Below are 60,948 nucleotides of genomic sequence, written 5' to 3' on the forward strand. Positions count from 1 at the left end.
GATACCAACTAACAATCTAAGCAACAGCGGAGAGGCTACCTTAAATGTCCTTCTCTGATAATGAGATTGATGACTACCTTATGTGTCATCCTAGGACCTTCATCCAGTAGCTGGTGGGAGCAGAAGCAGACACCCACAGCTAAACACTGAGCCAAACCCCTGGAATGCAGTGGCAGAGAGGGAGGAGTGCTAAGCAAAGGGGTCAAGACCAGGATGGAGAAACCCACAGAAACAGTTGACCTGAACAAGGGAGAGCTCATGGAACCAGCATAGGACTGTTCCAGACCCCTGAACATGGATGTCAGTTAGGAGTCCTGTGCAATCTATGGGGCCTCTGATAGTGGATCAGTATTTATTCCTAGTAGATGAATGGACTTTGGGAGCCCACTCCACATAGAGTGATACTCTGTCAGCCTAAACACACAGAGGAGGGTCTAGGCCCTGTTGCAAATGACATGACAGACTTTGAAAATCCCCTATGGTAGGCCTTACCCTCTCTGGGGAGCAGAAAGTTTGGGATAGAGGGTCAGTGTGGAAAAGGGAGGGGGAGAGGGGGAGGGAACTGGGACTGACATGTAAAACTAGCCTTTTTTCTAACTTAAATGAATAAAAAATAGAGTAGGATTAAATAATAATCAGACATTATATATGTGTTGATAAAGTTGTCAAGTAAATTTTTAATTAATAAAAAAAGACCAGAGAGATTCAATCTGAGAATTTGTGGAGACAGGATCTCTCCTTTCAGTCTGAAGATTTCGTAGCGATGTTTCAGGGAGAGAGGTAGTATGGCAGCAGCTCCAAACCCAGTCTAGAAGCATCAAAGAGAGAGGGTGGTGGCTGGAAATGTCGCAAAGAGAGGGCATGTGATGTCAGCACTGACAAGAAAGAGTCAGAAAGAGAGGGAGCACAGAGGCAGCCCCAGTCCAGAAGAGTTGGAGAGAGTCAGAGAGAGAAGGAGCACCACTGGCCCCTGGCCTGGAAGCATCAGGGGAAGAGGGAGAGGGAGGGCAGTGGTGGCTTTGACCGTAACCCAGAAGCATCGACAGCAGCTGCTTCCAGAAACTATATTAAGAAGTCCCTCTGGAGCCGGGCATTGGTGGCTCAAGCCTTTAATCCCAGCACTTGGGAGGCAGAGGCAGGCGGATCTCTGTGAGTTCGAAGCCAGTCTGGTCTCCAAAGCTACACAGACAAACCCTGTCTCGAAAAAAAAAAAAGTCCCTCTGGGAAAGAGCGCCTATGTTCCCAGCCAGAATCCAGTGTCATCCTCTCTACAAGACAACCTGCCACACCAGCAACCGCCAGAGCCCCAGACCTATGAAAGTACAAAAAGCTTATAGAACACTAAATACATTAGACCAAAAGAATGTCCCATTGCCACATAATAGTCAAAACACTAAACATATAAAATAAAGAAATAATATTAAAAGTTGAAAACAAAAAGGTAACATATAAAGGCAGACCTATCAGAATTACACTTGACTTCTCAATGGAAACAATGAAAGTCAGAAGTTCCCAAACAGGTGTTATACAGACATTAAGAGACCACAGATGCCAGCCTAGACTACTATACCTAGCAAAGCTTTCAATCACCTTTGATGGAAAAAGCAAGATATTCCTTGATAAAACCAGATTTAAACACTACCTATCCACAAATACAGCCCTACAGAAAGTACTAGAAGGAAAGGGAGTTAGCTACACCCACAAAAACACAGGCAATATATAATCCTACACCAGCAAATCCTAAAGAAGAGAAAAATACACACAATACCACCAGCAGCAGCAAAAACAAAAATAAAAGGAACAAGCAATCATTGGTCATTTATAGCCCTAAATATCAATGGGCTCAACTCACCTATAAAGAGACAGGCTAACAGAAACACAAGAGACACACCTCAAATTCAAAGACAGACATTGCCTCAAAGTAAAGGGCTAGGCAAAGATTTTCCAATCAAATGAACCTAAGAAACAGGCTGGCATAGCTATCCTAACATCTAACAAAATAGACTTCAAATCAAAATGAATCAAAAGAGATGAAGAAGGCCATTCCATATTCATAGCAAGAAAACTTCCATCAAGGTGTGGTCTCAGTTCTGAACATCTATTCCCAAATAAACACACACATTTGTAAAAGAAACATTACTAAAGCTTAAATCACATATCTAGACCCACACACTAATAGTGGGAGACTTCAGCACTCCACTCTCACCACTGGACAAGTATCCCAGACAGAAACGTAACAGGGAAATAAAGGAACTAACAGATATTATGACTCAAATGGACTTAACAGACATCTATAGAACATTCCACCCAAACACAAAAAAAATATAACTTCTTCTCAACACCTCACGGAACTTTCTCAAAAATTGACCACATATTAGGTAACAAAGCAAACCTCAACAGATTAAAAAAAATTGGAACAACACCCTGCATCTTATCGAATCACCATGGCTTAAAGTTAGAATTCACCAACAGTGCAAATTCCAAAAGTTTACAAACTCATGGAAACTGAATAATGCCCAGATAAATCACATCTGGGTCAAGAAAGAAATAAAAAAGAAGTTAAAGACTTCCTAAAATTCAATGAAAATAAATGTTCAGCATACTCAAACTTATGCAACATTATGAAAGCAGTACTAAGGGGGAAAGATTGTGGTACTAAAGGCCAACATAAAGAAATTGGAGAAATCCCACACCAGCCAATTAGCAGAACACCTGAAAGCTCTAGAACAAAAAGAAGCAAACTTATCCATGAATAGATGCCAGGAAATAATCAAATTGATAACTGAAACCAATAAAATAGAATCAAAGAGAAGAATAGAACCAATGAAACACAGAGTTGGTTCTTTGAGGAAATCAACAAGATAGATAAAACTTAGCCAAACTAACCAAAAAGCACAAATTAAGAAAAACAGAAAAAATAGGGAGACATAACAACAGACACTGAGGAAATCCAGAAAATTATCAGGTCATACTTCAAAAACCTATAATCCATGAAACTGAAAAATTTTTTTAAATGACAATTTTTCTGGATAGGTACCACATAATAAAATTAAATCAAGAACAGATAAACAATTTAAATAGACCAGTAACTGCTGAGGAAATAGGAACAGTCATTAAAGTCTCCCAACCAAAAGAAGCAGAGGACCAGATTATTTCAGTGCAGAATTCTACTAGAACCTCAATGAAGAGCTAATACCAAGACTCCTCAAATTGTTCCATACAAAAGAAACAGAAGGAACATTGCCAAACTCCCTTTCCAAGGTTACAGTTACCCAGATACCCAAACCACACAAAGATGCAAAAAAGATAGGTAACCACAGACCAATCTCCCTTATGAACATTGATACAAATATGCTCAATAAGGCCGGGGGATGGCCTGGGGACTGCTACAGAGCCTTCCCTCCTGGTCGGAGCCATGCACCCCAGTTTCCTGGTCTTCTCTCCCACTAATGGGACCAGGGGACCAGGCAAACCAGGCCCTGCCACCAGCCTGCCTTCCAGTGTCTGGGGACTGCTATGGAGTCCCCCCTCCCAGTGGGAGCCTACTCACCAGCACCCCAGGTTCCTGGTCTTCTTCTCCACCCACTGGACCAGTGCCTGCACACCACCAGTGAGCTTTCCCTCCCAGCAGGAACCTATGTACCGCAGTTTCCATGTCTTCTTCTCCACCTATGGGACCACTAATAGGACCAGGAAGAGGAGAACTACCAGAGTATTGGACTTGCTTGCACCCACTGAAAAGGAACTCTGGTCCTCTAACCACCAGGCCAGTAAGGGGCTCATTCTGAACCCACTAGAAGAGGGGATAGGAAAGAGACAATACAAAAACACTCTCAGCAACAGAAAACAAATATGAAACTGACAGATTCTAGAGACTTCACACCAGCAAGACTCCAAATTCCAATGCAAATGAAGCAGAACAACTTCATGAAAATGATAGAGCCCTTAAAAGATGATATCCCTGAAAGAAATGGATGAAAAAACAAACCAAAAAATGCAAGAAATGGAAGAAAAAACAAACCAAAAAAATTTCAAGAAATGGAGAGCCTGGGGATTGCCTGAAAACTGCACAGAGCTTCCAATCCCAGTGAGAGCCAGGCACCCCAGATTCCAGGTCTTCTCTTCCACCAATGAGACCAGGAAACCAGCAGGTCCAGGTAAAGAAGGTCCCCCATCCCGGCATGCCTTCCAATGACTGGGGAAGGCCACAGAGCTTCCCAGCCCAGTGGGAGCATCCCAGATTCCAAGTCTTCTATTCAAGCAAAGGGACCACGGGACCAGGTGGGAGGCTAAGCACCCCAGATTCCTGGTCTTCTTCTCCACCCATGGGACCAGAACTAAGAAGAGGAATAGAAGAACTAACAGATTATTGGACTTGCTAGCACCCACCGAAAGGGAACTCTGGGCCCCCAACCACCAGACCAGTAAGGGGCTCTTTCTGCACCCACTAGAAGAAGAGATGGGAAAGAGACAATATAAAAACACACTCAGCAACAGAAAACAAATATGACACCACCAGATTCTAGAGACTCCACACCAGCAAGACTCCAACATTCCAATGCAAATGAAGCAGAAGAGAATGACCTTAAAAACAACTTCATGAAAATGATAGAGGCCCTAAAAGAGGATATAGAAAATCCCTCAAACAAATGGACAAAAAAAAAACCAAAAAATGCAAGAAATGGAAGAAAGAACAAACCAAAAAATTCATAAAATGCAGCAAATGGATGAAAAGATAAACCAAAAATTGCAAGAAACAATTCAAACAGTGCAAGGGTTGAAAACTGAAATAGAGACAATAAAAAACATCTGAAGAAAAGCTGGAAATAGAAAAGCTGGGCAAACAGTCAGGTACTACCGATACAAGCATTACTAACATAATACAAGAGATGGAAGAGAGAATCTCAGGTGTTGAAGATACACTAGGATAGTGGATTCATCAACCAAAGAAAATCATAAGTCCAACAAATCCTTAACAGAAAGCATCCAGGAAATATGGGACACCATGAAAAGACCAAACCTAAGAATAATAGGTATAGAAGAAGGTGAAGAAAACCACCTCAAAGGGGCAGAAAACATATTCAACAAAATCATAGAAGAAAATGTTCCCAACCTAAAGAAGCCAATGAAGGTACAAGAAGCTTACAAAACACCAAATAGAGTGGATCACAAAAAAAGTCCCCTCGCCGCATAATAATCAAGACCCCAAATATACAGAATAAAGAAAGAACATTAAGAGCAGCTAAGGAAAAAGGCCAAGTAACATATAAAGGAAAACCTATCAGAATCACACTTGACTTCTCCATGGAAACTCTGAAAGCCAGAAGGTCCTGGATCTACCAACACTAATTGACCATAGATGCCAGCCCGGAATACGATACCTGGCAAAGCTCTCAATCACTATAAATGGAGAAAACAAGATATTCCATGACAAAACTAGATTCAAGGAATACATATCCACTAACCCAGCCTTACAGAAAATTCTGGAAGGAAAACTCCAACCCAAGGAAGTGAACTACAAACAGAAAAACATAGGCATTAGAGAACCCCACTCTACCAACAGCCAAAAGAACAAAGGGGTGGAATTCCACACATAATTCCAACAACAACAACCATTCCAAATCAAAGAAGAGCGAGAAATCAATGGTCATTAATATCCCTCAACATTAATGGCCTTAACTCACCCATAAAAAGACACAGGCTAACAGAATGGATTTGAAGACAGAATCCATCCTTCTTCTGCATACAAGATACACATCTCACCCTCAAAGACAGACATTACCTGAGAGTTAAAGGTTGGGAAAAGATTTTCTAATCAAATGGACCCAGGAAACAAGCAGGGGTAGCAATCCTAATATCTAACAAATTAGACTTTAAAATAAAATCAATCAAAAGAGATGAAGGAGGTCATTACATACTCATCACAGGTGAAATCCACCAAGATGAAGTGTTTATCCTGAACATCTATGCCCCAAATACAAAGGCATCCACGTTCGTAAAAGAAACACTACTAAAACTTAAATCTCATATAAAGCCCCACACACTTATTTCAACATCCCACTCTGACCACTAGACAGGAATACCAGACAGAAACTCAACAAAGAAGCAAAGGGTCTAATAGAAGTAATGACCCAACTGAGATTAACAGATGTCTATAGAACATTTCATCCACATAAAAAAGAATATACCTTCTTCTCACCACCACATGGAGCCTTCTCAATATTGACCACATACTTGGCAACATATCAAACCTCAGCAGCTACAAAAAATTGGAATAACTCCATGCATCTTATCAGACCACCATGCGTTAATTAGAATTCAACAACAACACAAATTGCAGAAACCCTACAAACTCATGGAAATTGAATAATGCACAACTGCCTTATTCCTGGGTCAAAGAAGAAATAAAAAAAGAAATTAAAGACTTCCTAGAATTCAATGAGAATGAAGACACAACATATCCAAACCTAGGGGATGCTTTGAAAGCATGCTAAGAGGAAAGTTCATAGCACTAAGTGCCCACATGAAGAAACTGGAGAATAGTTATAGTAGAGAATTAACAGCACAGCTGAAAGCTCTAGAACACAAAGAAGCAAACTCTCCCAGAAGAATTAGACATCAGGAAATAATCAAATTGAGGGCTGAAATCAATAAAGTAGAAACTAGAAAAACAATACAAAGAATCAATGTAACAAAGAGTTGGTTCTTTGAGAAAATCAACAAGATAGACAAACCTTTATACAAACTTACCAAACAGCAGAGCATGAACATGCAAATTAACAGAATCAGAAATGAAAACAGGGACATAACAACGGACACTAAGGAAATTCAGAGAATCATCAGGTCATACTTTGAAAACCTGTACTCCACAAAATTTGAAAATTTAAAGGAAATGGATGACTTCCTGGATAGCTATCACTAGCCAAAATTAAATCAAGAACAGATAAACAATTTAAATATACCTATAACTCTATGGAAATAGAAGCAATCATCAAAAGTCTCCCAACCAAATAAAGCCCAGGTCCAGATGGCCTCAGCGCAGAATTCTACCAGAAATTCAAAGAACAGTTTATATTCAAAGTATTCCACACAATGGAAGCAGAAGGGTCTCTGCCAAACTCTTTCTACAAGGCTTCAATAACCTTGATCCCCAAGCCACACAAAGACACAACTAAGAAAGAGAACTTCAGACCAATATCCCTCATGAACATTGATACAAAAATACTCAATAAAATACTGGCAAATCGGATCCAAGAATATATCAAAACAATCATTCACCACGATCAAGTAGGTTTCATCCCAGGGATGCAGGGATGGTTCAACATACGGAAATCCATCAATGTAATCCACCATATAAACAAGCTGAAAAACAAAATCACATGATCATCTCACTAGATGCTGAAAAAGCCTTTGACAAAATGCAACACCCCTTCATGATAAAGGTCTTGGAGAGATCTGGGATAACAAGAACCTACCTAAACATAATAAAAGCTATATACAGCAAACCAACAGCCAACATCAACCTAAATGGACAGAAACTCAACGCAATTCCTCTATAATCAGGAACAAGACAAGGCTGTCCACTCTCTCCATACCTTTTTAATATTGTACTTGAAGTTCTCGCCAGAGTCATATGAAGAAAAAAGGAGACCAAAGGGGTACAAATTTGAAAGAAAGAGGTAAAACTTTCACTATTTGTAGATGATATGATAGTTTACATGAATGACCCAAAGAACTCTACCAGGGAACACTTATAGCTGAATAAAACCTTCAGCAAAGTAGCAGGCAACAAGATCAACTCAAGAAAATCAGCAGCCCTACTATATGCAGAGGATAAAAGGGCTGAGAAAGAATTCAGAGAAACATCACCCTTTACAATTGCCACAAACAACATAAAATACTTTGGGGTAACGCTAACCAAACAAGTGAAAGACCTGTATCACAAGAACTTTGAATCTTTAAAGAAAGAAATTAAAGAAGCCCTCAGAAAATGGAAAGATCTCCCATGTTCTTGGATAGATAGGATCAATGATGTAGTAAAAATGGCAATCCTGCCAAAAGCAATCTGCAGATTCAATGCAATCCCCATTAAAATACCAGCACAATTCTTCACAGACCTTGAAAGAACAATAATCAATTTTGTATGGAAAAACAAAAGACCCAGGATAGCCAAAACAACCCTGTTCAACAAGGCAACGTCCAGAGGCATCACCATCTCTGACTTCAAGCTCTATTATAGAGCTATTGTCCTGAAAACAGCTTGGCATTGGCACAAAAATAGACAGGTAGACCAATGATATTAACCCACACATGTATGAACATCTGATCTTTGACAAAGAAGCTAAAACTATACAATGGAAAAAAGAAAGCATCTTCAACAAATGGTGCTGGCATGACTGGATGCTGGCATGTAGAAGAATGTGGATCGATCCATGTCTATTGCCATGCACAAAACTTAAGTCAAAATGGATCAAAGACCACAACTTAAATCCAGCCACACTGAACTTCTTAGAAGAGAAAGTGGGTAGTACCCTTGAACGAATTGGTACAGGGACAGCTTCCTGAACATAACACCAGTATCACAGACAGTGAGATCAACAATTAATAAATGGGACTTCCTGAAACTGAGAAGCTTCTGTAAGGCAAAGGCAACGGTCAGCAAGACAAAAAGGCAGCCCACAGATTGGGAAAAATTATTTACTAACCTCACATCTGACAGAGGGCTGATCTCCAAAATTTACGAAGAACTCAAGAAGCAAGTCTCCAACACAACAAAGGATCCAATTAAAAAGTGGGCTACAGAACTAAATAGAGAATTTTCAATACAGGAGTCGAAAATGGCTGAGAGGCACTTGAGAAAGTGCTCAACATCCTTAACCATCCAGGAAATACAAATCAAAACAACTCTGAGATACCATCTCACTTCTTTCAGAATGGCTAAAATCAAAAACACCAACAACAATTTATGCTGGAGAGGATGTGGTGAAAGGGGAGCACTCCTCCATTGCTGGTGGGAGTGCCGACTTATACAGCCACTTTGGAAATCAGTATGTGGATTCCTCAGAAAGATGGGAATAAACCTACCACAAGACCCAGCAATTCCACTCTTAGGCATATATCCAAAAGATGCCCATTCATACAACAAGGATGTCTGTTCCACTATATTCATAGCAGTATTATTTGTAATAGCCAGAACTTGGGTGCAACCTAGATGCACCTCAACTGAAGAGTGGATAGAGAAAATGTAGTACATTTATACAACAGAGTACTATTCAGTGGAAAACACAATGGAATCCTGAAATTTGCAGGCAAATGGATGGCACTAGAAGAAACCATCCTGAGCGAGGTAACCCAGTCACAAAAAGAGAAACATGGCATGTACTCTCTCATATATGGATTTTAGACATAGATCTGGGGAGTGCCAGCCTACAATCCCATGGCCAGAGAGTCTGGGAAACAGAACCTTCATTCAGTAGCTGATGGAAGCAGAGGCAGACTCCCATGCCTAAGCACTGAGCTTAACTCAAGAAAACCAGTAACAGAGAGGGAGGACTGATGACCAAAGGGATTAAGACTGGGCTGGTTTAACCCCCAGAAACAGCTGACCTGACAAGGGTTAGCTCTTGAATCCCTGACTGATGCCTGGTAATCCAGCATGGGACTGATCAAGACCCCCTGAATGTGGGTGTCAGTGAGGAGGCCTAGGTAATCTATTGAGCCTTGGGTAGTAGATCAGTATTTATCAGTAGATCAGTGGAGGACAGAGAATATTGGATTTGCTTATAGCCACCAAAAGGGAACCCTGGTTGCCTAAACACCAGGAGAGGAAGAGACTCTTTCTACACACACTGGAAGAAGTGATGGGGAAGAGGCAATATAAGAACACACTCAGCAACAGAAAAACAAATATGACACCACCGGAGTCTAAAGATTCTAAACCAGTAAGAACTGAAAACTCCAATGCAGATGAAGCAAAAGGGAATGACATTAAAAACACCTTCATGAAAATGATAGAGGCCCTCAAAGGGGTTGTGAGAAAATCCCTTAAAAAATGGAAGAAAAAACTAACCAAAAAATGCAAGAAATAGAAGAAAAAAACGCCAAAACATCCAACAAATGCAAGAAAGGGAGGAAAACACAAAACAAAAATTACAAGAAACAATTCAAACAGTGCAAGGGTTGAAAGCTGGCATGGAGACAATAAAAAATACAGTCTGAAGGAATGCTGGAAGTCAAAAAACTGGGGAAACAGACAGGTACTACAGATGCAAGCATAACAAACAGGATACAAGAGATGAAAGAGAGACTCTCAGGTGTTGAAGACACACTAGGAGAAATAGATTCATCAATCAAAGAAAATATTAAATCCAACAAATTCCTAACACAAAATATCCAGGAAATATGGGACACCGTGAAAAGACCAAACCTAAGAAAAATAGGTATAGAAGAAGGTAAAGAAATCCAACTCAAAGAGACAGAACACATATTCAACAAAATCATAGAATAAAACCTTCCCAACCTAAAGAAAGACATACCAATGAAGGTACAAGAAGCTTACAGAACACCAAGTAGAGTTGATCACAAAAAAAAGTCCCCTCGCCACATAATAATCAAGACCCCAAGCATACAGAATAAAGAAAGAGTACTTACAGCAGCTAAGAAAAAATGTCAAATAACGTATAAAGGCAAACCTATCAGAATCACACTTGACTTCTCTATGGAAACTCTGAAAGCCAAAAGGTCCTGGATAGACATTCTACCAACACTAAGATACCAAGGATGCCTGCCCAGACTACTATACCCAGCAAAGCTTTCAATCACTATAGATGGAGAAAACAAGATATTCCATGACAAAACCAGATTTAAGCAATACATATCCACTAACCCAGCCCTACAGATAGTTCTGGAGGAAAACTTCAGTCCAAAGACATTAACTACAACCAGAACAACATAGGAAATAGATAATCCTACTTTACCAATACCCAACAGATAAAAGGGTTAGAAATCCACATACAATTCAACCAAGAACAACCATTCCAAATCAAACGAGAATGAACAAGCAAAGGTCATTAATATCCCTCAAAATTAATGGCCTTAACTCGCCCATAAAAACGCTCAGGCTGACAGAATGGATTCAAAGACAGAACCCATCCTTCTGCTGTATATGAGAAACACACCTCAGCCTCAAAGACAGACATTATCATAGAGTTAAGGGTTGGGAAAAGATTTTCAAATCAAATGGTCCCAAGAAACAAGCAAAGGTAGCAATCCTAATATCTAACAAACTAGACATTAAACTGAAATCAATCAAAAGAGATGAAGGAGGTCATTTCATATTCATCACAGGAAAAATCCACCAAGATGAAGTCTTGATTCTGAACATCTATGCCCCAAATACAAAGGCATCCACATTGGTAAAAGAAACATTACTAAAACTCAAACCACACATAAAACCTCATACACTTACAGTGGGAGACTTCAACACCCCACTCTCACCACTAGACAGGACTACAAGACAGAAACTTAACAAAGAAACAAAGGAACTAATAGAAGTTATAACCCAATTGGGTTTGACAGACATCTATAGAACATCCCATCCAAACACAAAAGAATATACCTTCTTCTCAGTGCCACATGCAACTTTCACAAAAATTGTCCATGTACTTGGCAATATAGCAAATCTCGACAGGTACAAAACATTGGAATAACTCCATGTATCTTTTCAGACCACCATGTTTTAAAAATAGAGTTCAACAACAACACAAACTGCAGGAACCCTACAAACTCATGGAAATTGAATAATGTGCTATTGCACCATGCCTGGGTCAAAGAAGAAATAAAAAAGAAATTAAAGACTTCCTAGAATTCAATGAGAATGAAGACACAACATATCCAAACTTATGGGACACTTTGAAAGCAGTGCTAAGAGGAAGGTTCATAGCACTAAGTGCCCACATGAAGAAACTGGAGAATAGTTACACTAGAGAACTAACAGCACAGCTGAAAGCTCTAGAACACAAAGAAGCAAACTCCCCCAGGAGGAGTAGACACCAGGAAATAATCAAATTGAGGGCTGAAATCAATAAAGCAGAAACTAGGAAAATAATACAAGGAATCAATGTAACAAAGAGTTGGTTCTTTGAGAAAATCAGCAAGATAGACAAACCTTTATCCAAACTCACCAAACGGCAGAATGGGACCATGCAAGTTAACAAAATCAGAAATGAAAAGGAGAACATAACAACAGACACTGAGGAAATCCAGAGAATCATCAGGTTATACTCCACAAAACTCGAAAATTTAAAGGAAATGGAAGACTTCCTGGATAGATATCACCTGCTAAAATTAAATCAAGAACAGGTAAGCAATTTAAATAGACCTATAACACCTAAGGAAATAGCAGTCATCAAAAGTCTCCCAACCAAAAAAAGCCTAGAGCCAGATGGTTTCAGTGCAGAATTTTACCAGAAATTCAAAGAACATGTTGTACCAATTCTCCTCAAAGTATTCCATGCAATAGAAACAGAAAGGCCTTTGCCAAACTCTTCTTACGAGGCTTCAATATCATTGATACCAAGCCACACAAAGACACAACTAAGAAAGAGAACTTCAGACCAATTTCCCTCATGAACATTGATGCAAAAATACGCAATAAAATGCTGGCAAATCAGGTTGAAGAACACATCAGAAAACTTATCCACTGTGATCAAGTAGGTTTCATCGAGGAATGCGGGAATGCGGGTTCATTAGAAAATCTATCAATGTAATCCATCATATAAACAAACTGCGAAAGAAAAACCATATGATCATCTCACTAGATGCTGAAAAAGCCTTTGACAAAATCCAACACCCCTTCATGTTAAAGGTCGTGGAGAGATCTGGGATAACAGGAACATACCTAAACATGATAAAAGCTATATTCAGCAAACCAACAGCCAACATCAAACTAAATGGACAGAAACTCAATGAAATTCCTCTAAAATCAGGAACAAAACAAGGCTGTCCACTCTCTCCATTCCTTTTCAACATGGTACTTGAAGTTCTACCTATTGCCATACGACAACAAAGGGGGATCAAGGGGATACAAATTGGGAAGGAAGAGGTCAAACTTTCACTGTTTGCAGACGATATGATAGTTTACATCAATGACCCAAAGAACTCTACCAGGGAACTCTTACAGCTGAGTAACACCTTCAGCAAAGTGGCAGGCTACAAGATCAACTCAAGAAAATCAGTAGCCCTATTATATACAGATGATAAAAGGGCTGGAAAAGAAATCAGAGAAACATCACCCTTTACAATTGCCACACAAAACATAAAATACCTTGGGGTAACGCTAACCAAACAAGTGAAAGATCTGTATCACAAGAACTTTGAATCTTTAAAGAAATAAATTAAAGAAGACACCAGGAAAATGGAAAGATCTCCCATGCTCTTGGATAGGTAGGATCAATGTAGTAAAAATGGCAATCCTGCCAGAAGAAATCTACAGACTCAATGCAATCCCCATCAAAATTCCAACACAATTCTTCACAGACCTTGAAAGAACAATTCTCAACTTTATATGACAAAACAAAAGACCCAGGATAGCCCAAACAATCTTACTCAACAAAGCACCATCTGAAGGCATCACCATCCCTGACTTCAAGCTCTATTATAGAGCCGTAGTCTGGAAAAGAGCTTGGTTTTGGCACAAAAATAGACAGGTAGACCAATGAAATTGAATTGAACATTTGGAGATTAATCCACAAACCTATGAACAGCAGATTTTCAAAAAAGAAGCTAAAATTATACGATGGAAAAAAGATAGCATCTTCAACAAATGGTACTGGCATAATTGGACATTGGCATGTAGAAGACTGCAGATAGATCCATGTCTAACACCTACACAAAACTTAAGTCCAAATGGATCAAAGACCTCAACTTAAATCCAGCCAGACTGAACCTGTTAGAAGAGAAAGTGGGTGGTACCCTTGAACAAAATGGTACAGGAGACCAATTCCTGACCATAACACCAGTAACACAAACACTGAGATCAACAATTAATAAATGGGGGCTGTCCCTCTGGCATCATCAGGTAAACAGGCCAGCTTCCCGGCCTGTGTTCCAGAGCCTGCAGATCGCCTGGGAACTGCACAGAGCTCCCAATCCCGGCGGGAGCCAAGCACCCCAGACTCCAGATCTTCTCTCCCACCAACGAGTCCAGGAAACTAGAGAAGGCTGGGAGCACAGGGAAGTAGCTGTCCCTCTGGCATCATCAGGTAAACAGGCCAGCTTCCCGGCCTGTGTTCCAGAGCCTGCAGATCGCCTGGGAACTGCACAGAGCTCCCAATCCCGGCGGGAGCCAAGCACCCCAGACTCCAGATCTTCTCTCCCACCAAAGAGACCAGGAAACTACAGGAGCCAGGGAGACCAGGGGAGTAGCTGTTCTGGATCAGGTACAACAGGACCCAGCATAGGGTCCAGGGGACCAGGTAGGAGGCTAAGCGCCCCAGATTCCTGTTCTTCTTCTCTACCCACGGACCAGCATTTGGACAAGGCATAGAAGAACCACCAGATTACTGGACTTACTAGCACCCACCAAAGGGAACTCTGGTCCCCAGACCAGGAAGGGGCTCTTTCTGCACCCACTAGAAGAAGAGATGGGAAAGAGACAATACAAAAACACAGTCAGCAACAGAAACACAAATATGACACCGCCAGATTCTAGAGACTCCACACCAGCAAGACCCCAATATTCCAACGCGAAGGAAGCAGAAGAGAACGACCTTAAAAGCACTTTCATGAAAATGATAGAGGCCCTAAAAGAGGATATTGGAAAATCCCTCAAAGAAATGGAAGAAAAAACAAACCAAAAAATGCAAGAAATGGAAGAAAAAACAAACCAAAAAATGCAAGAATTGGAAGAAAAAACAAACCAAAAAAGGCACGAAATGGAAGAAGAAATGAAGCAAAAAATGCAAGAAATGGAAGAAAAAGCAAAGCAAAAAATGCAAGAATTAGAAGAAGAAACATACCAAATAAGGCAGGAAATGGAAGAAGAAACAAAGCAAAAAATGCAAGAAATGGTAGAAAAAACAAAGCAAAAAATGAAAAAAATGGAGGAGGAAACAAACCAAAAAAGGCAGGAAATGGAAGAAGAAACAAAGCACAAAATCCAAGAAATGGAACAAAAAGCAAACCAAAAAATGCAAGAAATGGAAGAAAGAACAAACCAAAAAATTCATAAAAGGCAACAAACGGACGAACAGATAAACAGAAAATTGCAAGAAGCAATGCAAATGCTGCAAGGGTTGAAAACTGAAATAGAGACACTAAAAAAACACAATCTGAAGAAAGGCAGAAAATAGAAAAGCTGGACAAACAGTCAGGCACTACCAATACAAGCATTACCAACAGAATAGAAGAGATGGAAGAGAGAATCTCAAGTGTTGAAGATACATTAGGAGAAATGGATTTATCAACCAAAGAAAACCTTAAATCCAACAAATCCTTAACACAAAACATCCAGGAATTATGGGACACCATGAAAAGACCAAACCTAAGAATAATAGGTATAGAAGAAGGAGAAGAAATCCACCTCAAAGGGGCAGAAGGTATATTCAACAAAATCATAGAAGAAAACTTTCCCAACCTTAAGAAAGACATGCCAATGAAGGTACAAGAAGCCTACAGAACACCAAATAGAGTGGACCACAAAAAAAAATCCCTCGCCACATAATAATCAAGACCCCAAACATACAGAATAAAGAAAGAATATTAAGAGCAGCTAAGGAAAAAGGTCAAGTAACATATAAAGGCAGACCTATCAGAATTACACCTGATTTCTCCATGGAAACTCTGAAAGCCAGAAGGTCCTGGATAGATATTCTACCTACACTAAGAGACCATGGATGCCAGCCCAGACTACTATACCCGGCAAAGCTCTCAATCACTATAGACGGAGAAAACAAGATATTCCATGACAAAACTAGATTCAACCAATATGTGTCCACTAACCCAGCCCTACAGAAAATTTTGGAAGGAAAACTCCAACCCAAGGAAGCTAACTACAACCAGAAAAACATAAGCATTAGAGAATCCCTCTCTACCAACAGCCAAAAGAACAAAGGGGTGAAATTCCACCCATAATTCCACCAACAACAACCATCACAAATCGAAGAAGGATGAGCAATCAATGGTCATTAATATCCCTCAATATTAACGGCCTTAACTCACCCATAAAAAGACACAGATTAGCAGAATGGATTCGAAGACAGAACCCTTCCTTCTGCTGCATACAAGAAACACGCCTCACCCTCAAAGACAGACATTACTTGAGAGTTAAAGGTTGGGAAAAAATTTTTCAATCAAATGGACCCAAGAAACAAGCAGGGGTAGCAATCCTAATATCTAACAAACTAGACTTTAAAATAAAATCAATCAAAAGAGATGAAGGAGGTCATTACATACTCATCACAGGTGAAACCCACCAAGATGAAGTGTCTATCCTGAACATCTATGCCCCCAATACAAAGGCATCCACATTCGTTAAAGAAACATTATTAGAACTTAAATCTCATCTAAAGCCCCACACAGTTATAGTGGGAGATTTCAACACACCACTCTCACCACTAGACAAGAATACCAGACAGAAACTCAACAAAGAAGCAAAGGGTCTAATAGAAGTAATGACCCAACTGGGATTAACAGATATCTATAGAACATTTCATCCACATAAAAAAGAATATACCTTCTTCTCACCACCACATGGAACCTTCTCAAAAATCGACCACATACTTGGCAACATATCAAACCTCAGCAGCTACAAAAAAATTGGAATAACTCCATGCATCTTATCAGACCACCATGCCTTAAAATTAGAATTCAACAACAACACAAACTGCAGAAAACCTACAAACTCATGGAAATTGAATAATGCTCAACTGCACCATCCCTGGGTCAAAGAGGAAATAAAAAAAGAAATTAAAGACTTCCTCGAATTCAATGAGAATGAAGACACAACATACCCAAACCTATGGGACACTTTGAAAGCAGTGCTACGGGGAAGTTCATAGCACTAAGTGCTCACATGAAGAAACAGGAAAACAGTTATACCAGAGAATTAACATCACAGCTAAAAGCTCTAGAACACAAAGAAGCAAACTCCCCGAGGAGGAGTAGACTCCAGGAAATAATCAAATTGAGGGCTGAAATCAACAAAGTAGAAACCAGGAAAATAATACAAAGAATCAATGCAACGAAGAGTTGGTTCTTTGAGAAAATCAACAAGATAGACAAACCTTTGTCCAAACTTACCAAACAGCAGAGAGTGAACACGCAAATTAACAAAATCAGAAATGAAAAGGGGGACATAACAACAGACTCTGAGGAAATCCAGAGAATCATTAGGTCATACTTTGAAAACCTGTACTCCACAAAATTCGAAAATTTAAAGGAAATGGATGACTTCCTGGACAGCTATCATTTGCCAAAACTAAATCAAGAACAGATAAGCAATTTAAATAGACCTATAACCCCTATGGAAATAGAAGCTGTCATCAAAAGTCTCCCAACCAAAAAAAGTCCAGGTCCAGATGGCCTCAGTGCAGAATTCTACCACAAATTCAAAGAACAGCTTATACCAATTCTTCTCAAAGTGTTTCACACAATAGAAGCAGAAGGGTCTTTGCCAAACTCTTTCTATGAGGCTTCAATAACCTTGATCCCCAAGCCACACAAAGATACAACCAAGAAAGAGAACTTCAGACCAATATCCCTCATGAACATTGATGCAAAAATACTCAATAAAATACTGGCAAATCGGATCCAAGAACACATCAAAACAATCATTCACCACGATCAAGTAGGTTTCATCCCAGGGATGCAGGGATGGTTCAACATACGAAAATCCATCAATGTAATCCACCATATAAACAAGCTGAAAAACAAAAATCACATGATCATCTCACTAGATGCTGAAAAAGCCTTTGACAAAATGCAACACCCCTTCATGATAAAGGTCTTGGAGAGATCTGGGATAACAGGGACATACTTAAACATAATAAAAGCCATATACAGTAAACCAACAGCCAACATCAAACTAAATGGACAGAAACTCAACGCAATTCCTCTAAAATCAGGAACAAAACAAGGCTGTCCACTCTCTCCATACCTTTTCAACATGGTACTTGAAGTTCTAACTATAGCCATACGACAACAAAGGGGGATCAAGGGGATACAAATTGGGAAGGAAGAAGTCAAACTTTCACTGTTTGCAGACGATATGATAGTTTACATCAATGACCCAAAGAACTCTACCAGGGAACTCTTACAGCTGATTAACACCTTCAGCAAAGTGGCAGGCTACAAGATCAACTCAAGAAAGTCAGTAGCCCTACTATATACAGATGATAAAAGGGCTGAAAGAGAAATCAGAGAAACATCACCCTTTACAATTGCCACAAACAACATAAAATACCTTGGGGTAACGCTAACCAAACAAGTGAAAGACCTGTATCGTAAGAACTTTGAATCTTTAAAGAAAGAAATTAAAGAAGCCCTCAGAAAATGGAAAGATCTCCCATGCTCTTGGATAGGTAGGATCAATGTAGTAAAAATGGCAATCCTGCCAAAAGCAATCTACAGATTCAATGCTATCCCCATTAAAATCCCAGCACAATTCTTCACAGACCTTGAAAGAACAATAATCAATTTTGTATGGAAAAACAAAAAACCCAGGATAGCCAAAACAACCCTGTTCAACAAGGCAACGTCCGGAGGCATCACTATCCCTGACCTCAAGCTCTATTATAGAGCTATAGTCCTAAAAACAGCTTGGTATTGGCACAAAAATAGACAGGCAGACCAATGGAATCGAATTGAAAATCCGGGTATTAACCCACACACGTACGAACATCTGATCTTTGACAAAGAAGCTAAAAATATACAATGGAATAAAGAAAGCATCTTCAACAAATGGTGCTGGCATAATTGGAGACTGGCATGTAGAAAAATGCGGATCGATCCATGTTTATCGCCATGCACAAAACTTAAGTCCAAATGGATCAAAGACCTCAACATAAATCCAGCCACACTGAACCTCTTAGAAGAGAAAGTGGGTGGTACCCTTGAACGAATTGATACAGGAGACAGCTTCCTGAACATAACACCAGTAGCACAGACAGTGAGATCAACAATTAATAAATGGGACCTACTGAAACTGAGAAGCTTCTGTAAGGCAAAGGACACAGTCAGCAAGACAAAAAGGCAGCCCACAGAATGGGAAAAAATATTCACTAATCCCACATCTGACAGAGGGTTGATCTCCAAAATTTACAAAGAACTCAAGAAGCAAGTCTCCAAAACACCAAAGGACCCAATTAAGAAGTGGGCTGCAGAACTAAATAGAGAGTTTTCAATAGAGGAGTCTAAAATGGCTGAGAGGCACTTGAGAAAGTGCTCAACATCCTTAGCCATCCGGGAAATGCAAATCAAAGCAACTCTGAGATACCATCTCACTCCTGTCAGAATGGCTAAAATCAAAAACACCAATGACAATTTATGCTGGAGAGGATGTGGTGAAAGAGGGACACTCCTCCATTGCTGGTGGGAGTGCCAACTGGTTCAGCCACTTTGGAAAGCAGTATGGAGATTCCTCAGAAAAATGGGAATAAACCTACCACAAGACCCAGCAACTGCACTCTTAGGCATATATCCAAAAGATGCCCATTCATATAACAAAGATGTCTGTTCCACTATGTTCATAGCAGCTTTATTTGTAATAGCCAGAACTTGGAAGCAACCTAGATGTCCCTCACCCGAAGAATGGATAGAGAAAATGTGGTACATCTACACAATGGAGTACTATTCAGCAGAAAAAAATAATGGAATCATGAGATTCGCAGGCAAATGGATGACACTAGAAGAAACCATCTTGAGTGAGGTAACCCAGTCACAAAAAGAGAAACATGGCATGTACTCTCTCATATATGGATTTTAGACATAGATCTGGGGAGTGCCAGCCTACAATCCTATTGCCAGAGAGTCTGGGAAACAGAAACTTCATTTACTGGCTGGTTAAGTACTGAGCTGAACTCAAGAAAGCCAGTATCAGAGAGGGAGGACTGATGATCAAAGGGATCCCCCAGAAACAGCTGACCAGACAAAGGTTAACTCTTGAATCCCAGGCATCAGCCTGGGAATCCAGCATGGGACTGATCAAGACCCCCTGAATCCGGGTGTCAGTGAGGAGGCCTAGGTAATCTATTGAGCCTTGGGCAGCAGATCAGTACCCATCCCAAGTATACACACGGTCTCTGGACTCCCATAGAACAATGTGAGGTGCACTCTCACCCTGAACTCTTGGGGAAGTGTCTAGGCCCTGCCCTATATGAAATGACAGACTATGGACACCCCCATGGAGGGCCTCACCCTCCCTGGGGGAATGAGGGGATAAAGGGGGGGGATGGGGGGGGAGGGCACGGGAGGAGGGGAGGGAAAGGGAGAGGGACCTCATACTGACTTGTGAAGCAACCTTGTTTCTTATCTAAATTTAAAATGGAAAATAAAAAAATTAATAAAAAAAAAAGAATAAAAAAAAAAATAAATGGGACCTCCTGAAACTGAGTAGCTTCTGTAAGGCAAAGGACACAGTCAGCAAGACAAAAAGGCACCCCATAGATTGGGAAAAGATATTCACTAACCCCATATCTGACAGAGGGCTGATCTCCAAAATTTACAAAGAACTCAAAACACCAAAGGACCCAATTAAAAAGTGGGGGACTGAACTAAATAGAGAATTTTCAATAGAGGAGCCTAAAATGGCTGAGAGGCACTTGAGAAAGTGCTCAACATCCTTAGCCATCCGGGAAATGCAAATCAAAACAACTCTGAGATACCATCTCACTCCTGTAAGAATGTCTAAAATCAAAAGCACTAATGACAGCTTATGCTGGAGAGGATGTGGAGAAAGGGGAACACTCCTACACTGCTGGTGGAAGTGCAAACTTGTACTGCCACTTTGGAAATCAGTATTATTTCTAATTTAATTTAAATTTAAAAAATTAAAATAAAAAGATACTCAGTAAAATACTGGCAAAGTGAATCCAAGAACACGTCAAAAAAATCATTGACCGTTACCAAGTAGGCTTCATCCCAGAGATGCAGGGTTGGTTCAACAAACAGAAATGTGTCAATGTTATCCACCACATAAACAAACTGGAAAAAAATGGTCATCTCACTAGATGCTTTAAAAGCCTCTGATGAAATCCATCACCCCTTCATGATAAAGGTCTTGGAGAGATCAGGGATACAAATAATATATCTCAACGTAATAAAAGCAATTTACAGCAAGCTGACAATCAACATCAAATTAAATGGAGAGAAATTCAAAGCCATTCCACTAAAATCGGGAACAAGACAAGGCTGTCCACTCTCTCCATATCTATTCAATATTGTACTCTAAATTATAGCTAGAGCAACAAGAAAACAAAAGGAAATCAAGCGGATACAAATTATAAAGGAAGAAGTCATACTACCACTTTCCTCAGATAGTATAATAAGTGACCCCAAAAACTCTACCCGGGAACTCCTCTACCTGATAAATATCTTCAGTAATGTGGCAGGGAGGCAGGATACAAGATTAACAACAAACAACAACAAAAATGCAGCCCTACTATATACAAATGGTAAGCTGGCCTAGAAAGAAATCAGAGAAACACCACCCTTTACAAATAGCCAAAATATAAAATATCTTGGGGTAACTCTAACCAAACAAGTAAAAGACCTGTATGACAAGAACTTTAAATCTCTAAAGAAAAAAAAAATTGAAGAAGACATCAGAAAATGGAAACATCTCTAATGCTCTTAGGTAGGTAGGATCAACATAACAAAAATGGCAATCTTACCAAAACCAATCTGCATATTCAATACAATCCCATTGAAAATCCCAGCACAATTCTTCACAGACCTTGAAAGCAAAATACGCAACTTCATATTGAAAAACAAAAAACCAGGGTAGCCAAGACAATCCTGTACAACAAAGGAACATCTAGAGCCATAACCGTCCCTGACTTCAAACTCTAATATAGAGCTATATATAGTAATAAAAACAGCTTGACATTTGCATAAAAACAGACACGTGGTTCAATGGAATCAAATTTCAGACCCTGACATTAATCCACATACATATCAACACCTGATTTTTTACAAATAAGCCAGAAAATGTGCAATGGAAAAAGGAAAACATCTTTAACCAATGGTGCTGGCATAACTGAATGTCAACATGTGGAAGATTGCAAATGGATCCATATCTATAATCATGCACAAAACTCAAGTGCAAAGTGGATCAAGGACCTCAAAATAAAGCCAGTTACATTGAGCCTTACAGAAGAGCATGTGGGAAGTAACCTGGATTGCGTTGGCACAGGAGATGAGTTCCTAAATAGAACACCAGTGGCACAGACACTAAAGAGCGGCAATCAATAAAGTGGGACCTCCTGAAACTGAAAAGCTTCTGTGAGGAAAAGGACATGGTAAACAAGACAAAACTCAGCCTACAGAATGAGAAAACATCTTCACCAACCCCACATCTGACAGAGTGCTGATCTCCAAAATATATAAAGAACTCAAGAAACTAGACAACAAAATTCCAAATAATCCAATTTAAAAATGGGGTGGAAAGCCAAACAGCATTCTCAACAGAAGAAACTCAAATGGCTGAAATACATTTAAGGAATTGCTCAACATCCCTAATCATCAGGGAAATGAAAATCAAAACATCTCTGAGATTCCAACTTATACCTGTCAGAATGGCTAAAAACACTGAGGATAGCTTATGTTAGAGAGGCTGTGGAGTCAGGGAAACACACCTCCACAGCTGGTGCGAGTGGAAACTTGTACAGCCTCTTTGGAAATCAGTATGGCAGTTTCTCAGAAAACTGGATATCAATCTACCTCAGGACCCAAAGGATAATGAATCATACCACAAGGACACTTGCTCAACAATGTTCATAGCAGCATTATTTGTAATATCCAGAACCTGGAAACAACCTAGATGCCCTCAACTGAAGAACGGATAAAACAAAATATGGTACATTTACACAGTGGAGTATTACTTAGCTGTAGAAAAAATATAACATCATGAAATTGTCAGGCAAATGGATGGAACTAGAAAAAAACATCATGAGTAAGGTAACCCAGACAAACGCAGCATGTACTCACTCATAAGTGGATATTAGATATAAATCAAATCAAAGGATAACCATACTACAATCCAAGCTCCAGAGAAACTAGAGCCTTCTTCCAGTGATTGATAGAACCAGATGCAGAAATCCACAACCAAGCACCAGGCAGAACTCCTGGAATCCAGTCAAAGAGAGGGAGGAGGAAAAACATGAACAAGAGAGGTCAAGATTGTAATGGAGAAATCTACAGAGGCAGCTGGACTTTGAACTCTATACCAACAGCTGTGGAACCTCCATGAGACCCAACTAGGCCCTCTGCATGTGGGAGACAGTTGTGTAGCTTCAGCTATTTGAGAAGCCCCAAGCAGTAGGACCAGGAACTATCCCTGATGCATGAGCAAGCTTGTTAGAGCCGTCCATGCCTCATGAGGGATGCTATGCTCAGACTTAACGCAGAGGGGAGGGGCTTTGTTCTGCCTCAACTTAATGTGCCAATCTGTGTCGAAGACCCATGGGAGCCCTTACCTATTGGGAGGTGAGGATAGAGTGTGGGCTTGGGGGTGATGCGAGAAGGGGAGGGAAGATGGGTGGGAGGGAGAACTTTGGTTGAAATGCAAAATGAAATAAAAAAAAAGACCAGAAATCCACAGTTCAAAACCTTAAGCTAAGGTAATTCTAATTCTCCTCATGAAGTCTATCCAGATAGTCCCAAACTGTGTGCAAAGCACTGCTTTTGAGGAAACCGATCTACAGCCAGACGCATGGGAATGTAAGATTGGGTTTAAGTCCTTGGTTTAGCTCTACTCAGCCGACCCCAGCCACAGCTGGGAGATGTGTTCCGGAAACATTGCCTGCCAAATTCCACTCTCAGTAATTTACAGAACATATCACAGGCCCTGAGAAATGGCTCGAAAAGGAGTGTGTTTATTTTAGCTTAAAGCAAACATGTTTGACCTCAGAAACCTTTTGTACTTATTATTATGGGAAGTGTTTATGGAAAGACTTTTTCAAATAGTTAAATATTATATAGGATGAATTATAACACCATGGAGCAATTTTTAGACACTCTAAAATCTCAAACAATTATAGTAAACACAGACAGCCTCCTGCTTTATTAGTCACCAATACTATACATGCAAAATGATTTAAATATAAAGGATTTAAAATATAGACTTGAGACAGGTAACAGAAATGTCAATGTTTATGAAAATATGGAACCTAATTTCCTTCTACTTAGATTTGCAAATCACTAATTTGAGATAAACTCTCAAGTGTTTTTACAATTCAAAATACATAGATAATCATGTCCTTCCTGAGTGGATGTTTATGATTCTTTTTTTATGTCATCTGTATTTCTTTTAAAGCAGAATGTGATTGGGAACTACATTACCATTCACAAGCCTTGCTGAATTACAAGACTAGGGAAGCTCAGTGTTTTGTTCTCAGTACTTTGAAAACAAGCCACATGGGGAATTCCTCAGGTGTTTTAGCGTGAGTGTTTATACTTTTAAGACTAGTACATGCAGAATTAACTACAGGGGATGAAAATTCTTAAGATAAACTTAAGCCATCTTAATTTTTTTCCTTTTAAACATGAAGCTATCTTACAACACTTCCAAGTGACAAATTATTTGGTCTACTAAGGAATCCAACTCAACAGCTATAAACACTTCAGACCACAAAGTTAATAGGTTACATTATGTCTTACAACAAATGTTCTACCAAGCCGTTGTTGAGTCAAACCTAGAGTATCACAGTATCACAAGTAGAAACAATTTTATCTTCCCCTTAGTTTTCATGCCACACAGATGTTTTGAATGTTAACAAAAATAAACAAAAATCCTCGAAAATATATTATCAGAAGGAATGAAAGTAAGCATCAAACATGAAGCTCTGGTGAAGCTTAGTCTACTTCTTCCATGCGTGATGTGTCATCATCTCCTTCCAGGGGTGGCATTTCTTCAGTTACAGCAGCACTGGTATCATCCACAGTAGGATCATCTTCATCAATACCTAGACCAAGCTTGATCATCCTGTAGATCCTGTTAGCATGTGTCTGGGGATCTTCCAGACTGAAACCAGAAGACAGAAGTGCAGTTTCATACAGCAAGATCACCAGATCCTTCACAGACTTGTCATTCTTGTCAGCCTCTACCTTTTGTCGTAGAGTTTCAATAATGGAATGGTCAGGATTTATCTCCAGGTGTTTCTTTGCTGCCATGTAACCCATCATTGAGTTGTCTCTGAGAGCTTGGGCTTTCATGATTCTCTCCATGTTTGCTGTCCACCCGTATGTGTTTGTGACAATACAGCAAGGGGATGTCACCAATCGGTTTGATACAACCACCTTCTCAAACTTTTTCTCCAAAATATCTTTCATAATTTTTGCAGAGGTTTTCAACTTTTGTCTTTTTCTCTTCTGTTTCTTTTTCTCCTCTTCATCTTCTGGAAGTTCCAGTCCTTCTTTGGTAACAGACACCAAGGTCTTGCCCTCAAACTCCTTCAGCTGTTGCACACAGTACTCATCAATGGGCTCAATCATATAGATTACTTCTAAGCCATGCTTTCTGAGACGCTCCACAAAAGCAGAGTTAGCAACTTGGTCCTTGGTCTCACCTGTGATGAAGTAGATGTGTTTCTGATTTTCCTTCATTCTGGTGCAATAGTCCTTGAGAGAAACCATCTCATCTCCAGAAGCAGATGTGTAGTATCGCAACAGCTCTGAAAGTTTCTTCCGATTTTGAAAGTCTTCATGAATTCCAAGCTTTATATTTTTTGAGAACTGCTCATAAAACTTTTTGTAGTTCTCTTTGTCTTCTGCCAGTTCAATAAATAGTTCTAAACATTTCTTGACCAAATTCTTTCTGATAACTTTCAAGATTTTGCTTTGCTGCAACATTTCACAGGAAATATTTAGAGGAAGATCCTCAGAATCCACCACTCCTCTAATGAAATTCAGATACTCGGGGATTAACTCCTCATAGTTATCCATGATGAAAACTCTGCACACATACAACTTGATGTTGTTTTTTTTCTTTCTGTTTTCAAACAGATCAAAAGGAGCACGTCTTGGGACAAAGAGAAGAGCCCAGAATTCCAATTGTCCTTCAACAGAAAAATGCTTTACTGCCAAATGTTCTTCCCAATCGTTGGTTAAGCTCTTGTAGAACTCTCCATATTCTTCATTAGTAATGTCATCAGGATTTCTGTTCCAAATAGGCTTTGTTTTGTTGAGTTCTTCTTGGTCAATGTATTTTTCCTTTATCTTCTTCTTTTTCTTCTTGTCACCATCCTTCTTTTCTTCTTCTTCTTCATCAGAACCAACATCTTCTATTTCTGGCTTGTAGTCCAACTCCTTTTCTTCCTTTTCCGTCTCTTCCTCTTTGTCTTCTTTTTCTTCAGCTTCATCATCGCTGACTTCCTTATCACGTTCCTTCTCCACGAAGAGAGTAATGGGATAGCCGATAAACTGAGAATGTTTCTTCACAATCTCCTTTATTCTCCTTTTCTCCAAATACTCGGTTTGGTCTTCTTTCAGGTGTAGGATAATCTTTGTTCTACGACCCATCGGTTTACCTGTGTCGGTCCTCACTGTGAAGGAGCCCCCGACTGAGGACTCCCAGGCGTACTGCTCATCATCGTTATGTTTGGTGATCACAGTCACTTTCTCAGCAACCAAATACACAGAGTAAAAACCAACACCAAACTGGCCAATCATAGAGATATCTGCACCAGCCTGCAAAGCCTCCATGAAGGCTTTGGTGCCAGACTTGGCAATAGTACCAAGGTTGTTGATCAAGTCGGCCTTGGTCATTCCAATGCCAGTATCCACGATAGTAAGGGTATGGTCTTGCTTGTTGGGAATGAGATTAATGTGCAGCTCCTTCCCAGAGTCTAGTTTACTAGGGTCTGTCAGACTCTCATATCTGATCTTATCCAGAGCATCTGACGAATTTGAAATGAGCTCCCTCAGAAAGATCTCTTTGTTTGAGTAGAAAGTGTTGATGATCAAGGACATCAACTGGGCGATTTCTGCCTGAAAGGCAAAGGTCTCGACCTCTTCCTCCTCCATTGGTTGGTCTTGGGTCTGGGTTTCCTCAGGCATCTTCGCTGAGTGACCACACGCGAGAGGCGTTCGAGCCGCACCACGACACTGAAGCAACTGGCCGATGTTTATGATTCTTAGCCATCTGAATCTAAGCTCATTATCTGAGTTTAGAGAATTCTTCAGATAGGTTACCATAGGAAGCATGAAATCCTCTTACTAGCAAAGCTGGATGTAGATTTTAACTCTCCTAAACTTCCTTGTAGTAAAGGCATTGACCTATGAGTTTAACTTTCAGTTGGGAAATGGTGACACCCAGAGAGGAGTTCTCAAGATCTGAATAGAATTGGGTGAAATCAGAAACTATAAAATTCTGCAATAGGTTAAAATGCATGTACATGGCATGTTGGATTAGGACAATTCAGAATAAATTCATGAGTAATGAAAAAATCAGACCATTTACCATTTATGTAGGAGCCAAAGCACAGTACATGATATGGGTGTGATAATCAAAAAGACATCCTTTAAGCTGGGTATGATTGTGACTCACACCTATAAACCTAGCCCTCTGGAGGCTAAGACAGGAGGATTGCTGTGAGAAGGCTTCAGTCCAGGCTGGTTACATGTGTGAAAAAGAACAAATAGAGGTATGGATGGGGAAGGGTAAGGAAACAGAGAAAAAGTTAAAATTAGAGAGTTAGAGAGATGGAGACAAAGACACACACACACACACAGAGACAGAGAGAGAGAGAGAGAGAGAGAGAGAGAGAGAGAGAGAGAGAGAGAGAGAGAGAGAGAGAGAGGTGGAAGTTTCTAGGAATAATCTGTCAATGGAAACTGACAGGAGTGTAAACACAGTGGGTGAAGGATTTTGATTTCAGATGTCTCTAATTTTTCTTTCACATGAATTTTCATATAGTTATAAAAATGAGAGGGGATTCTAGAAGGGATCAGTGCGATCAACCAAAGGGAAGAACATTTGAACTTCCTATAAAAGGACTACTTGTCTTAATAGTAATTTCCCTATAATAGACTATTGAACCAAAGTCATTGGGATTTTGTGGATACTTTAGATGGTTATTACTTCTTTTTATTTCTGCTTAACAAAGGACCCTGTACATGTGACATTATGAATTAAAATGAATAAAATCCAGATCCTAGGAGACACACATGACCCTCCATAATAAGCTCAGAAGTATCTTCTGCCTCCAGGTTCCTGCCCTGTTTGAGTTCCTGTCCTGTCTTCCTTCGAAGATGAACTATGATGTGGAAGTGTAAGCCAAATAAACTCTTTGCCCCTCCACAGTTGCTTTGGTCATGTGTTTTGCCATAGTAATATTAACCCTAACTAAGACACTAAGGCATGTACACATGCCCATGCAGGCACACACACACACACTAAATATATAAACGTAATAACAAATAAAGCCAAAACCAAACTGCAATAAGATCCAATTTAATGAGACCCAGTTTAATCTGTCTGGGACCCAGCAATTCTAGTGAGAGGAAAAGATTCAGATACATTCTACCAAGATCCAAAATGAAATAAGTGACATGCACAGATAAAAGCAAAACATTAAAAGATGGTTCAGAGAAGGGAATAATATCGCAAAAGAGGCCAGCTTTTCAAAATCAAAGTAGCCAAAAATTTCAACTTACTACTTAGTTTATCTGTAGATTAAAGGTATATGAATATTTTTAGTTTCATATTTGGGATGTCATGCAACTGAGATTTAATCGTTTTTAAATTCTTAATGAAATAATGAGATACCAGGATAATAAAACTACTATCTCCTTCAGAACAAAACTTGCTCAATTTTGCAAGCATCTCCTCATGAGATGGTTTTCTAAACTCAGAATGCTTCCCATGTGTTACAAGCCTGCGTACCGAGAATCCACACATGACTCCCCTCTCACCAAGAAGAAATAGAGTGGATAAAAATGCAACTCTTATTCTTCAGGCTATGTCATGAGCAATGAAAGCCTTTGCTTCTGATTTGAGTTCCATGTCCTCATGCTTAGGACTACCCAGGGTAACATGATATCTTGTGGATAGAAAAAAAAAAAAACAAATGTTTCAACAAAGACTGAACTAATGCAGGCAAGTATTACTCTTCTTTTGTTTGTTTGTTTCAAATTTTTTATTCATTTTACATACCAACCACAGATCGCCTTCCTTCCCGTCCTCCCACTTCCCCTCCCACCTCCTCCTTACTCCACTCCCCAACCACTCTTCAGAAAGGGTAAGAACTCCCATGGGAAGTCAAGAAAGCCTGGTGCATCAAGTTGAGGAAGGACCAAGTCCCTTGCTCCTGCATCAAGACCGAACAAAGCATCCCACCTAGAGAAAGAGAAAGTATTACTCTTATGAGATAAAAGACCCAGTATAACAGACATAATTTATCCTCAAATTTGTTGTAAATTTGGGACAAATTCCAGTCAAAGTAAGATTTTTCATGAAAATTAAAATATGTATGTAAATGTGAAGTACTTATTATAAGTAAAACAGTATTATAAAAGAACAAATTTGGCAGGGCATGGCAGTGCATGCCTTTAATCCTAGCACTTGGGAGGCAGAGGTAAGCACATCTCTGTGAGTTTGAAACAAACTTGGTCTCAAAGAGAGTTCCAGAACAGCCAATGCTGTTGTTACACAGAGACACCTTGATGTGTGTGTGTGTGTGTGTGTGTGTGTGTGTGTGTGTGTGTGTATCAGGATCTATTTTCTGATCTTAATACATGTTTTTAAAAATAATAACCAAGGTACTGCAGTAGTATCTCACATTAGAACAAAAGTTACACAGAACAAAACAGGAAGTTCAGAAATGGCCTCATGCACATATGAATACATTTTGACAAAGAATACAAAGTAATTCAGCAAGGAAAGAAAAGTGGATCTATTGGATATACAAATATTTAAAATTTAGATAAAAACATACCAATAAATAAACTAAAATGACAAAGCTTCTATAGGAAAACAGGGTAATGTGCTTGAGATCCTGGGATAGACAACAATCTCAGGGGAAAATTCACAGACTCTAATTATAAAAATTGGAAAAAATAAAACTGTAAGAGAAAATAAGATTTATAGTCCTCTGAAGAAAACACTAATGAAAGTATGAACTATATACTGGGAAGAAATATTTACAACATAGATTTCTAACAACAAACCTGTGTTCAGGACCCATTAGATGGCTCAGAAGATAAAAGTCACCTGCTGCTCTAGCCTGACCTTTATGCTCAGAATCCACAGTGAAAGGAGAGAATAGACTCCTGAAAGATATCATCTGACTTCATCTACATTACGGCACACACACACACATACACACACGAGCACACACATACAGAAAAGAATGTAAAAGTGCATGTATTCAAGATATGTAAAGAAGTCCTGCAAAATAAATGAAGAGAAAAAGCAAGCAATGACTTTGTTTTCAAAAGAGTTCAGTAGATAATTCACAAAACTAGATTTACAAACTATCATTACACACATGTAAGGGTGTTGGGCATTTTCAATCATTGGGAAGAGGCAAACTACAATCATTTTGAAATCACTTTACAGTTACTAGAATTAGCAAAATGAAAGATGACAAATGTAGAGAATTCAGAGCAACTAGTCAAAGCTTAAATTCAGCAAAGGCTGATAAATTCTTGGTAGGATCACATTAACCCTGCACCCAAATGGAAGTATGTGTCAACAAAAAGACTTGTGCAAAATGTTTGTTCAAGTTTTATTTATAGTAGCACAATGTTGCAAATGATATAAGCATTCACTAACAAGAAATCAGCTAGAAAAATTGCAGAATTCTCATACAGTGAAATGGTGCCTGTGAGTAGGAAGATATGAATATTATAAACAAAAGATGATTAATCTCAAAAAACAAAAGAAGTTGTTGTACAAAGGAATGTATATGGCAAGCACAGTCTCGTTTACATGAAGCTTGAATAGGCAAAAAACTTCAATAGCAATTTCTTGAAAGAAGTTTTAAAAATGCAAGAGAAGGGGCTAATGGAACTTCTTAAGCTACTAACTGTCTTCCTCCTAAGAAGCCACAGTGAGGTTAATTATTAGGAGAGGTTAATTACTAGGGGGTATACATTTGCCAAAGCTCATTAAGCATACTTGAATCTATCTGATTTACTGTATGTGGATCTCATTTCAAAATGAAAATGAAAAGACTACAGCATAGATTTGTACTTAAACCTCCCCCCAATGATTCTAGGTTTAATGTGCAAATTAGACCAATTGAACGTGAGATAATTTGCTCTTTCTACAGGTGTTGAGAAAGATAACTTCTTAGACTTTATATGTCTACCAAGGTAACTGTGCCAGGAAAATTATTAATCAAGGTCTGATAGTACCGTTTTTATCTGGAGAAGAACAGAAAGAACATTCTGGATTATAAAAAGGTGGGATCCAGCTGCCCAGGAGTCCTACTCAGACACAATGTTGCTGCTACTGGCTCTGGTGTGTGTGGCCCTGGCTCATCCTTTTGAGGAGGACTTTGAAGGGTAAGTCTGTAATTCCTTAAAAGCAAGTTTGCTAACTTTTGTACACATTGCTGAAATTTAAGTTTCTATTCATTATTTTCACCATTTAGCAATCGAGTGTTCCGTGTCACTGTACCTGATGAAGACCATGTCAACTTGATTCAGGAGCTGGCCAACACCAAGGAGGTAAAGTGACAGTTCTCTGCTTTACATTAACTTTAAAGCCTGATTCAGTCTGATTCTACCAAAGAACACTGACATGAAATATTCCTTGCAGGATTTTTTAGATGTAAGAAATAAAACTTGGAACATACTTAATGCCACCATGCTTTCTTTTGTTGCTTAAATTAGATTGTAACAAGCCTTGCAGTATTATAAATCCACATGACCTTTTAGAAGAGCTGACAGTGACAGCTAGATGAGCTGAATCTATCTTAAAGGTCATAGTACATCTAACATGCAGGTCACTTCCCTTCCAAGACAAAGGAGAAAAGCGACCAATTTGGAAATGACTGAAAAAACAGGCATTTGTCCAATTTGTCATTTCCGTAACCCATGTGTCATCCTTCCCTTTGATTTTCTTTCATTCCTAATCACAGAACTTGAGTTTTCCTGACCTTGATTCTGGGTGCCTTAATGATATGACTTGAGGGAGAAAAGGAATGATAAAATGTATAAGTGATTTCCATACTATTTTTTAGCTTAAAAAATAAAACCATGCTACTCAAAAAATATCCACGGAGTTAGAATCTACATTTTGATTATATGTATAGTATGGCAACAATCTACTTCTGAGTACAAACAGTGCCACCTGGGTTAGTGCTGTTTATCCTTAAGTATAAGTGCTAAAACAATCTCCTTGCTCTTAGGTGTTAGTCTGCCCATCCATCCATCCATCCATCCATCCATCCATGCATTCATCCATGTGTCTATCCATCCATCCACTCATCTATTTATTATATATCTGTCATCTATGTATATTCCTGTTTCAGCTTTTAAGGCAGGCATGAAGAAATGTAAAAAGTGCCATAATCATAAAATGTGAGTTTTGAGTTGAAAGAGAACATAAAGTCATCTACTCTGACCTTTCTTTCAAATCTGGAATTTCCTCCTAGGAAGTAGCACCTCTGCTTGCCCATTTGATTGGTGGTTGCTTCTGAGGACAATAAGAACACTTTATAAGCCACCCTGTTGGTTTTCTGTAGTACACCAAGAGGGAAGGCGCTTTCCTTTTCACCTTGACTCCTTAGAAGTAAGTGAGTCAGATATTAGTTAGTTCTAATGTTTGTCTTCTGTACCCTTCTATTGTCTCCCCTTTTATTAGCTTACAGAGTCTGGACCATTCTGATCACCTCCAAAGACAGTTCAGTCTTGCCATTTCTTTTTGAAAATGTATCTTTCAGAATTGGCGGTGGGCCTGATGGATATATATGCTGCAGGTCTATCACTTGCCTTTATTGCCTAACAGACATTTATTACTGTGATCTAACATACTTTTTCACACCTTAGGGGTATTATAACACACTCCATTTCTATTAAACTTAGGTCCAATTATAATCATTTTACTTCTCACACAAATCACCCTCAAACAAGTTGTCTCCTCTTTTCAGTGCTTACTTAATTGGTTTTTCTTTTAATAAAATGTCAGGATTTTAGACTTGCTTTGCTAAACTTTATAGTCATGGCCTGTTTTCAAAATGCTGATCCTTTGAGTGACATCAGATCCTCTAGGACTGGAGTTACAGATGGTTGTGAAACACCATGTGGATACTGGGGATCAGACCCAAGTCCTCTGAATGCTCTTCACCTCTGAGACACCTCTCTAGCACCTCAAGCATGTCTTCTTGATTTATGTTTCTCATAGATGAGGAAAATATTGAATTGGGGGTCCACACAAATAGACCTTCATTACAGCTCATTTAGTCAATATGTAGTTATCGTCAGTCCCAATGTATCATGTAGCACATTTTAAAAATGAAAGTGATTCATCAGCTTTCTCTCCTTAGGATAATGTGGTGATAGCTTGCTTGTACAAATAAAACCTGTCTGAAGGTCAGAGAATGGAGCTTGCTACTAGCTAACCATGGAGGTCTGGAGGTCTGCACAGACTGACAGGAGGTGAGGTAGCTGGGCAGAAGCAGCATATAAGCAGGGAAACAGGAACTCACTGTCTTGTCTGCTGAGATGCTAAGGCTATGGTAAGATGTGGCGGTGGCTTGCTCCTTCTCTCTGATCTCTCAGCATTTCCCTATATATCTGACTCCAGGTTTTTATTTCTTAGACCCATTAAGAATTCCATCTACAAGATAAGTATATCCAATTACCTTATGTAAGTGGGATGGTATCTAGAGACAACACTGTATGGCTTTCTGGTTTATAAAACGGCATATCAGGACAGATATGTCTCAGATACTTCTGAGACCAAGATTCTATTGGGTTAGTAGTTGGATCTTCCAATTATCAGACTAAGTTAACTGGGCCTTCAACCCATGTGGCCTCCCAGGGATCCCTCTTCCTTTTCTGAGCATCCATGGTCCATCTGCTTCCAGTGGGCTCTGTGGCTTTTTTGGATCAATGCCAGGCCCCAGTGGCTATCACTTCTGCTTCATCTATTCCCCAAGGAACTCCTCCACTCCCCAGTGAGCAATGCTATCCGCCATATTGTTTTAGTCATCTAGATTCTCCCATTTCTGGGACTGGTCTCAGATTCATCAGGTTTAGTTTCTAGACATACCAATTTTAGCTAGCTAGTCTCGTGCTCCTCTCTGCACCTCACCTACCTCATTTGCGATGGTAGCAATATTGTCTCCCTAGAGGGCTGTTGCAAGAGTTCAGCTATGAATATAACTTTGCCACTTGGAAATAATTAGGAAGAACTGTGTAACCATTTGATGGCACTGTTATTGGAGCGAGCTTTTGAATACAATTTCTGTGACAGTGTGATCACTTCTCTTCTCATCTACCTTGAACCCTGGTGTTCTCTTTGGAAACTGAAAAATCTTGGAAAAGGTGGAAGCCAATGGAGAAGCAAATAGGCCAGCTCTCCTGCAGCTCTGGTGGCACACACCACTCTCGCTCCACACAGAAAGGTCCATGCTTCCTCCTTATGTTTTTCTTTATTTCCAACATAAATTTTCAAAAAGGTTTAAATCCTCTTTAGTGATCATGTGGGTGCAGTGTATTCTGGGATGTAGCCTTCCTGATAAGATCATCAAAGGGGCATCTAGTCTTTTTATTTATCCTTGGCCAGTATGTCCTTCCTCCCAGCTTTTGAACGTGTCCTTTTAAGAGCTGGGTGTATTGAAGGATCAGAGATGTATTGGGCCAGTATGTCCTCAAGATAAATGAGAGATCTGCTAGGTGTCTGACTCCCAATCACTCACAGTGTGAAACAAATCTGTACATATTTGTGAAAACTCAGATTCCTCGGTATCAGCACTCTCTCTTGTCATCTGTAATTGCAGAGTGGGGGTTTTATTGTACCACTTACACTCACATTATAATTGGTCCTCTCAATCAAGATATTTATAATGACACTAACTCTGTTCTCTGGGTTTTCTGAGATTCTCTTTCTGGAGTTTTAAGGTTTTTTCCCTATGTCTAAAGTAACATTATCATTATCTCTTTTATTGTTGACCTATCATAATGTTCCTTCCTGCTATCTGAATTAGGCCTACAGCAGAAGCTGCTTTACTTTCAATCAAGAGGGGAAATGTCCTCAAGATAAATGAGAGATCTGCTAGGTGTCTGACTCCCAATCACTCACAGTGTGAAACAAATCTGTACATATTTGTGAAAACTCAGATTCCTCGGTATCAGTAATTTTGCTTTTGTCTGACAAACTTACCTCCCAAAGAATCTAACAGGAAAGACAGGGACTCATGTAGGCCAAGCTGGCCTTGAATATACTATGTAGCAAAGGATGGCTTGGATTTCTTATCTTCCTGCTTTCACCTCCCAAGTACTGAGATTGCAGGCATTTGTAGTCATGTACAGCATTATGCACTGCTGGAGACCAGATCCCGGGCTTTCTTTCTGGACAAGCACTGTACCAACTGAGCAACATACCCAGGCTGAATTTTGGATTGATATGTTACTTTGTCTTGTCTTTGTATTAGTGTACAATGGTATTTAATAAGGACTCAAGTTACGCACAATCTCACAAGATTACCCCTTAAAGAGAGTCCTTTATAACTCAACAAATGTTCTGTGTGTATCTCTGTCTCTCAGTGCTCTATAATATAATGTTATAATTTTAGTTTTATAACACTGGCCCATAGAGCTCAGTTTCTCATATTTTGGGTCATACACTTCACCTCACTTCCGTATTTCTCATTCACAAGTTACTTTATTCCTGAAATACCCTCCCTGCTTATGCTATTATTTGAGATTCCCATTTGTAGCCCTTTGGTGATTGGTAGTTGCTGTGGAGATACAGTGCTCCTCCTGCTTTCCTGGTTCCTATGAAGCAATGGGTCTGTCTCCAGGACCACAGGTCTGCATCACCCTTACAGTGTTCCACAGGGGTGGTTGTTAACCATACCAATTTTCTCTATGTCAAAGGAAATGTTTTGGTATTTTGCTTTGTTTTGCAGGGCTGGTATCAGATCCAATTCAGAGCTTTCCCTATAGTAGGCAAGCCGTCTAATGCTGTGCTGTACAAATGAAAATGTTGAACAGCCTCAAATTAGGCCTGCAAGTTTTGTCAAACGTTACAGTAACCCTGTTGAAGAATCCATCATTCTTATAGCAGAGGTTCAAGGAAAGTTACACAGACTCATCTAACGTTTCAATATTTGTCAGAGCTAGGGGAATGAGTAAGAAGTGAGGAAATCAGAAAAGGTAATTTATAGGTTCCTAACAGAAAGAGAGGCTTGCGGAAATCATCCTCAAACACATCATGCAGGCTTTTGTTACTCGGAATAGACAGTTAGCATCTTGATAAATATTCTTCCAGAGCAGACCCTGGTTCAATATTGAAAGAAAAATAGCTCATTTGAAAGTTCAGTGAGCACTATGAAGACATGGGGAAGGGGTGATGCAGAGAAGGGAACATAGTCAATGCAGCACTATTTAACCACTGCCACAAAGGATTATTGAAGCATAAACCACAGGGAATCTCCAGGAAATGGTACAAACCACATATTTTAAAATTATCCCACCCAAGAGATTAATGGGTTGGAGACCTAGAGTTATTTCCTAGGGTCATATGTTCAGTAAGTTCCCAGAGTTATTTATGCAGCACCCCATGTCCACCTGGAGCATATATTTGGCTTTTCCTGGTTCTGAAGAAAAGTGCCTCAAGAGAAACGATATACCTCTTGGAAGTGGGGTCCTGAGCACACTAAATGGTCCCAGTAATTATGACTGAGACAGTCACTGTCAATGTTGGCTACAGACACTTTGAGGACTCCAATGTTAAATCCCTGTGTCTACAACTGAGATGATGTTGGAATGTCAGGAACACAAAATTAAATCTAATTTTCAAAAATGGGCTTTCTCTTCTATCTTCATTGCTTTTGTCTTTATAGTGCTGGCTTTGCCACTACACCCCAGCTTCCTCTGTGTCTGTTGTGGCCTACCTGTCAGCACTATCATTTTAGCTCCAGTCTGTGTCCTCTCTACTTCAACTCTCTGTTACACTCTTTAACCAATCCTTTGCTACCTACATATAAAGTAGTCCGTCAACTGTCTTCTATATCCATACTCACACTCTTCTTCTAGGATCCCTCTTGTTGGAATCATATGTCCTTCTGTTGACCCCGCATCCTTTATAGCCCCCACATTCACTGGACTAGTACAGTGTTCTCAAGTTCAGCAAAGCCAGCTAGAGTTACTAGATTCCATGCAAGTACACCAGAAATTTGGTCACCCTAAAACCTTGCCTCCTCAGTTTCTTGTGCACAGTCTCCAAATCTGCCTGGTTTTCCTTACAAGTTTCCCAGAAATGGTACCAAGTCTCACCAGCAGTCACATTTGTACACTGAGCCTAGCTCACAAATATCTAGACAGGTATTTAGTGAAACACGGTGGCAAAGAAAGACCCAATGTCAGATTTGATCTCAGACTTCCATGCTTCTGCTCAGTGTAAAGAAGAAATAGGAAAACATGTATACAAGAAGCATTAGAACCTAGTTGATATGTTTCCATAAAAATGGATATGTGTAATGATATACCCATAAATAAAAACATTAGAATAGTCAAATATGTCAGCCACACTATTATTTCCTACTTAACGTTCTCTAAAGTTTCTCCCAAGAAGACAAAAGTCATATTTGATTCACCCACTACTATGTCACCAACCTGAAGCCCATTATGTAATAAGCCCAATAACAGCTAATGAATAAGGCAGGAATCTCAGTATACTACAGGACACCCACAAGTATTTTGTTTCTGGCCACATTGGAGAACACATGAGGAGGATGCTCTTGGACTCATATTATTGTGACTTTCACAGAAATAACTCCAAGATTATTAAAATGTGTCTGCTTAAGTAAAGGGAGGCTCAATTTCTCTCTACTACCTTTTTGGTCTTTAGTGGATTCATTATCACTCAGCAGCTTTATCCATTACCATAGAGATGATTATAATAATATAATAAGCAAGTGTTCCATAAAATTGAAAAACATAAAAAGGGCAGCTAGAGAATTCTATAATAAATTAGTGTTGTGAGGAACAATTGTGTTCTTCATGATTCTTTCTATTCAATGTTTTAATTTGGCATATATGTCTCTGCTTTTGTGCATGAGTGTATATTTGTGTATGTGATAATGCAGTGCGTGTGTATAGCTATACACACACACACACATATACATATCTTATCTATCATGCTCTACCTTATTTCCTATGACAGGATTTTTCACTGAACCTGGAGTGTGGAAGGTAGCCATCAAGTAATCTTCCTGTCTTTGCTCCTCTCTGGCCCTCACTAAGCACTGGTACATGCAACCACACTCAGCTTGGTTTGTAACATATGTCCTGGGCATTTGAACTCAGGTCTTTATGCTTATGCAGCAAACACAAAGCCATCTTCCCAACATTGTAGACATTTTTATTGACATATAACTGGTTAGCTCTTAGTAATTCAAAGGAGATATTTAGAAGAGATTTCCTGAATGATTTAAGTTTTAAGGTAATTGTTTGGAGTAGAGAAATCATGGGCACTCAAATCCTAATTTGTTATTGAACTATTGATGTTTATTTCATATACCTTTTTATTCAGATTGATTTCTGGAAACCAGATTCTGCTACACAAGTGAAGCCGCTCACTTCAGTTGACTTTCATGTTAAAGCAGAAGATGTTGACACTGTGGAGAACTTTCTAGAGAAGAATGAATTTCACTATCAGTAAGTTTATGCTTTATAGCTATCAAAATTCTCTCCTATTTTATTAAGCCTGTGAATGACCCAGCTAAAATGAAAAGAAGCCCTTGTCTCTCCCCACACAAAGAGGTAGTGGCAGAGCTGACACAAGTTTAAGATTTCATGGCTTTTTTATTCAAATGTTTTGCGGTCTTGAACCAATCAAATATGTGACCTATTACTACTCTAAAAATGATATAGAGAGACAAGGCCAAGCCATGGACACCATTACCATCTGGATGTAGTTTTATCCTCAACTCCTCTCTATGAGTGTTCAACCACACCTCTTGTGGGCAGTGAGGGTTCCTTCTGTTCCTGTAGTTTAAGTCTAGAGATAACATACCCTTTTAAAAGACCCCACTACTAGTATCAGGAGATGTGATAAAGAGTCAAAAGAAAGAAGCATAAACTCTAAATAACAAGAGAGGAGTTGGATAAACTGTTAGATTGCTCTCCCAAAATATTACATTGTTATGTCTACATCATTTAAATGAGAATGCCCTTTAAAGAAGAGAAAGTTGTCCATTGGCTGACACCTCCAAATAGATATTTAGTGTTTGGTTGATTAGATACAGAAAAGAGTGGCTAGGACTTTACACACATTAGAAGAGGATAAACTTGAAGTGAGGGTGTAAAATAGTTATTAGAAAAAACAGTGCACTGGGGATTGAGCAGAATGAATGAAATTTATGGCTGGGGGGTGTGAAGACCAATGAAATGAGGTTTTGGTTGAGAACTGAATGGTATTTAGAGGTCAACCAGACAACAACATGGAAAAGCCATACTCGAGGTAGAGAACAGATGACATACTATGGCTTAAAGTTAAGAGAGAACACGCTCAGTGTATCTACCAGAAAGAAAGGGAGCGCTTCTTCCAGGGGTGGTGTAAGAAGGAACAAACAGAACTTGATTTCCAGTGTAGAATGTTCAAATACTTATCCAGAAATCCCTGATCACACATGTAAATCTGCATCATGCTTTGAGAAAATAAGATATACACTATTTTAGAATCAAAAATTACTTTGTTGGTCTTTTTGCATCTTAAAATGTAGAAAATAGTATCTTGGTCAAGGAACATGTCAGAAGTCAACTATAAAACTTGTGTCATCATCAGAAGTGGCATAGGAATCAAGGAAGTGCTTTCAGGGAAACCAAACCAGAGCCCATCATTGCCTCTGTAACTTCCTGTCATGAGACTTTAAGATCTGCTTAAGTTTCCCAAGCCTCAGTTTCATAATACAGGGGATGAGGATGTAATGAGGAAAGATGACAGTAATAAACGAACAATATGCTATTAATTTGCACTTATAATCATACTACCATTTCAAGTTCTGCTCTGGCTTACTGTTGTACAAAGAGGGAAAATGCACTTGTCTTTATATTGACTTATTTCTTTAAAGATTATGTATGTCTGTGTGTGTGTATGAATGTGAATTTGTATACATGAGTCCATTGCTTACAGAGGCCAGAAAAGGCTGTCTAATCATCTGGAATTGGAGTTACTGGCTGTTGTATACATCCTGATGTGGGTACTGGGAACCAAACTCAGGTCTTCTAGAAGAAAAGTGCCTGCTACCAACTGCTGAGCATCTCTCCAGTCCAATATGATAGCCTTTTAAAGATATCACAAGACTGCATGGTTTTGTTCTATTATCATTCCTTATCTCACTTAGCTTCTGATTCTTACTGAAGAAAGTATAAACATGCTACCTTAAGCAGGCTATCTTTTAGAAAGCAAAATATAACCTTATAAATTGCAAATTAAGAATCATGTCTAATATTTTGTTCTTATAGTTTAGCAAGCACTTCTAAATTCTCAGCTTGAGGTGCCTTAAAGATGAATTTCTATATAATTCTTGCAGAAAAACAAGGTACAGTGACTGTGAACTAAGCCAGTAGAGACCAAAAGGATGTCTTGATTCTGTTCATTTATTATATCAGTGAAATGATTCCAGCCCCTATCAGTCCTCATAAACAGCATAAGTAGAAGATTCCCTTCTTTTTTCTAGTGGCAGATTTATTGCACTTATGGGTGCATGTTGTCTTGTGCAGTACAGAATATTTCTTGTTAATGTTTGCATCACTGCTGAGAATATTGAAGCATATGATTTTCCAAATAATAAACAAGACCCCAGGAGTCCTAGAAGATCACTCCATCAATAACTATGTGAGTCACAAGCAGTCCTTATGTACTGTTATTACTTCAGAGGTTAATTTGTGTCAGCTGGTTTCTCACTGGCAATGACTTACAATTAAATGTTTTTGCATATACAGAGACCGCCGACTGCACTAAAATATGGTTCGTATATGTTGAGTGTATTGCGCAGTTTTCACTATGACTTGTACCGTTCAGCAATTTCAGTCATGTCTTGAGTCATCATGGTACAAATTTCAAAATGTGTACATGAAAAAAGATAAATTGTAGTTCCAAATGCCAAGATTGTATCCTTAAATTCAGAAAGAGTTAGAATTGGATAGGTCTGACCTTTAGATTCCAGTCTGAAGCTAAGATGACAAAACCCTTCGGTGGGCAGTGCTCTGAATGATCCTTTCCTAAAGAGTTCCAAAAGGTTGTCACTCCCCTAATTCAAATCAGAGTGAGATGGAATGCTGCTAATTGACTGAACCACCATTTTTTTCTACATATTGAAAAACTGTGTAGGGTTAGAGAGATGGCTCAGCAGTTAAGATCACTGGCTGCTCTTGCAGAAGACTGAGCATTTAATTTCCAGTACCAGATAATGACTCAAAACTATCTGTTACTCCAGTTCCAAGGGATACAATGCTTTCTTCTGTCCTTCATGGGCACAACATGCACACGGTACATAGATATACATACAGGCAAGACACTCATACACATAAAATATTTTAAAATCTTAAGAAAAGAATTGTGCAGGCAAGTATCTTTGAATGACAATGGTCACATAGTAGTGATTTAATAGTCCACTTTCCATTATCCACGGAAGGAGAAGGGCGGAGGTAAAATTGAAACATGTCTCCCTTTGCTTTCCAACTACAATGTTCTATACTTTAGTGAGAGTCAAAGTGATCTAATTTCCTTGCACTTTTCAAAAAAAAGGAAATTAGATGGCACTAGAAAGTATATAGTGTATGTGTCTACATTTTTCAGAGCCACAATGATGCTTCTTACTATATTAAGAAGCAATGCTTTAAGCTTTTACAATAGTAGCTACTTGTTTATGATAGTATTTTGAGGTACAGTTAGGTAGTTCTTTGTTCTAAGTCTAATAAAGCCAACAAACTACAAGGCTGCAAGGGATAGTTTGAGGTGAACCCCAGCCTCTAATCAGTAAGCATTGCATTTCAATGTGATCAACAATATCCAATTCCCAACTTAAGGGTGCAGTGCTACAATTTACCTTTCTTTGTGCACAGATTTTTAAAATTTGCCCCATAATTTAAGATCTGACTAAAATTGCTAAAGGATAAAAGTCTTCCAATGTTCTTTCCCATGGTGTAAAAGGATATTTTTATTATTGAGTATCATCTTTAATTTAAACTGTTTCTTTAATACTTCACTGTCTGTATTATTAATAAAAATGTTGACTAACACAGTAAGAAATCTAAAAGAGTATCTCTTTCTGCGGTAGAACACCAGCAGAAGCCTTTCGCAGTTGTTAAGTCTTCTCCAAGTCACTTGAACTTGAGGTCGGCTGTGCTGAAAGGATAGCTACACGTATTGTGAGCTTTGCTGTTGCCTCCACCCAACGCTGCTTGCTGAATATTAGCGAGCGCCATGATTATGGCTTTAAATAAGAAATGTCTACTGAAAGTCTTAAGGCTGTAGAATGCCAAGGATATATTTTCCCTGGATACCCAGTGAGAAGTCACGTAACTTATATATTTTGTAGCACGCCTTATGTATAAAGAACTAGGGACAAGGTTCAACCATATGTTCACCTTGGGTGTGCAAGAACCTGGGCTCAGCCCCAACCACTAAGAAAATAAAAAGTTAAAGTATACATCACCTGCCATTTCTACTGGATCCTTCTTCCATTCCAAGAATTCCATCTGTGTTTGGCAGGATTTGTTCTTGCTATTGGATGATACTGAATTAGAATTGTTTTCTTAAAGTTTTTCCATCAGTAGCTTGGTTTTTGGTTTTAAGATTTTTGTTTTGCATTTTTTTCATTGACTACAAACAATAAAAAATGTATCCTTGAAGGTAATTTTCTCAATTTTTTCTAGCTTAAGGTTTAGTATCTCTGTTTTCTTACTTTATAAAGGTTTTTAAACAAAGAGTTTTTACTTTTGAAGACATCTGTTTAAATGACGAAGGACAATGGGTTTTATTTCATCTCGAAATTGAAGGGTGTTGAGTATCCTCTCTCAAATCATAAAATTCACCAAATGGGGGTACTACATAGAAAGTTCAGAGGGTATCCCTGATAGGTGCCCTTGGGTCCAAGGAATAAAAAGAAGACTTTTGATGTGTGTCTGCAATTCTCTTATGTCAGATAAAACCTTTACAGGAAAGTTTAACTGTAAATAACAGAAGTTTTCAAACTGACTTTGTTCAGGAATGTTAAGAGATTAAGGACATCAATGCTCAGACATTTTTCCCTTTCAAGCACACTTTCTATCCAAAATAATAATGGAAGATAAAGATAAATACACATGCACACATTCATACACATATACATGTGCATCTAATGTAAGAATTTTCAATTGAATTTATAGGAATAAACAGGTCTCAAGGATTCTGTCCCTCTAGTTTTAGTATTGCCTTGCTAAAAAACTGTTATTAGATTATCAGGTCAGCCAAACATCAAAGAAGACACTAGTTCTTTAAACTCAGTGTCCTTTTACCTAATAAATATTTAATGCTATAATATTTTTGAATTTTTAGCAGTAAGTTGTTTTCCTAAAATTCTGTAGATTGGCCTTCAGTGACCCTCACATTACAATAGTGGTAGTGAGTAGGTAGGGATATGGGGCTTTCAGTGCTAAAATCAGGGAAATTCTTGAGGTTTAAAAAATAAAACAAAACAAATATGACTTGGATGTGTATTGTTGTGTAGATGCCCATGACCCTGAGGCAAATGTCTCTATAGCAAAGAAAACCATTTCTGTGTTTAGGATCACTAAAGTATGTGAGGTATGGGCCCTGTAAAATCCCATCATACTCTGCTTCTCAGGGTCCTCAATGTCTCACTTTCTGTGATTGGCAATAAAATCTCCCTTTAGTAGCTCAGCTTGGAGAACCTCAGCGACAGTCAGAAGACAATGTGTGAGTCAATGAGATGCCCTGGAGCATCTACTAAAGCTGTGGCTCTCGCCTATATGTGTGTTTCCTGGGAGAGAATATGTTCATACTCAAAAACACCCACTTTGACTCGTACAGGGTATTGATAAGCAACGTGAGAAATGTTATGGATGCCCAGTTTGATAGCCACACCCGTGCAACTGGACACAGTTACACCAAGTACAACAACTGGGAAAAGGTATGGGGTGCCCCTGAATCTGATACTTTTTCGGGGGCTTGGAGGTTGAACTAACAATTTCACATTAATCCAAGAATGATTCCCTTTGGTAGATAGAGGCTTGGATTAAACAAATTGCCAGTGAGAATCCACAACTCATCTCTCGGAGCACCATTGGTACCACATTTGAAGGGCGTAACATACATCTCCTCAAGGTAACAGTTTTAAAACATAATTTGAGTGGTTTAAGTCGCTGAATTCTGATTCACTGGCATCTACTTCATAGGCATGTTTATCTAAAAGAAAAAATCTCTATAGCTCAGACTCCTTGGATTCTTTGTTCTATGTGCATTTTCACATAATTACTTTTGATTGATTCAGAAGGAAAATCCAGTAAAATGAGAGATGTCATAAATTTTACCACATCCCTGGAAGCAATATAAGTGATGAAATTCTCCTCTCCCAGAAGAGATTTCCAAGTTTATTTGCAGGTTGCAAGCTGCTGTTGGAAGTCATCTGTCAGGCTATTCTCATTTATAGACCACATTATAATGAACATCACAGTTTGTTTCCTTCATCCTCAATGCCACTTTTGTCCTGCAAATCCAGTGGCAAAATGAAAAGATGAGAAGTAAGTGGAGAAAAGAAAATTTTTCATAAAATTAGCAACAATCATAACTACTTATGATTAGTCATCTGAATTTTATAGCCACATCACCTAATAACAGTAGCTGAGAATAAGTGCTACAAGTACATAGTTGAGTGGGGTAATCAAGCTTCTTGTGGTAATGTAGGCTTGATAAGCCTAACAATAGTGCAAGCTTTCAGCTTAAACACAGAGATTGCTCAGAGACAAGAACAGTTTTGAGTGTCGTTAGTTTTCACCTATTGAGTCCAAAGGGAGTGGATGTTAATTCCTGAGTGTCATGTGGTGAATAACATTTCTCCTTTTCTTTTTGTTCATAATAGGTTGGCAAAGCTAAATCAAATAAGCCTGCCATCTTCATTGACTGTGGTTTCCATGCAAGAGAGTGGATTTCCCCTGCATTCTGTCAGTGGTTTGTAAGAGAGGTGTGTCCACAAAAGTATTTTTGACAAAAAAAGTAGAAAGTAATAATTCCAATTAATTCCTTTATAATCTAATGACATGGGAATGTAAATCACACATAAACACACACAAAGGCCACAATTCCCAGTTTCTATTGAGGGAAATTAGTTTTAATATGTGTCAGCAGACTTTTGTAAGATATGCATTTTTAACTTAGAAAAATGGGTTTATTTCAATTTCACTAAATTGTGCTTTCTCTCCTGCTGATAGCTAAAATGGTGATTTGTCATTTTAAAAGACCCCCTGAATCTGGGTGTCAGTGAGGAGGCCTAGGTAATCTATTGAGCCTTGGGCAGCAGATCAGTACCCATCCCAAGTATACACACGGACTTTAGACTCCCATAGAACAATGTGAGGTGCACTCTCACCCTGAACTCTTGGGGAAGGGTCTAGGCCCTGCCCTATATGAAATGACAGACTATGGACACCCCCATGGAGGGCCTCACCCTCCCTGGGGGAACGAGGGGATAACGGGGGGGATGGGGGGAGGGCACGGGAGGAGGGGAGGGAAAGGGAGAGGGACCTGGAACTGACTTGTGAAGCAACCTTGTTTCTTATCTAAATTTAAAAAAAAAAGAATAAAAAAAAAGAGAAAAAAAATTGATCAGTATGGCAAAATCACCTGCCTGACCATTGTCTCCTGATAAGCTAAAATGCTGAAGTTTTCAAATGTCCATGCATTCATGTTGGATACTTCATAAAGAAAGAATAACCATTTTTTACATGAGAGTTCCAATCAGTATATGCGAAATAATGAATAAAATCTCCTTTAGAATATCATAGTAATAATGATTTCAGTAAACCTCAGAAGGGTAGAAAATCAGTCCACAAAACTCTAAGGAGATACATTAGGGAACTCTAGATGAAGAATCTGTGGGACTTCCTGCACTATTTCCATAGCTATCCTCTAACTCTATTTCTTAATCGTGTCTTTGTGTGGTTTGGGAACCAAGGTAATTGTAGCCTAGTAAAAAGAGTTATGGCAATGACCCTTCTGTTTCTATTGTGTAGAACAATTTGAGGAGGATGGGTATTATCGCTTCTTTGAATTTCTGGTAGAATTCTGCACTGAAACAATCTGGCCCTGGCCTTTTTTTGGTTGGGAGACTTTTGATGACTGCTTCTATTTCATTAGTGGTTATAGGTCTTTTTAAATTGCTTATCTGTTCTTGATTTTAAAATATAAAATCTTATGTTGATATGCTTTTAAAATAGAATAATTTATCAAATGAAACCTATTTTCTTTTGTTCAAAGGACTTCTGAATTAATTTTCACTGCCTTATCCAAGAAAGCCCAGGGAAAGGTTAAGTTTAAATGTAGGTTAGCCAGGGAGACAGAGAGCCCTGCATCCAGGTCATGTAAATTTTGATAACATCATCCCTTCCATCCCATGAAATCCCACATTGTTATTCACATACAGGCTGTCCGCACCTATGGACAAGACACCCAAATAACAAAGCTTCTTGATGAATTGGACGTTTATGTTCTGCCTGTGGTAAACATTGACGGCTATGTTTACACCTGGACTAAGGTACAAGAACTCAGAAGGACTTATGAAATTCACACCAGTTACTTCCTGTGGTTTTTGATCTAACTATATAATCTACTTTCAGAGTCGAATGTGGAGAAAGACCCGATCTACTAGGGCCGGAAGTTCCTGCGTGGGTGTAGACCCTAACAGAAATTTTAATGCTGGTTGGTGTGGTAAGTATCTGTCTGTCTAACCACTTTGCAGGCAGCACTAAAAAGCACTAGAAGTAAAGTAGCATAAGAAAACAATAAGTCAATATTCAAAACAAGAAAAACTGCAAAGTTTTTTGTTTTTCTCAAAGCACAGAAAATAGTTTATTGATTCATTTGATTAAGATATATGGAGCAAAGTTCTGTGTTGTATTGCCAGCTATGTTAACACAATCCAATAATGTGAGAAATGTATTTATAGAATCAAACTAACAGTCATTTAGACACAGGTATTTAAAAATATCATTTAAAGAAAATTGTGATGCAATTAAATGATCAAAGTAACAGGATTGTTTGCATTAATATTATTAAGTATTCCACCCTATTATTTTGTCTATACTGTCTATACTGTATACATATATACAGTACAGACTAAAGTATAGTCATAACACAGGGATACTACTTGTCTTCATAAATACTGATGTTAAATAGGTCTATAATAGAAAGATATTAGTGATTTCATGTGTAATTTCTTATTGTACCAGCTTAAAAACATACCATCCTAATGTATGCATAGATAGATAAATAGATGACAGACAGATACTTAGTTGGCAGGCAGATAAGAAACCAAAAGGAATTATTAAAGAATCCTGAGAAAATGCTTTATGTTATTTACCTTCCTAATTTGGAAATCTGAAACACCTAACAACTACTATGAGACTTCAGTAGGTGATCACTGGCCACTAATAGAAATATACACTTTTGCAGAAGTGGGAGCTTCTCGAAGTCCCTGTTCTGACACTTACTGTGGACCAGCCGCAGAATCTGAAAAGGAGACCAAGGCCCTGGCAGATTTCATCCGCAAGAACCTCTCCTCTATCAAGGCTTACCTGACGATTCACTCATACTCGCAGCTGCTGCTCTACCCTTACTCCTATGCAAATAAGCTGCCTGCGAACCACCAGGAATTGGTGAGTGTGTGCAATGGGAGAGAGACTATTTCAGAATCCAAACTTTTTATTTTAAATCTGAAAGAAGTTGTCAGAACAATTTCTGGAAGTTCCCTGATGTTTAAGGAATAACGTGTGTGTGTGTGTGTGTGTGTGTGTGTGTGTGTTATGTGTATGTATGTATGTATGTATGTATGTATATTATATGTTAAGGAATAGAATGTTCTGAATAAATTGAATGAAAGAAATGGAATTTTGATACAGGGAACAATCTCCTATGAACGTGATTTATTTACTAATATTCAAAATAACAGTAGTTCCATTTATCTTTACCTCAATAGTGATTTATTCATTACTGTTCTATGGCTGTGATAAACTACTCTGACAAAGGGCAAGCTAGGAGAAAAGAGACTTATTTTGTCTGATGGTTCCAGAGGAGATAAAGTCCATCGTGGTAGGCATGGAAGGCAGGACAGGAGAATGAGGCTGCTCTCACTGTCAGGGAGTAGAGAGGTCCATTCCATCCACACATGGAAAACAGAGACAAAGAGCAGAAGTGGAGCCAGGCTCCACAGCCACAAGACCACCAGTGAGATGTTCCATCTAGTAAGACTCTCCCTCCCAAAGATCAAACAGTGCCATCAGCTGGAGACTGAGTGTTCAAGCACATGACCGGATGGAGGGCATGTCGTTTTCAAACCACAGCACTGAATAAAGGATTATTTCAGTTGTATTGGACATATTCGACAAAGTCCTTGATGGCACACCCTATTTTTGTCAGTGTTAAGTGGCTCCATCTAGATTTTGCACAAGCAGAATGTGGCAGATGGTGTTTAGAAGTTGTAACATTTAGTAGATAACAGCTTCATCTGTGAGGTCTTAAAATTGTTCCATTGCTTGACCAGATAAAACAGTAATAAATCATTCGGTAATCAAATAACGTGACTGAGGAATTCTAAATATAGGGAACAATTTTTAAAAGTTAAATATCTTGGGCTCAAAATATCAATGATCAAGATATAATCATGTGAGTAATTAACTATGATGAGTTCATACAAGTATCACACATCAATGTGTATATATATATTTTAAAAGCACGTTTAAATCCTTCAAGCAATGTGTGTGTGTGTGTGTGTGTGTGCATTAATTTTTTAAGCTGGCTATCAGAAGTTGAGAACAATGACGTAAGAGAGTATGATAAGATTTAGAGTGCTTGAATTAGGGACACACACACACATTTTTTTAAAGTGGCCACGAAGTGGTCATGATTTCCTCTGGCTTCATAAACAATTCAATCCCTCAGCGTAACTTCCTAATATAATGTTATTTTATCTTCAAATGGAATTTTAAGGCTCAAAAATGATTCTTGAAATTTTAAAATTCTAAAGGACAAGGAAGTATTTATGGTCAGAGGAAATAAAAACGGTGAGACATAGTAGAAGATCCCTCCAGTCCTAGCCATATGGCTGCATTTGCCAGTTGTGAAAAATATCCCAATCTTTGGTTGACACACACAGGCTAGTTAACAACAATAAATAATAACACACCAATTCAATTTGAAAAGCAGGAAGCTAGAAGAATACCGGCTAAGTACATTGTCACACCCCATACACTGAGCCAGAATAGCACATAGTGAATCCAGTACTGCCAATCCAGGACACAAGGACCTTACTGCATTAGAAACTATAAAATAATCTTAGGAATTCTCTGGTCTGCTCCTCATTTTCCAGTCTAGACATGAACACTTAAATAAGGTGTCACTATTAGTAGAGGTAACCCTGATCCTAGAGATAGTGGCCATTGGAAAATTCCTTAGCTTGCCACAATTTCCAAAAACTCATTTTTCCCTTTTATTGAAAATAGATTCTTTTCTTGCATAGTGTATCCTTATTATGTTTTACCTCCCTCTACTTCACCCAGTTCCTCCCCACTTCTCATCACCCAGATCTGCTCCCTTTCTGCCTCGAATTTAAAAAAACTTCTAAGGAATAATTAAAATATAACAAAATAAAAAATAATTTTTAAAACTGTCTTATAGGAATTAGACAAGATAAACCAACAGAAGGAAAAGAGCCCAAGATATGACGCAAACATCAGATTTATTTGTTTACACATACAGGGGTTCCATAAAAACACTAAACTGGAAGGTGTGATATATACAGAGGGCCTGGCACAGTCCTGTGCTGGCACTGCTCATGCTGCTTCAGTCTGAGTTCATATGAGCGTTGATCATTTTCATTTAGAGGGGCTTGTCTCTTGGTGTTCTCCATCCATTCTGGCTCTTACACTCTTTCTGCCTCCTCTTTCTCGGGGTTCCCTGAGTTCTGGGGAAGAAGTGAGGGTGGATTGCAGAAGAGCTGTGTAGAGCTGAAAATTTCAAGATGTCTCACTCTCTGAATAATGTCTATCTGTGGGTCTCTGTGTTTGTTCCAGCTGCTGCCAAAGGAAGCTTCTCTGGTGATGGCTGAGCAAGCCACTGATCCATGAGTATAACAGAATATCATTAGGGATCATTTTATTGCTACTTTTTTATAGCAGTAGTATTTGGTCTTACCCTAGTTCTTGATCACCAAAGCAGTATTGGGTATGAGTGTTATGTTGTGGAGTGGGCTTAAGTGAAATTAGATATTAGTTAGTTACTCACACAAGCTTTGTGCCAACATTGCCTTAGCATATTTTTTATGCAGGACATCATTTTAGATCAAAGGGTTTGGGGCAGGCTTGGTGTTTGCATTTCTCTTTGGGTAGTGTGCAGAGCATCTTCCTGTACAAAAAATATGAAAACCTAGGGATGAAGGCTCTTCGTAGGCACCAGCTCAACTTCTGGATGTTCAATGAGTTGTGTAGGTATTGTCTTCAGAAATGGGAACCTGCTGTCAGTTTGTAGAGAGCAACTTATTGTCTTGGCAATAGCCTGGGTGGTTTAGAAATTCCCATGCATCTTTGTTAGAGCATTTGAAACCCCAAAGCCCATCCCCAGTAAGACATTTCCCCCAACAAGACCATACCTATTCCAAGAAGCCATACCTTCTAATTGTCAATTAGCACCACTCCCTATGAGAATATTGGGGTTATTTTCATCCAAACCATGGGACCCAACAGCTCAATTATATATAACCCAATTCCAGTACTAGAAGCTTTGTTTGGTGAAAAGAGTTGGCCAGTTGGTATGCTATATCCCCCTTTATTTGGTTTTTCAGTTAGATCATATGTGGCTACTGTATTAGGTTTTCATATTACCTCTCAAATGGCCCTTAATTTTAGCTATCTCTTCCCATATCCCTTGGATCATTTCTCTCTCCATTTCTCTTCTCCATTTGATCTTCCCATTCCAGCTCCTCCACCATCCATCCCTAACTATCTATTCTATTCCCTTTCCTTAGGTAATCTCTCTGTCCCTCTCTAGGACCTTACTTTACACTTAACCTCTGTGGTCCTTGGTTTTCACTAAATTAACAGCTAATATCCACAAATAATCAAATTCATACCACATGTGTCTTTGTGGGTCTCAGAATGATTTTTTTCTAGTTCCATACATTTGCCTTTGAATTTCATGATGTCGATTCTTTTAATGACTGAGTAATAATCCATTGTGTAATATACCACATTTTCTTTATCCCTTCTGTTGAGGGACTTCTAGATTGTTTCCAATTTCTGGCTATTATGAAGAGAGCAACAATAAACATGGTTGAGCAATGTCTTTTTGGTAGAATGAAGCATCATTTGAGTGTATGTCCAGGAGTAGTATAAATGGATCTTGAAGAAGATTGATCCTCATCTTACTGAGGAATTTCCATATTGATTTCCAAAGTGGCTGTACAAGTTTGCATTCCCACCAACAATTGATGAGTATTCTCCTTTTTCTACATTTTTTATCTTAGTCATTTTGACAGGTATAAGATGAAATCTCAAAGTAGTTTCCTGATAGCTAAGAATGTTGAACAATTCTTTAAATGCTTCTCAGTCATTTGAATTTCTGGTATTGAGAATTCTGTTTAGATCTGTATCCCATTTTTTAATTGGTGTGTTTTCATGATATTTAGTTTTTTTGGGTTCTTTATATAATTTATATATTAGCCCTCTATCAGTTGATAAAATCTTTTCCCATTCTACAGGCTGCCATTCTGTCCTGTTAACAATGTCCTTTGACATGCAGAAACTGTTGAGTTTCATGAGGTCCTATTTATTAATTGCCCATCTTAGTTCCTGTGCTATCTGTTCTGTTCAGGGCGTCTTTTCCTGTGCCAATGAGTTTAAGGCTATTCTCCCTTCTTTCTTCTATCAGATTCAATGTATCTGATTTTATGTTGAGGTCTTTGATGAAGGAGTTGAGCACTGTGCAGGACTATGAGTATGGATCTACTTGTATTTTTCTACATGCACCCACCCTATTTGACCAGCACCATTTGTTGGAGATGTTATCTTTTTTCTCATGTGTAATTCTGGGTTCTTTACAAAAAATCAGGTATTCATAGGTGTGTGAATTTATATCTGGGTCTTCAATTCAATTCCACTGACCAGTTTAAGACCCATATATTTCTATGCATTCTACTTGGTACACCATAAACATTTTTTGAGGAAATCCATGAGAAAGGTTTTGGATTCCACTTGTAACTACCTCTGTTCATGGATATCACAAAGAATTTACTAAGACTGTCTGAGAGCACTGACTTCTCAGGGTACAATCTTAGATCCTGGACTACTCTTTTCATAAGTATTTATTCATTATCCAAAAGAAGAAGGATGACAATAACCAGAAAAAAATAACTGTCTTCTGAAAAACTATTAAATGTGACCACAGATTAAAAACACCTTCCAATTCAGTGGCATGCCACTCACTGCCTCTTCATTACATTTTCAATTAATGTGCTACAAAAATAAAATCCTCTGAAACTGATCCTGGTGGCACACACCTTTAATCCCAGCACTCAGGAAGCAGAAGTCAGCAGATATCTATGAGTTCAAGACTATCCTCTTCTAAATAGCAAGTTTCAGGACAACCAGGACTATATAATGAGACTTTTGTCTCAAAAAGAAAAAAAACATTCTGTCACTTTATTCAAGCATGTGAATACAACATAAGGTTACATTTATAGATGAATGTAAAGGTTCAAAGGGAACGAATATTAATTACAAATTAGACAACTATAGTGTTATGCATATGCACATCATGGCTGACACAACGTCCCTGCCTAACAACTAGACTTAGCAAGGCCATAATCCCACAGTCCAGAGGCTACTAACAACTAAAATGAGTAGAGTTATTTTCTCAGAATCTCTCATTTCAAAACAAACAAAAAAAACTACCCAAAAAGTTTTAAATGAAACCATAAAGTATCTTTTAACAAAGAAGCTTGTTGAAGATATAGTATTACAAATTTCAGGGACCTCTTGGCTTGATAAAATTTTCCTCCTGGGCTGATAGTATATGAATTAACAAAAGTTGCACTGAATTCACACTAAGTTTCCTTCAATTAAGTCCCCTGCCATTTGAGAACTTAGAGTCTTAATGAAATTCAGAGGCAGAAATCCATGAAATACATAGCTGGGAATTTAGTTATGCACACTTGTAGGGACTCATGAGAAGGAAATGGCAACAAGTGTTATACGTTCGGTAGGAAAGGAGAGGTAGGAGTGGCGCATGCCTTTAATACCAGCACTAAGGCAGTAGAGGCAGGCTGATTTCTGTGAATTTACAGCCAGCCTGATCTACCCAGTGAGTGCTAGGACAGGCAGGGTTAAGTAGAAAACAAAGAATGAGGAAGAGGAAAAACAGGAGAACAAAAGGGATATGATATATTTTCTAAGAATTAAAGAATAGACATGATTCAGATGGACAGGGAAGGAGTGGAGCATTGAAAGCATAGAGTAAAACCAACAAAAGACAGACTAAACAGCAGGCTTAAGGAGTGCTCTTGACAGAAAAGGGTGGGTGGTAAACTTGGGCATCTTGTGGGAAACCCTGGATGTCAGAATTGAAGCCTATGTCACAGTAAGCCCTGGAGCTAGAGATGTGGTAAATACTAGCCAGGTCTGTTACATGCCTCCCTGTTTAATTTGGATTTCCATAAAACAACTAATTTTTACTATAAATGTGTCTCAAATCCTTCATGAGGTAGACTCATCCTAGAGCAATGTCCTTAGTTTATTTGAAATTTATATTTACCTGGGAGTCTATATTTTTGCTACATCTATCAATCCTGCTGGTAAAATGATATTTTGGGTGTGAAAGTGCTGAAGGCATTCTGTTATATCATCAGTAGACACACCTTCAAATCCTGTCTTTTTTTTTAAACTTTTCTCCTAAACTTATCAGACATAAGTGTATCTTTTACTCACTTTGAACTAGTTTTGCTACCCACTCCTATCAAGATAATGTCTGTGAGACATTTTGATTGATATACTACAGGAGTTTACTGACATCTTATGGTAGAGGACAGAGAATGCTGATAAACATACTGCAGTGTACCAGAAAACCTACCTACAACACGCATACACATATACACATACACACACAGTGATCCAGCTGCATACCAGGAGGGCAGAGGTTGAAGAAGTGCTCTACACAAAAGTAAGAACAGACTCACATTTCTGGTCAAAGGCTCTTGACTTCCATGGGATCTTATATCTTCCTCAAAAACAACACATGGTGTTCTGTAAATCTCAGCTGCCAAAGGTTGCTCCTTTCCTATGTTATACAGTATTTATTTTTAAAATGTATTTGGGAGAAACACCTTTTTTATGAAAACAAAAACCTTCTGGAGTACAAATTCAACTGACTCACACTTTGCTTTTTCCTTGAACATCAAAGTGTGGGTCAAGCCAAGGGAAAGTTGCTCCATGACAGTGGCAGCATCCTCTGCCCCACATTGCTCCTGGGCTCTCGGGAAGCAGCAGCCCAGCTGTCCTATACCAGCTGTTTCTGTGACTCCTTTCCTTTTTTCACACTGTCAGGTAATCCCTCTGTTCCTCAGAATCAGGGATTTCCCAGTTCCAAATGCCTTCTCCTTGGGCCTGTTTGAAGCTTGAGATCTCATTATGCACCAAAATTGCAAAAGTAACGTTTCCTGTTGGTCCCATGGTATAAGTTAAGATTATCACAGGACATGAGGGAGGAAACCAGCGTTAGAGATAACTTGAGGCTCCCATTATCTCATGTGTCTGCCAACAAGGACAGTTAAACTTTGGTCAATTTCTTAGAATTATTTCATACCTCAGGCTTGGTTGGAGGCTCTTGTTTTTTACACTGTAATGATGGACTCTGGATAGTTAGCCCAGCTCCGGTAGTGTGCAGGGAATTGGAGTGAGGGTCATAGGCAGAGGATTTTTGAGTCTGAGTTGCCTTGAACAGAGGTTGTTGGAGAAGAGCTCTGTCTGCTTAGTCATCCCACCAGGCCCCAACAGCCTGGGGCCCAGTGAACAGTGTGCTACTTTTTCTTTTGTCTTGCAGGTTTTGAGCTACATGTGGCATTTCAGACTTGGTCTTTTGCTCTAGGCTCTCTTAACATTAAGAGAACAAAGATGAATCTGTGTAAGATATGGGAAGAAATTCATAGCTAATGATTGATACAGGCCTTGTTTGGCAGCGAAACAGCAAAGCTTTTTCTAGGGTGTGTATATCAAACTTCCTCTTGTTCTTGCAATCAGTAAAACAACACTCCTTTTGGAGTAAGTTGAAAGAATGGCATAGCTCAAGCTGGTCACAACTGGCTACATACCCTTGGGCATGTTCTTTTAGTCTCTCTGCATTTTGCTTCTGGCTCTTAAGAAGAACTCTTTATGAAGTATAAAGTTTATATACACATTAGTAATTGTTTTAATCCCTGTTCCTCAAAGGGCAAGTTTCAGTGAAAGTGTCATTAACAAGTTTTGAGTTGTGGACTCTATAATCTTCTGTGTTGTTTCTTGGTTCTTCTGGCTTCCTGATCCCACATGCATACATGCATACTTACATACATTTCCATATGTATGGCTTGTAGTTACCTGACACTATGACAAATGCTAGAACTATAGTTCTCAACAGGGACTAGGTATTCAGCTTATTTGGAACATTCCCACTGAATGTGCTACTCCACATGGCATTCCATTCTGCTGGAAAATTCTGTGGGGGTAAAATGTACACAGATGATATTGGAAAGATAAATGAATAATATTGGTGAAATTATTTGAACTTTCCAAAAGAAAAAAACCTATACTGATTGCATGGGGATTTTGTTAAGATAATTGGAATTTAAAACAATATTTTAGCTGATTAATGTTTATTCTGATTTTTTTTTCTGTCTGTTGGCTTAAAATGGAATCAGAGAAAGGGTGCAGATTTCTTCCTTTGTAATCAACTTCAGCATCTAAATATAACAGTCTGTCAACCATAAATACACGACATCACTGCCACTCCCATTCCATCCTCAGTCTCCGCTCAGGAGGTCACAGTCCAAGTTGAAAAACTCTATGCTATCAAACCCAACCAGACCTGACCCATTTATAATGACTCTGAGCACAGGACTCACTCAATCAGTGTGTACTGAGTGGCCTGCTGGAGATAGAGATGAATACCTTAACCAAGGCATGAGAGTCTTAAGTTCAAAACTCTCTATGGAAAGAGAACAAAGAACAAATATCTTCTTAAAAAGAGTAGCCACAAATCCTCCAGAGAACTAACACGAATAATAGATGCCAGGATAACTGGTTTCAACGGGCTCAAGGAGCTCTGATAGATGGGAGCTGCTGCAAAATAGAGAACGTTGCTCTTAAAGAAAGTGAGGGTTAAATTCACAAAGCAGATAACGTGAAAGTAAACCTGACAGATGACAGAAACTCTCTGTTTAAACAGAGAGGAGGAAGAGCATCCCAGTGAAGGAAGAAGAATACCTAAAGTCAACCGGAAAGAGAGGGGTGCACAGGGGCATTTAGGATCTCTGGGGTGTGTTCAGTGAGTCTTTTGCCAAAAGAGGAAGTTGGGGCCATTGAAGACACATGACGAGGTAACCCTAAAAATGATTGTGGGGAGATAAAGGTCCATATGAGACAACAGCTGCGGACAGGGACAGCAGAGGCTGAGGCACAAACTAATGTTCCTTTAATAGTGGCAACAATAAAAGAACAGCCCTTTGAAGCTAATGTCAGTCTCACACACAGAAACTGATTCTAGAAGGCAGCTACATTTTCTGTGCTCTGTACATTTGTGTGCTCGCCTGTTAGTACTCTAGCCCTAATTCACACCATCCTGTAATAACTCAGTGTTGGCTTTCTACCTACCACACTGTCAAGTCCTGGCTGCTTTGTTTGCCTTCTCAGATATGCTTTGCTCCTGTGCAATGACATCAACAACCTTTGCCATAGCATAAAGACTTCCTGGGTTTGCTTTGCATTGGGGAAGACATCCTTTCACAAGATTTGTTTGTGACTTTAGTATTACTAAGATGAAAAAATTGAAACAGACGTTGAAAAAATATAAAATATTAACCTAAATGTGGCATAAATATCATTTACTTTAAAACAAGTGTACAGGGTGTGTGTTTGTTTGACATGGTTGCTTTCACTTATTCAATTCCTGATGCTTCTTCTTCAGAATGCTGTGGTGAAAGCTGCAGCCAAGCAACTTGCCTCTCTGTATGGTACCAAGTACACGTATGGCCCAGGAGCGACAACCATCTGTGAGTTTTGGGTTCAGAACTTTGCAAAGAAACCACATGTCTGGAAAGGAACAAATGCTTCCCACTGCCTTTCTTTTCTCAGAATTTAAAGCTTGTAACTTTGCTTCACAGTGATTTTTAAATGAATATTTTTTTTACTCAATAGATATATAGAGAGATAAATATCCTTGCCAAACCACAGAGGCATCTGCTTTCTGTATGCACCTCTTGGGTATCTACTGTATGCCAAGCCCTCCATAGGTGCTAAATAAAAAGAAAGGAAGGAGACAGAGTAGGGAAGCAGGAAAGAAAAGAGGGAGCAGGTAGACCAAGGCAAAAAATACTTTCTGAGATCATTCTCACAAAATAATTTTATGGCAAAATTGGATTGATTTTCTTTTGAAATATTTTTCTGTTGACTAGCTGGTTAGCCTACCCGTGGTATTTTTCACAGTGAAGAATTTGGCCGGGCGTTGGTGGCGCACGCCTTTAATCCCAGCACTCGGGAGGCAGAGACAGGCGGATCTCTGTGAGTTCAAGGCCAGCCTGGTCTACAGAGTGAGTTCTAGGACAGCCTCCAAAGCCAGAGAAACCTTGTCTCGAAAAAACCAAAAAAAAAAAAAAAAAAGAATTTGTAGTTTAGAGAGAAAAGCTGCTGATTTCTTTTCCCCTGCTGTTTTCTCATTTCAGATCTTGCTGCTGGGGGTTCTGATGACTGGGCTTATGATCAAGGGATCAAATATTCCTTCACTTTTGAACTCCGGGATACAGGCACGTATGGCTTTCTCCTTCCTGAGTCCCAGATCGGCCAAACCTGTGAGGAGACAATGCTTGCAGTCAAGTACATAGCCAATTATGTCCGAGAACATCTGTATTAGTGAAGATCACAGCACACCTTATTTCGAAATGTTCACTGTGCATTTCTGGTCTGTCTTGACTGTTTTGTTTGTATGAAGGCTTTGCAGATCCTACTCTTTTAATTTTCTGGGTGTATTAACCTACTTGGACCTCTAAAACTCATCCTAATAAAAATCATATCATTACTAGAAAACATACCAGATTGCCTGCTTTGGGAGGGAGCGCGAGAGAACAATGAGCAAACCTGCTGTGTGCTGGTGCTGGTGTGATTAGCTATAGAGAAGCCTGTCCTTGGGGAGCTGGCCTACATTGGCAGGGAACCATGGTTACAATGGGGAACTTATAAATAAGAAGAAATACAGAGGGAAGTAGAAGATTGTAAAACAGTACACTTGGAAAGGTGGCATCTTGGCTTAAGCTTTATCTGAGCTCACTCAAGCAACAAAATGAAATATCTATAGCATGCCAAGAGTTCTACTCAGCAGTTGAAGAAAGAATAATGAAAGAGAATGATCACACATTTTCCTATTCTCTATCTATGAGCCATTAGATAAGACAGATATTTAACAAGTAATCAACTAAAATAATTAGTTATTTTAATTGGTAAAATAACAAAAGTTAATAAAAATAGTTACTTGAGTTATACTAGGTTGCTCAAAGGAACATGTTAAATGTGTACTTCCTACTGTGGGGAGAGGCTTTTAAGATGTGCTATGATATGGGTGAATGAATCACAATAAGCTGTACAAAGTGACAACTTCCTGTGATCATTCTAAAGGTAATGGAAGAAAGTGAGTGAATAAGGAATTACAAGAGTTGGTGGAGGGAGCACAGGTAAGCTTGGGGAGGTAGAGGAGGACCACATCACACAGAGCCAAGACCCATGTTCAAACTTGAGGCACTTGTCTTAGAACCATGGGAAACCATGGAAGAGGTGAGATTTAAAGGATATTACCACCGTCTTCTTAGAACAGATGATTGTGGCCAGCAGATTGAAAACAAAACAAGAGATGCTGTCTCACCAGCTTGGCCAATAAAAGAGACAAAAGCCATTCCATGACTTATACATCACACATTAATTGATATATTCTGGAATTAGCAAAAAGTAGGCTAATCACACCAAGTTCAACTTTTTTCTCTTTTTTTCCAATTTTTTATTTTAATTAGAAACAAGCCTCTTTTACATGTCAATCCCAGTTCCCTCTCTCCCCTCCTCCCCTACCCTCCATCACCTCACTATCCCATCCCCTTTCTGCTCCCCATGGAGGGTGAGGACTTCCATGGGGGATCTTCAAAGTCTGTCATATCATTTGGAGCAGGGGCTAGGCCCACCCCATGTTTCTAAGCTGAGAGAGTATTCCTCTATGTGAAATGGGCTCCCAAAGTCCACTTGTGTACTAGGGATAAACACTGATCCACTACCAGAGGCCCATAGATTAACCAGTAAAATGACAGGATACAAGATCAACTAAAAAAAAAATCAGTGTCCCTACTATATACAGGCGATATAAGAGATGAAAAAGAAATCAGAGAAACATCACCCTTTACAATTGCCACAAACAACATATAATACCTTGGGGTAACACTAACCAAACAAGTGAAAGACCTGTATCACAAGAACTTGGAGTCTTTAAAGAAAGAAATTAAAGAAGATACCAGAGAATGGAAAGATCTCACATGCTCTTGAATAGACAGGGTCAACATGGTAAAAATGGCAATCTTGCCAAAAACCATCTACAGATTCAATGCAATCCCTGTCAAAATGCAATCACAATTCTTCACAGACTCTGAAAGAACAACTGTCAACTTTATATGGAAAAACAAAAGGCCAAAGGTAGGCAAAACAACCCTGTACAATAAAGTAACTTCCAGAAGCATCATCATCCCTGGCTTCAAGCTCTATTATAGAGCTATAGTTCTGAAACACAGCTTGCTATTGGCACAAAAGTAGACAGGTAGAGCAATGGAATCGAATTGGAAATCCTGATATTAACCCACACACCTATGAACACCAAAGATGTCAAAATTATACAATGAAAAAAAAAACATCTTCAACAAATGATGCTGGCATACGTGGATGCTGGCATGTAGAAGACTGCAGATAGATGCATATTTATCACAATGCACAAAACTTAAGTTCAAATGGATCAAAAACCTCAACATAAATCCATCCACACTGAACATCTTGGAAGAGAAGGTAGGTGCTACGCTC

At 38.9% G+C, this 60,948-nt stretch overlaps 2 protein-coding genes across 2 annotated transcripts; one reads left to right on the forward strand and one right to left on the reverse strand.

Moving 5' to 3' along the window:
* Positions 1 to 24,903: 24,903 nt before the first annotated feature.
* On the reverse strand, positions 24,904 to 27,326 carry LOC110342745 (heat shock protein HSP 90-alpha-like). The gene has a single exon (XM_040754630.1). It carries the CDS (start codon positions 27,268 to 27,270, stop codon positions 25,069 to 25,071), a length of 2,202 nt encoding a protein of 733 aa, XP_040610564.1. The 5' UTR covers positions 27,271 to 27,326; the 3' UTR covers positions 24,904 to 25,068.
* Positions 27,327 to 31,624: 4,298 nt separating this feature from the next.
* Cpb1 (carboxypeptidase B1) lies at positions 31,625 to 58,929 on the forward strand. Its single transcript, XM_005079665.4, has 11 exons — positions 31,625 to 31,722; positions 31,812 to 31,887; positions 38,924 to 39,048; positions 44,429 to 44,528; positions 44,621 to 44,722; positions 45,477 to 45,578; positions 47,037 to 47,147; positions 47,230 to 47,320; positions 48,065 to 48,267; positions 57,815 to 57,899; positions 58,569 to 58,929. The coding sequence occupies exons 1-11, from the start codon at positions 31,658 to 31,660 to the stop codon at positions 58,754 to 58,756; spliced, it is 1,248 nt and encodes a 415-aa protein (XP_005079722.1). The 5' UTR covers positions 31,625 to 31,657; the 3' UTR covers positions 58,757 to 58,929.
* Positions 58,930 to 60,948: the final 2,019 nt, after the last annotated feature.

Source organism: Mesocricetus auratus, unplaced genomic scaffold, assembly GCF_017639785.1.
Source record: "Mesocricetus auratus isolate SY011 unplaced genomic scaffold, BCM_Maur_2.0 Super-Scaffold_100011, whole genome shotgun sequence".
NCBI classification, from domain to species: Eukaryota; Metazoa; Chordata; class Mammalia; order Rodentia; family Cricetidae; genus Mesocricetus; species Mesocricetus auratus.

Coding starts and splice junctions, on each gene's coding strand:
- Cpb1 (XM_005079665.4), top strand. CDS start 31,658: ATGTTGCTGCTACTGGCTCTGGTGTGTGTGGCCCTGGCTCATCCTTTT. Junction 31,723..31,811: donor TTTGAGGAGGACTTTGAAGG/GTAAGTCTGTAA, acceptor TTCACCATTTAG/CAATCGAGTGTTCCGTGTCA. Junction 39,049..44,428: donor AAGAATGAATTTCACTATCA/GTAAGTTTATGC, acceptor TGACTCGTACAG/GGTATTGATAAGCAACGTGA.
- LOC110342745 (XM_040754630.1), bottom strand. CDS start 27,270: ATGCCTGAGGAAACCCAGACCCAAGACCAACCAATGGAGGAGGAAGAG.